The sequence below is a fragment of the Euphorbia lathyris genome, chromosome 6 (genome assembly GCF_963576675.1).
Source record: "Euphorbia lathyris chromosome 6, ddEupLath1.1, whole genome shotgun sequence".
NCBI lineage: Eukaryota > Viridiplantae > Streptophyta > Magnoliopsida > Malpighiales > Euphorbiaceae > Euphorbia > Euphorbia lathyris.
Genome location: NC_088915.1, coordinates 5,399,236 through 5,471,324, shown reverse-complemented (window position 1 = coordinate 5,471,324; position 72,089 = coordinate 5,399,236). Strand labels below are relative to the sequence as shown.

General features: G+C 34.9%; 4 protein-coding genes and 1 long non-coding RNA gene across 18 annotated transcripts; 1 reads left to right on the top strand and 4 right to left on the bottom strand.

Moving 5' to 3' along the window:
• The first annotated feature begins 3,751 nt into the window (after window positions 1-3,751).
• LOC136231980 (uncharacterized) lies at window positions 3,752-6,720 on the top strand. Its single transcript, XR_010690210.1, has 2 exons — window positions 3,752-3,852; window positions 5,988-6,720. It is a non-coding gene; the product is annotated as an uncharacterized lncRNA (long non-coding RNA).
• Window positions 6,721-26,330: 19,610 nt separating this feature from the next.
• LOC136232646 (pentatricopeptide repeat-containing protein At2g26790, mitochondrial-like) lies at window positions 26,331-34,341 on the bottom strand. Of its 13 annotated transcripts, none has more exons than XM_066021918.1 (9): window positions 31,739-34,341; window positions 31,445-31,613; window positions 30,984-31,040; window positions 29,885-29,979; window positions 28,993-29,455; window positions 28,829-28,885; window positions 27,186-27,378; window positions 26,818-27,082; window positions 26,331-26,649 (listed from the first exon to the last, which is right to left on the bottom strand). In XM_066021918.1, the coding sequence occupies exon 1, from the start codon at window positions 34,230-34,232 to the stop codon at window positions 31,794-31,796; it is 2,439 nt and encodes an 812-aa protein (XP_065877990.1). In that variant the 5' UTR covers window positions 34,233-34,341; the 3' UTR covers window positions 26,331-26,649; window positions 26,818-27,082; window positions 27,186-27,378; window positions 28,829-28,885; window positions 28,993-29,455; window positions 29,885-29,979; window positions 30,984-31,040; window positions 31,445-31,613; window positions 31,739-31,793. The 13 variants fall into 13 exon arrangements, with proteins under 13 accessions (XP_065877990.1, XP_065877989.1, XP_065877994.1 ...); XM_066021917.1 differs by having other exon boundaries at window positions 31,462-31,613; XM_066021922.1 differs by having other exon boundaries at window positions 28,854-28,885; window positions 31,462-31,613.
• Window positions 34,342-39,928: 5,587 nt separating this feature from the next.
• On the bottom strand, window positions 39,929-44,225 carry LOC136234201 (putative pentatricopeptide repeat-containing protein At5g65820). Its single transcript, XM_066023990.1, has 2 exons — window positions 44,054-44,225; window positions 39,929-42,666 (listed from the first exon to the last, which is right to left on the bottom strand). Exon 2 carries the CDS (start codon window positions 42,520-42,522, stop codon window positions 40,576-40,578), a length of 1,947 nt encoding a protein of 648 aa, XP_065880062.1. The 5' UTR covers window positions 42,523-42,666; window positions 44,054-44,225; the 3' UTR covers window positions 39,929-40,575.
• Window positions 44,226-50,077: 5,852 nt separating this feature from the next.
• LOC136233852 (protein MET1, chloroplastic) lies at window positions 50,078-60,397 on the bottom strand. Its single transcript, XM_066023544.1, has 7 exons — window positions 59,870-60,397; window positions 58,327-58,433; window positions 57,134-57,231; window positions 56,965-57,041; window positions 53,204-53,324; window positions 51,601-51,660; window positions 50,078-50,412 (listed from the first exon to the last, which is right to left on the bottom strand). Exons 1-7 carry the CDS (start codon window positions 60,271-60,273, stop codon window positions 50,269-50,271), a joined length of 1,011 nt encoding a protein of 336 aa, XP_065879616.1. The 5' UTR covers window positions 60,274-60,397; the 3' UTR covers window positions 50,078-50,268.
• Window positions 60,398-63,576: 3,179 nt separating this feature from the next.
• On the bottom strand, window positions 63,577-70,145 carry LOC136232772 (general transcription factor IIH subunit 2). Of its 2 annotated transcripts, XR_010690607.1 has the most exons (5): window positions 69,718-70,145; window positions 67,645-68,106; window positions 65,936-66,308; window positions 64,622-64,836; window positions 63,577-64,455 (listed from the first exon to the last, which is right to left on the bottom strand). XR_010690607.1 is itself a non-coding variant. In XM_066022167.1 (4 exons), the coding sequence occupies exons 1-4, from the start codon at window positions 70,012-70,014 to the stop codon at window positions 64,712-64,714; spliced, it is 1,257 nt and encodes a 418-aa protein (XP_065878239.1). In that variant the 5' UTR covers window positions 70,015-70,145; the 3' UTR covers window positions 63,577-64,711. The 2 variants fall into 2 exon arrangements, 1 of the variants encoding a protein (XP_065878239.1); XM_066022167.1 differs by having other exon boundaries at window positions 63,577-64,836.
• Window positions 70,146-72,089: the final 1,944 nt, after the last annotated feature.

Below are 72,089 nucleotides of genomic sequence, written 5' to 3'. Positions count from 1 at the left end.
ATTTAATTAAAAAACTATAAACAATAAATAAAAATTATTATATTTTATTATTAAATTTACTTCAACAATAAAAAAAAAATTGAAATTTGTTCAAAATATATTTATATCAACTCATTATTTCAACAACAATAAAAAAAATTAAACTTGTAAATTCAAATATACGTGTGTATATATATATATATATATAATAATATAAAATATGTGTAATTCGGTACGGTTCGGTTTTTTTATATTTTTCATCAAACCGAACCGGATACAAAAATGCGCCAAAAAATAAGACCGACACCAAACCGAAATATCAAAAAAACCGAATCGAAAAACCGAATTAAATTGGTTTGGGTCGGTGTTTGGTTTGTACACCCTAATTATATCGCCAAGACCTATTCAGAAATTGCAAAATTATTGTTTTTTAAACCGGTTTGTTTATAATGTTTGAAATCATTTCAACTTATACTATTTATGACATTAAACATAAAATTGTTTCTAAAAAACAATTAATCATTTTCGTACCTAAAATTATCCAAACAAAAAAACTTAATTCATCCCCTCAATTTACTTAAAATGTTTTAAAAGCTCATTCAATCTTTTTAAAACGCATTCAATTAATCACTCGGTTGCAAATAAGTAAGTTATATGTATAATGTGTATTGTATGCTGCTTGAAAAAGTAATACACTTATGGTTTGGCCGGTCTGTAAGCACAATACTTGTTATTTAAAAGTTTGCAAATAGGGATAAGGTGCAAAAAATACCCCTGATGTTTACAGTTAGCAGTAATTTTACCCCTAACGTCTAAAACGGTGTAATTTTACCCTTAATGTTGACAGCGAAGAGCAATTTGACCCATAACCTTGTCAACTTCGATCAATTTGAAAAATAATTCATCAAAATGTCTTCTCGGTCATGAATCTTATCATCTACACTTTACATGTGAGTCATTTTATTATTCATTAGTAACAAATCATAAACATATGGTCTAACGTGAAAAAAATTAAAAAATTAAAAAATATATTGTGTATTGTACGAGTTGGACAAAAAAAATTAAAAATATTTCGCGGAATTTATAAATATTAATCTCCAATCATAGAAAATGTGATTTTTTTTTTTAAAACGAACTGATATGCAGTTGGTGCAGAATAAGAAACAAAATACCTGTGTTTTATAATAATGTCTGAAATTGGCACAATCTGCCAACATTATGGCTAAATTCTCTCTTGGCTGACAACATTATAGGTAAAATTGCACAATTTTAGGCGTTAGAGATAAAATTGCTCATGACTGCAAACTTTAAGAATATTTTTGTACATTATCCCTAATATAGTATCAAATCATTTGAGTTTTTATTAAGAAGGCCCATCATGATCCGAATACCTCAGATGGGTATTGGCCCATTCAAGATAATGATAATGGTCAGTCTCAACTGAAGCTTAACCAAAGTCAAAGATCTTAGCATTACTGGGATGGTATTCAGAAGAGTGTTTGGAGACACGTGGATCAATCAACATATTGGACTCCAAACACACGCTCCTCACTTTTATAATTATGTTGGCACACAAGGATAGGGTCTAATGACCTATCATATGCAATTTGTGCAGAATAAGGAACAAAATTCTGTGTTTCATAATTATGTCTGAAATTGACCAAACTTGCCAATGTTAGGGGTAATATTACTATTGACTGTCAACGTTAGGAGTAAAATTGTATCACTTTAAACGTTAGGGATAAAATTGATCCTACTTGCAAATGTTAAGGGTATTTTTATACTTTATCCCTAAATAGAATAAACGGAAGTAAAATTAAAATATTTTAATTTATTTAATATATTAATTTTTCATATAATTAAGCAATATTATTATACAACTTTGTAACGAGATTAGACAAATTACCTTTTTTTTTTCCATTGCGGTGGCTGAAGCCCCATAATGGGACTACTTTTAACTAAGGATTAAAAATAGCCCTTTATGAGAAAATAATTTTTAATTATCCTTAAATTAAGAATTATTTCTATAATTAACCCCATTTGTGTGTTTAACCCGAATAATTGTAGGAGAAAAATACCTTTATCCCACTTTTTTTCGGGTAACTTACACTTATGGTCACTGAACTTTACTCATTTTAACATTATGGTTAGTGAACTTTAATTCTTAAAGAATGACAACTGAATTTTACACTTTTTAACACTAGTAGACATTCAACGTCTCAAAACGACCATTGATGATCTCAAAATAAAAAAATTCAAAGATTTAATGATATTCTAATAAACTTTAATTTTTGAATTTTTTTGTTTTAAGGTAATTTAAGTGTTGTTTGGTTAGGAATGAGTGTGAATTTTTAGAGACGGAAAGCTAAAAAAAAGTGATATTGAAAAATAAAAAATGAAACCAATCTCGTTCTGAACAACTTTAATTCTTGAATATTTTTATTTTGACGTGTAATTTTGAAAAGCTAATTAAAATTGAATAGAGTATTAAAAAATGTAAATTTTAGGGTCATATCATTAAAAATTAAAGTTCAGTATTTACCCATGAATTATTGGTGGTGGTGAACTTTACCGTCTGCCCAATGCTCTGAGTAAAGAAATAAAGATAACCAAGAGACCGGTTAATGGATAACCGGTTTCTCTGACACCGGTTATTCACAATAACCGGTGTCAGTACTCAATTGTAGAAAATTACTCTTTTGCACCCCTTAATTAAACATAATTATAATAAAACCCCATCTATCTATCTATTTATATACTGTAAAACATAAGTTTTTAACCCCATCCATCAATCTTGCTCTCTTTTTCGTATTATTAATCTATTTTTTTATTATATTTTTATGATTTTAGTGTCAACAACCTCTATTATAATTAAACATAAGTTTCTAACCCCATCCCTCAATCTTTATAATTGTATAATTTAGGGTTGATTTTTAATAAAATCTCTGTAATTTTACATTTTTGCAAATCGGTATCTATATAGTTGGTATCGTTAACCATTTTTAAACATTATTTGTAATTGTAAATATAAAAGCTTGTTGAATAATTGTGAGGTAAATTACAACCATGGCTTAAACTTTACCTATTTTAATATTGTGGTCATTGAAATTCAATTCCTAACAGTATGATCACTGAACTTTATATTTTTTAACACATTTTAACTAACTTTTCCAAATGAACGTTAACAATCTCAAAAAAAAAAAAAATTCAAGAATTAAAGTTGTTTAGAACGACATTTACAATGAAACCACATTTTTTATTTCAAAAATCACATTTTTGGAGTTTTCTCTATAAAATTCAATCTCTTCTTCTAAACAAACAACATATAAATGACCTCAAAACGAAAACTTTTAAGAATTAAAATTTCCTAGAATATCATTAACTTTTTAAATTTTTTACTAACGGTCGTTTTGAGGCGTTGAGTGACCACTTGTGTTAAAAAGTGTAAAGTTAAGTGACCTTACCGTTAAGAATTTGAAATTTTATGGCCATAATATTAAAATGGATAAACTTTAGTGCTATATGTGTAATTTACCCATGAATAATTGGTGGTGAATGGTCTGCCCGATGCTCTGGGTAAGGAAATAAAGATAGCCATGAGACCGGTTAATAGATAACCGGTCTCTCTGACACCGGTTTTAAAATAACCGGTGTCAGTACTCAATGGTAGAAAATTACTCTTTTGCACCCTGTAATTAAACATAATTGTAATAAAACCCCATCTCTCTATCTATTTATATACTGTAAAACATAAGTTTCTAATCCCACCCCTCAATCTTCCTCTCTTCCTTCTTACTCTCTTCTTCATATTATTAATTTATTTTGCTTATTATGTTTCTAGGAAGAACATCAAAGCATCTTCTTAAAAACAAGGTATGTAATTTAATTTAATTTTTATAATTGTATAATTTTATATATTTTTGGATAATTATGTATTTACTTAGTAAACGAGTTGTTTGATAAACCACTTAATTGTTTAAATTAAAATGTTAAGCACTTATTTAATTTAAGTGCGTTTGATAACGGTTGTTTTTTCACCACTTAAATTAGTTAATTAAGTTAAAAACCACTTATTTTGATAAGTCAAAATATTTAACTTATCATTTTAAGTTAAACATTATCAACTAATATTTTTTTAAAAATTAAATCATTCAATATTTTCAGCACTTATAATATTCAGCACTTAAAATTTAGTACTTATTTTTTCAGCACTTAATTTTCAGTTTTATCAAACAGCACCTTAGTTAAATATATTTGGTTTGAAACATGTTTTTCAAAATTTCAGTAAATCGATATTTTTTTTTTAAATATTAGGGTTAAATTTGAATCATTTAATGCAGTAAAACTAAATCAGTGTTTTACCAAAAACGTTAAAATTAAATTTAGTCTTTTTCTTTTAACATAATGACCCCAATTTCTAAGAAAACCATGGTCAAGAGACTGGTTAACAAATAACCGGTTTTTCTGAAACCGATAATCGGGTTAGAAGGAAAAAAACAAGTGTTTTACTATTTACCGTCCCCATTTGGATGATTTTGCCATTTTCATAATTTTTTTCAAAACGTAATTTTTGTTTAGAGAATTGGCTAAAATTTGGCCTAAAAGGATGCGGCATCCGTTTAGGCCAAATTTTGGCAGGTGCAAAATCGTAAAAGTTTTAGTGACAAAAAAATACTAAATTGTGCAATTTTTTGTGACAAAAAAATGCAAATTCTCTAATTTTTTGTAACGAAAAATGTAAAATCGTCATAAAAAATATATACTATTTTCATGAGTTCTTTGATAAAAAAAATGTAAATTTTAATGTTTCCGACTTGTAAGCATCCATTTTCGGGGTTCGGGTTGTCACACATCAATTATTTTCATAATTTCAATTATTGTTGTTCAGGTTTATGATTTTGAAGAGAGAATTTTCAGTTTTTTATCAAAATTATGAGAAATGCAAAAAAATCCAAATGGGGACGGTATTTAACAACCCACAAAAACAAATGTGGAAAATTACTCCTTTGCACCCCGTAATTAGACATAATTATTATAAAATCCCACTATAAAACATAACCTTCTAAACCCACCCCTCAATCTTGCTCTCTTTATTCTTCATATTTTGTTACAAACCTATAACCTCAAATTAACAATTAACCTTTGATAATTATAAATGCTAACATATTTTTTATGAAGTTAATTTTATATTAAGTAAATGATATTGTTAATTTATTTTGTCTATTATGTTTCTATAATTTTAGTGTGAAGAACATCAAAAGGATAAATGTAATTTATTTTTATTTTTACAGTTGTATAATTTATCTATGTAGTTAAATAATTTTAGGTAATTATATTTTTAGTTAATAAATGGGTTAGTTAAATATATTTGGTTTGTAGTTAAATATATTTTTAATTAATAAATGTGTTAGTTAAATATATTTGGTTTTTTTAGTATGTAAATAGTTTTTTTAGTTATATATTTAGTTATAATTTTTTTAGTTAAATATATTTTAGGGAAAAGTACAAAAATAAACCTTGTGGTTTGGCCCATTTTCGAACTGCACCCTTGTGGTTTAAAAGTTTGCAAGTTGGCATCATGAACTTCATTCCGTTAGCAAATATATACCAAATTGACTAACGGTGTTAAAAGTCAAAAGGAAAAGAGTTAATTTGATCCTTATATTTAATTTATTTTATAAATTAACTCCCCTTATTATCTATTTACCACAAACAAACTCCAAAATAAAAAATAAAAATCAATTACACCGTCTTCTCCACTTCTCTTCAATTTATTTATTTTTTTCTTTTTTGCACTCTTCTCTTTTGTTTTTCTATAATTTTAATCTTTTTCTTTTTCCTTGTTTCCAATATAATCAATTTTTAACAAAACCAAAAACAAAATCCATAAACAGTTTTTAATAATCTCAAATTAAATAATTTCTTTCTTTATTATATATTTATATTAAGAAAAAAAGCATAAATCGTTTTTCTTATTGTCCTGTCAATGGCCGGTTTGGATTCATCAGCTTCATCACAGACCAGACCTTCACCTCCAGGAAGCGGATGCGATGTTTTTGAATGTGTAAGCAACTACTCCCGCCGACGGCAGCGGGTGCCAGAACTGTGACTAACGTTAGTATCAGACAACCGGCCGCGACTGGAGCGATAGTTACTCTTCATCGGCCATGGAAGCAGTTCTCGGAATCTTCATCGGCCAAGCCTGGACCGGCATCCCTTGGTTTGAAGCCGGCGCCGATCCAGGCGCAATCGCACCGTTCTCCATCGACACTCTATTTAGGCACACAACTTCTTCTGATGGGATGGGTTGAAAGCAAAAGATGGGTCGATTCTCAATCAATTGAATGGGCAACACCATGGTCAAGAACATCGGAGAATTTCGCAAATGCAACAGGTGAACAATGTTATCCTGGTGGGAAATTTTTCAATCCATTGGGATTTGCATGTGAAATTAAAAATGGTGTTTATATTGCTGATGAAGATATGTTTGATAGATTGAAACTTTCCGGGATAAAACATGCTAGAATTGCTATGATTGCTATGTTGGTTTTTTACTTTGAAGCTGGGCAGGGGGAAAACTCCTATTGGTGCTCTTGGAGACTTCATTATGGTTAATCTTTGATCATGTTGGTTGAGATTAAACTCTTGTTTGTAAAGCTAGACTCTCATGTTTAATTAATTTTAGCGAGATAAAAATTAATAAAAGTAGAGAGAGAAAGAAGATGGTGTTTTTGATTCTTATTTTTAATTTTGGGGTTTGTTTATGATAATTAGATAATAATAAAGGTTAATTTATAAAATAAATAAATATAAGGACCAAATTAACTCTTTTCCTTTTGACTTTTAACACCGTTAGTCAATTTGGTATATGTTTGCTAACGGAATGAAGTTCATGGTACCAACTTGCAAACTTTTAAACCACAGGGGTGCAGTTCGAAAATGGGTCAAACCACAAAGTTTATTTTTGTACTTTTCCCTATATTTTATTTTGTGGGGATTTTAGAATGTAAATGGTTTTTTTTAGTTATATATAGGTATGATTATACTTAGGTAAATATTTGGTTTTCACGTATTTTACTGTGTAATTATTTACCATTATAATTAGTCAAAATATTATACTGATCAAATTTTACTATGATTTATTATGTATCTGAACTCTTAAGAGACAATGACATATGGAAGAAGAGCTGAACAAGTTATACAATCTCATCCACAAAATGTAGATTTATTGTATCTACAACTCGTTCACCGTTCACAAAATATATGGATGAACCCGGTAAAATTTCAAACTTAACATATTAGTGTTACTAAATGTTTTGAATATTTTGAATAATATTCTAACATATTACGTCTATAAATGTATGAGATGATGGTGTTGTTTTGCGATGTCAAAGAGCATCAGGATTCAAGGCATTTCGTAATATAGATTCAAGGATTGAGGAATATCTAAAATCATTTGGATTTAGTTGTATTACTAGTGTTTGCGGTATGTCAATTGACCAAACTTTAATCATTGTACCAGTTGAAAGATGGCGTCTAGAAACGCACACTTTTCACCTCACTGTCGGGGAAGCAGCTCCGACATTACAAGACGTGGAAGTAATAACAGGGTTAAAAGTTGATGGTGTGGTCGTTAGTTGTGGTGAAGCCTCTCTAGATTGGAAACAATATTGTCAAGATTTTTTTAGGACGAGTGTCTCCTACTAGTGAGTTAATTGGTGCACAATTAAAACTTAGTTAGTTGAAAGACAACTTTGAAATCTAGTAAGTTTTAATTGTGCACTAGTAAGTTTCAACTAACTAAGTTTTAATTGTGCACTAATTAACTCACCACCAGGAGGCACTCGTCCTAAAAAATCTTGACAATATTGTTTCCAATCTAGAGAGGTTTCACCACAACTAACGGCCACACCATCAACTTTTAACCCTGTTATTACTTCCACGTCTTGTAATGTCGGAGCTGCTTCCCCGACAGTGAGGTGAAAAGTGTGCGTTTCTGGACGCCATCTTTCAACTAGTGCAGTGATTAAAGTTTGGTCAATTGACATACCGCCAACACTAGTAATACAACTAAATCCAGATGATTTTAGATATTCTTCAATCTTTGGATCTATGTTACGAAATGCCTTGAATCCCAATGTTCTTTGACATTGCAAAATAATACTATCATCTTTTACATTTATAAACGTAATATGTTAGAATATTATTTAAAATATTCAAAACATTTTAAGTTTGAAATTTTACCGGGTTCATCCATATATTTTGTGAACGGTGAACGGGTTGTAAATACAATAAATCTAACATTCTGTGGGAGCTATGACAGCCAGCATGTTAGCTAGATTGAATGAAGAGTATTGTCTGGATAATACATATCAACCACAACCTGCTCCACCATCCTTGTAAATTTCGTGTATGATTGAGTCGGAAGCCGAAACAAGAAGGAAACGAAATATATTGTCATGACATGAGAAAATTTCATAACTTCCAACACCAATAGGCATTTAATAAATACCTACTCGAAGGATGTATGATCTTTATTCTCAAACTGCGGAGGAGGCAATTACCCAATCTACATAGGAGGGAGTTCACCCACATGTAGAGCAAATAATTCCACAAACTATATGGGACTCAGATCCACAGTCTACACGGGAGGCAGGGGCCCAATTGACCCAATAACATTTTGGGATGGTCTAGGACCAATTTTCAGCAGTCCACTTGATGAATCAAGTATGCATCAATCTCCACATCAGTTGAATCCTAAAAATTTTAATTTCAACTTTCAATTTGAAGGAACTCATATAGGAGAACAATCGAATGTTTTCTTTCACAACACAACAAAATATTGTACTATTTGAAAATCCAAATTACAATACTACTCAATGGAGTGAACAAACCAATGTGACTATAAATTCAACAATGGACTCGAGTCAATGGTTATTTGATGGTGGTGATTCTGTTGTCGATAATTTGGTCTATGAATCGTCTATACCATATAATTCACAAACAGCCCTGGACTTAAATATGCCAAGTTATGATCTTTTTTCAGTCGCTCAACAAGATAGAGGAGAATGAGTACAAAGTGTGGAGGAAAACCAAGATGTGGTCGGGTCCAATAATCCTGAAATGCCCATAATGGAGGAAAACCAAGATGTAGTCAGGTCTAATAATCCTAAAACACCTATAATGAATCAAAATGAACAAGGCCCTCACACTATTACGGTTAGAGGATGTGGTACGGAGGCTTATTTGCCACATGTATCTCGTAGATAACTTGTATAAATTTAATACTTTATTGAAGGTAGAATATTTATTATTTTCTATTATTAACATACTTAAATTTATTATTAGCGTTCTTTATATTTATATATAATCAATGTAATGCTTTAAAATGCAAACATATAAGTTTAAATAACATATTCATTCAAATAACACAGATATTTAAGTTTAAGTTTAAATAACATAGATAACTCAAGCATCCTATTCTGGATCCTATTTCACATTCTTTGCGGAATCCTCTTCGAGATTCTCCTCTGTAGCTATTGCATCTACATGCCTCAAAATTCTAAGTTCATCCCTTAACTTAGATATTGAATTGTCGACAACACTTGACAATCCATAAAACATTCAGGGTAATATATCGTGTGTAACACAGTTAGTTAGGGTTTGCACCTCCTCCTCTGCAGCACGCTCTATATTATGGACTAATATCAGTTGAGTTTCACGTTCTATTCTTAATTCATTTCTATGTCGTCTGATGGATCGCAACGTGATTCGATTATGGGTTAGGGATTCAATCTTTTCTCCATTTTTTTTTGTGAGTGCGAGTTGTGAGTGAAAGATATAGAGGTGTGAATTGCTTTTGACTGATAAATAGTAAAGGGTAATTTAGTCATTTTCGAATTCGTAAACGGTAAAAAATCTAACAAACAGATGGAAGGACTAAACAGTTCACCGAGAAAAAGGTTAGAGACCTTACCGTGTGTTTTTAAAAATACAGGGATTAAACAGTGTGTTTTGCCAAAATATAGGAACTAATAAATTAATTACCCTTATAATAATAATACAAAAATAACTAACCAATGAATAATAGTAGACAAACCAAATACATATTATATATTGACTACATATATACATCAACAATCCGAATAAACACTATCTACAAAAATAACAACGAATTTCTTCAATAAATAAATAGATAAATAACTAATAATAAATATATTTTTTTTATTAAAGGCCGGTTAACGAGAAGATGCAAAAAAACAGACATCCCAGTAATACTGGCACCTCCGAAAATCACACCAAACCCGAACCAATATTATTAAAGAAAAAGAGAAAAGTTACAAGAATCCAATAACGAAACAAAACCAAATCAAGAGAAGCGATAAGAACCACGCATCCCAAGATCATGCAGAAAAACTGAACAGCAAAAATTTGGCAAAATATCCCACCAATGCAAACTATTCACAGAACGACCAAAAGAGGCAAGAGAATCATCAACCGCATTTCCTTCACGATAAATGTGAGAAATGACAAATTGCATTGAATCTAATTTTGATAAACATTCAACCCAACTCTGACGAACCACCCAAGGAACGTTAGAAGACCTACTACGAAACAACTGAACCACAAAAAGTCGAATCACTTTCTAACCAAAGATGACGCCAACCCTTGTCAAAAGCCGAATGAATAGCAAAAATAGCAGCCTTCAACTCGGCTAAAAAAGCAAAAGACACATCAAAGGGGAAAGCAAAAGCACCCATAAACGTACCATTTGAGGACCGGTAAATACCACCACAACCCGCAGCACCCGGACTACCCAAAACAGAAGCATCAGTATTAACCTTAATCCAACCAACCGGAGGACGCTGCCAAACCACCTGCATAATACGAGGCCCCCCTAGGAAATCTTCTATCAATTCTCAATTCCTTCAGAATTTGTAACTCCACAGAAGAATTCCAAGTAAAACCACAACCCTGATTTGCCGCTTCACGAATAGCGCTCCAAACACGCCTAAGAGTCAAAGAAATAACCGGTTTTTCCTCTTTAAAAATATGGTTGTTCCTTGCCAACCAAAGAGCCCACACAGTGCTAACAATTGCCACAGACCAAAGTTCAGGAATTTGAGAGCTAAACCTCTGTTTAGCAGCTTCCAAAATCAGAATTTGGAAACCACCATCCAAAACTAGAGATCTCCCAAACAAATCAGAAACTCCTCGCCAAACCTCTTGCGAAAAAACACATGTTAGCAAAATATGATCTGTCGTCTCCTCATGAGAAAGACACAACGGACATCTAGAGACAATCAAGCAACCACGCCTCGTCAAATTCTCATGAGTAGGAAGATAACCCAAAAAAGCCCTCCAACAAATAAATGAATGCGCAGGAGGAATAAACCGACGCCAAAGAAAACCACACCAACCCAATTTTAACCTAGGAGGCCGCATCCAATCATAAAACAATTTTACCGTAAAAGTACCACTAGACGCAGGTTCCCAAATACACAAATCCTCCATGTCAGAACATCTACAAACCCGCTTGATACCCTCTTCCACCTCAGCCGGCATAACTGGCAAACCAACTCAATCATCATTTATCAAAAAATCATCCACCATATCCAAGCCACGCCTTTACTGCGAGGCAGATAACCCCAATTGTAAAGCAACAGTTGGCCTAATCCATCGACCATTCCAAAAATTTAGATCCGATCTCTGCCCAATCCACCAACAACAATTGTCAAGAACTAAAGAATACACCCCTCTAACCGACCCCTAGATGGACGAATTGAGAAGCCAAGGCCTATGCTGACCCGATTTAGAGAGAAAACGGGATCTAAGTAAATCAAAACATAAAGACTTCTCCTGAATCAACCCCCAAGCCATCTTACCCAACAAAGCCTTATTAAGCAAAATCAAATCCTTCACTCCAAGCCCCCCAGAGTCAATCGAACCACAACACAATTTTCAAGGAACCGAGACTAATTTCCGATTGTCAATTAACCCAGACCAAACAAAATTTCTCATACAACCCATCATACTTCTAAGCAAAGAAACAGGCCACTTGTAAACAATAAATGAATGAATGAAACCTCCAGTAATAACAGAGTTAATCAAAGCAACCGACCAACAATAGACAAACAATGGCCCTTCCATTTGGAGAATCTAGCCAAAATCCTATCCTTCAAACACTTCAAGACCTGTTTTCGAGGAGCCCCAAAGAAAAGAGGTACACCCAAATAACGGAAAGGGACCTCCCCAATCCTAACACCAATAATCGCCGCCAAGCGAATACCACGTCGATATGCAATCGAGCTACCCAAAAATAACTCCGACTTATTCCAATTAACTCTTTGACCCGACAAAGAACCATACGTATCAAAAACATCCCTAATCAACTCCAAATTGGCATACGAAGCTTTACAAAAAAGCAAGATATCATCCGCATACAATAAATGAGTAGGAAATATATGAAGTTACATACTTTTTAATCTCCTTTAACACCAAAAATTAATTAAACTCAAGGTTGTAAAAGATACTAGGTACTAGTCGGGCGGCCATAACTCTTGATTAATTGGATTTGTATTTTTTGTATATTTATTTATTTATTTATTAAATAAATTATTATATAAATATAATTAATATATGAATTATACTGTTAACAAGTGGAGAAATTCCGGTCAACGTTCGTCCCTGTGGGGGCGTCGTTGGGTTCGACGGGGGGAAGCTCCGATGCCAAAGTCAGTAAGGTGTTTCAAGGAAAACAAACTGAATTGACAAGGATAGTGATAAAAAGTGTACCTCGATAGCCTAGGGGATTGGGCTATATATAGCTGGGAAGTAGTAACCTTTAGGTAGCTAGAAAGTCACCATTAATGTCTCATTAATGGCAGTTACAGGTTATCTTTAACCTGGCGGTTAGCTAATTGATAGCTCATTAATGATCTTTTATGGCCGAGTCGGCGGCCAGCCGTTATAGAGGCGAATGGAGAGATTCGCCTTGTTGGTCCGCCAGCGGATCTCTCAGAGCTGGTCTATAGAGATCCGCCCGTCAGCTCCCTTTTGAGAATCACTACGCGGCGTACGTAGAGGTGAATATCCCTTTTGGTCCTTGGGTAATATCTCAATGTTATCAGAAGCCCCCCCAAAATGCCCTTAAAGTCCTTTAGGGCTTTTGAACTTCCGCGCGTCGTCATAAACACTTGCATTAATGATCGCACTGTTCGATGCCATTTGGATGATCGACACGTGTAGTGGACACACTGTCCTAGGAAGGAGAAAACTCTTTTCTTTTCGCTTTCTCTTTCTTCCTCATTTCTTCATCTTTCTCCGGCGCTTGAAGCTTTTTCTGGGATTTCTTCAGAGTTCCGCAGCAAGCTTACGCTTTCTCATGTAAGTTCATTTTCTTTTGTTTAACTTTTTCCTGGATGTTTAGAAGTTCGTCTTTGTCTTCTAGATCAACTTCAGAACTTTTTAACTCAACCTCTCATCCTGAAATAGAAGTCGATTTTAGTTGGACCACTTCATCGTCGGAGAATTCTCATTCCTTCAAAGACACGGTTAATTCCGACCTAGCTGAGTTTAATAACTCGACGTGTAATCATCATCGGACTCGTTCCACTAGGAATCCGTCCCTTTTTGCTTCCGGCGTCGCTCCGGCCGGTGCCCATAAGTGGTTTCCGGGATCAATGGCCTCTTCTTCGATTCCTCGTAGGAAAAAGAATCCCCGAGCGGAATCTACTCCGTCTCGTATGAGTGCCGCGGATCTAATGGATCTGGCGGATCACTTTCCCTGGATTAAAAATTATGAGACTCAACTCGCCGCATCTCACCAACGTCCTTCCTGTCCGACTAGCGGCTTCCTTACAGTATATTGTAGTCATGTGGAGAGAGGGTTCCGACTTCCTCTTCCAAAGATGATGGCGGACATCCTCTCTTACTTTGACATCACAGTCAGCCAGCTACATCCTAACTACTGGTTGGACATTGCTTTAGACTGCTATCTTGCTTCGAATTTAGGGGTTGTATATACGGGCCGTATCTTTAGAGCTTTTCACAAACCCTCGAAAAGGAAGTCCGAATCTTATCTCACTTTCGCCAAGTTCAGAGTATATTCACCTTTTAGCGACAAAATGTCTAATGTTCATTGATGGGACGAGAGATTCTTCTACGTGAAGATAAAGGATGGCGAACCATTGGGTTTTCCTTCAGTTTGGAATCCCAGGCCGCTACATATGGCGGGTGACATGCGTATCCTAACGGATAGTGATGAGAAGGTGGTGGAGCTCATGAAACAAATCAAGGCGGATGCATGGACATATGCTGATGCCTTAGCCTTCATGATGAGTGATATCCCCTTGATCCGCCGGGATGGGAATCAATTCGTTTACTCAAAGATTACACAATTTGACCAAGGTACCTTCCATTTCTTCATGAACCTTGATTACTTTAATGTTTTCTTTGGTAGGGGTTTATCTAAGGCCAATCACGCTCTTGCAGAGAAGCGCAGGAAGTTTTTGGAGGCTGAAGCACGCAAGAAAGATCAAGCGGCAAATCCTCGGACTGTTACTGGTAAACGTCCTGCGGAAACAGGGGTTGAGCCGCCATTGAAGAAGAGGAAACCTAACACTACTGGAGGCCCTAAGCTTATGGCGGATGCCATGAGGTCCGCCAGGCCTGTTGGGGAGATTGCCCAAGTAGGTTACCTTTTATTTTTATTCGTTTGTCAAGTTCTGGACTTGAGTTCTGACTCTTGAATGTTTGTGTAGGCGGCGAAGCCCGATATTGGTGGATACTGGTCCGCCAAATTGGGAGCCCAAGGTTCTTTTGAGAACAAATCCATCCTAAATGATTTGGATGAAGCCTTGGGTCAGGTGGGCGAAGTACAGAGGAACTATAACCAGATTCCTGGTTCAATTCATGTCCAAAAGGGGAAGACGGAGCTTCTTTCGGTGAGTCTCTTTAGAAAGGATGCAGACAATATTAGTTCCTTAATTCTTTCTGCCTTTTGATTGAATCGTTTTTGGGACAGTTGTATGCTCGCCTACGTACCATGGAAAATGAGCTCCTTCAGAGTGTGGCGGATAAGGCAACTATCGAGAGGCTAGAGAAAGAGATAGTGGAAGCCAATTCCACTATTGCTTCTATTAATGCAGGTCTTGCCTCCGCGACTTGCTTCCGCCACTGCCGCCCTAGTTCTCAGGGATGAGGAGATTGAGAGGTTAAAGGCGAAGATTGTGTCTGATGCCAAAAACCATGAAGATGCCCTTGGAGAAGCTGAATATATGGCGGGCGAACAAGCCTTTTATTATGGAGAGATGCTTATGGCGTACTTCTCCTTGGCGCATCCTGAGATTAACTTTACCGATCCGCAATTCACCGTCCCCGAACCAGAAGATGTGGTGAAGTTCAATAAAATGCCAGACGCTAAGGAGTATCTCCGTGATTATGTTCGGAGATGGATGAAGGGGCCTGTAGAAGAAACCAAACCCTCTACTATGGTCTTGGCGGATGAGCTCGAAAAAGTGCCCCCCAAGGGAGATGTAGAACCAGTCCTTGAGCAGGCTCTTCCCCTCGGTCCCACATCTTTGGTGGATAAGGAGGCATCTCCTGATGGCGAGTCTGCGGATGTGGAGAAGGAGAATCTCCAAGCAAGCTTGGTGGGCGAAGAAAGCGCAAAGGAGGATGCTCCTATTGTTACTTAGCTTGCTTTTATTTGTGACATTGTAAAAACATTTTTAAGTACAATTTGTTTTAATCCTTTATGGAAGCTATGTTATTTTACCTTTACGTTTGCGTAAGGAAATATATATGCATCTAGGATTTGAAGTAGGTGGCTAGCCATACTTCATTTTATGAACCTTTGTGAAGGTTAGAAGCTGTTCTATTCCTTCTAGAGGAAGTAAAGCTGCCTAGGGAATCAATTTGCTACCTATCTTTGAGGTGAAATGATCCGCCCGTAGGACTTGTGAATCCTTCTCTGGAAATGATGAAAGAGTGTAGAGACCTTGCGTTCAAGGATCGTTTTAACTCTATTGGAGATTGGGATCCGCCTTGAGACGAATCCGCCCATAAGATTGACTCTCTTATGTCTGCAAGGCGAAAAGAACGTAGCTATAAGATAGCGATACGTTGTAAATGCGGAGAGCGTTGGGTGCCCCCCCCTCTTTTTAAGACTGTAATATTGATATTGCTGCCATAAATAATAAAAAGAATATAGATAATAGAACAAATGATGTTTATTAATGGGGAAAATGCTTTATTACATCAAGTAGGTCTTATAGGTGAGCCTCGTTAAAACCTTTAATAAGAAAAACCACATGGGAAAAAGCTTATTAAAGGAAAAAGAGTACTCAAGACCGTATGTACACTTTATTTTCTGACAAAATATTTGCGGAGATTTTGGAGGTTCCATGTGCGTGGCAATGTATTGCCATCCATGTCTTGGATTTTAAATGTGGTGGATCCAATCTTGTCCACTATTTGATATGGACCTGTCCAGTTGAGCCCTAACTTGCCCTTGCCTTCTCGAGACTGGACTTTGTCCGCCTTTCGGAGCACAAGATCACCCACATTCAGATCCACAAGCTTGGCGTTTTTATCATGGTAAGCTGCAATCCGCTGTTTATACGCCGCCATGCGCACATAGGATTGGTCCCTGCGATTTTCTATCTAATCTAGATGCTCCCTCAGCCGTTTGCCGTTGTCCTCTTCACAATAAAAGGCCACTCGATCACTGGGGGCCTGTATTTCAACTGGGATCACGGCTTCAACACCATGAGAAAGGGCGAACGGTGTTTCCCCTGTGGCCGTCCTTGGGGTGGTGCGATAAGCCCATAAAACACTTATCAGATGGTCCGCCCATTTCTTATCATGCTCTCCCAATCTCTTCTTTATCCCCTTTACGATCGTTTGATTGGTAACTTCAGTCATCCCGTTGGACTGGGGATAATAAACGGAGGCGAATCTGTTCAGGATGCCCAACCCCTCACAGAAAGCTTTGAATTCGCCACAGTTGAACTGTGTTCCATTATCAGTGATGATGGTCTGTGGAACACCGTATCTTCCTACGATGTTGTCTCTGACGAATTCCACCATTCGTTCCGCAATAATGGAGGAAACAGCTTCGGCTTCTACCCATTTGGTGAAATGATCCACTGCCACTACCAAGTACCTCTTTTGTCAGCGAGTCAGAGGAAATGGGCCAACAATGTCTATTCCCCAGAGGGCGAATGGACGTCCTTCTATGATTGGCCTCTGTATATGTTTGGCGGTATGTGATTCATTCACATGAATCTGACAACTGTGACAAGATTCTACCAATTTTTGGGCATCCAATTCAGCCGTGGGCCAGTAGAAACCTGCTAACATGGATTTCCTCAAGATGGTGGCGGACGCTTCGTGAGCCCCACATGATCCCTCATGTAGCTCCTTGAGGATTTGTTGTCCCTCTTCCGGCAGAATGCACTTCAACCAGGGATGGCTAAAGGATTTTCTGTAAAGACCGTCATTGATCATGGAGAAATAAGCTGCTCTCCTAACTATCCGTCGCGCCTCTTCTTTGTCCTCAGGTAAGGTTCCATTTAACAGATATTGGCGGATGGCTGATCTCCAATCATCTTCTACTGTTGTGAGTAAGGATACTGGCTCTGAGGCGAAGGCTGGAGCCATTTTAACTTCGAAGAGGCAATCCTGATCTGTCCAGTTCTCCTCACAAGAAGCCATTTTAGCCAAATGATCTGCCTCTGTGTTGGATTCCCTTGGTATGTGAATCAATTCCCATTTAGTTTCCTTAGTCTCAAGGTGATCCAGCAATTTTTTGACTTCTGCTACATATTTGGCCAGAACCTCGTCTTTCACCTCGTAATTTTTGATTACTTGATTGACCATTAGTTTAGAATCACTATAGATCACGATCCGCTCTGGAGTGATTTCTTTGAGTAGGCGTAATCCCAATATCAGAGCTTCATATTCAGCAGCATTATTAGTTGCATGGAAATTTAATTTTGATGCGTACCGTAACTTTATATATTGGGGACCCTTGATCACAACGCCTATACCAGCTCCATCTGCCGAGGAGGCACCGTTGGTGTACATTGTCCATTCCTCTATCTGAGGCTTGGGATGATCTATCCCTTCATCAGTGAATTCATTCACGAAGTCCGCCAGGACCTGAATTTTTAAGGCTGACCTACTTTCGTACCTCACATCGAATTCGCCCAGGCGAATTGCCCATTCCATCAGCCTTCCCGAAGTGTCTGGCTTCTGCAACACCTTTCTCATTGGTATATTTGTTCGAACCACTACAGTATGCGCCTGAAAATATGGCCTAAGGCGGATTGCAGTGGTTACAACAGCCAGTGCCATTTTATCAAGCTTTGAATACCTGGTTTCGGCGTCTTTTAGAACCTTGCTCACGTAATAAATTGGAAACTGCTGGTCGTCCTCTTCTCGTATCATGACTGTGCATACGGCTTTGTCCGTGACCGATACATACATGTAGAGGTCTTCTCCCTTCAAAGGTCGACTCATCATGGGTGGTTCCGTAAGGAACCGTTTGATTCCTTCAAAGGCTCTTTCACAATCTTCATTCCACTCGAACGCCTTTTGCTTTTTAATGACCTCGTAAAAAGGCTGACATCTACGGGCTGAACAAGAGATAAACCTGCCCAAGGCTATGATACGTCCATTAAGGCGTTGTACTTCTCTGATATTCCGTGGTGCCTGCATTTCTAGGACAGCCTTAACCTTGTCAGGATTTGGGCTAACTCCTTTTTTGCTGATCATGAACCCTAAAAACTTTCCATATGTTGCACCAAAAGTGCATTTTTCTGGGTTCAGCTTAATGTTGTGACGTCGGAGTACGTCCAGTACCTCTTTTATATCATCCGCATGCTTTTCTATGGTCGTACTTTTGATGATCATGTCATCTACATAGACAGAATAGTTATCCCCTTTATTATTTGCAAATATCTTGTTCATCATCCTCTGATAAGTTGCACCTGTGTTTTTAAGCCCAAAGGGCATTACTTTGAAACAATAAGTGGCTTGGTGTGTTACGAACGAGGTCTTGATTCTATCAGAAGGCTCCATAGGGATCTGATGATAACTTGACTTTACATCAGTAAAGGAGTACATTGCGTGACCGACAGTTCCATCTACAAGCATATCTATACATGGTAAAGGATAGTTGTCTTTGGGGCAAGCTTTGTTGAGATCTGTAAAGTCAATGCACATGCGGTAAGATCTGCCAGCCTTTTTCACCAAAACGACGTTCGCCAACCACTGAGTGTAAAGCACCTCTTCAATGGCGTCCGCCTTCTGGAGCTTGGCGATCTCTTCTTCTATTACCTTCTGTCTTTCTGGGCCATGATTTCTCCGTTTCTGAGCCACAGGAACTGCATCCTTATCAATGTTGAGCTTGTGAGTGATCACGTCTGGACTGATTCCGGGGAGAATTTCATCCTTCCATGCGAAGACATCTTCCGCCTCACAAAGCACTTTGGTGATTGCATCTTTAATTTCACCTTTGAGCCCTTTAGCCATTCGCACCTGCTTTTCATCCGCCATAAGGTACATTTCGGTCTCGCCCAAGGCCATTGTGAGGTGCTCCTCTTTATCTTCCTCCTTAGATTGTGGGCGAATCATTAGTGATGCCGAATATGTCTCTTGGGCCACCTTTTGGCTACCTCTGATCATTACACCTCCCTTGGCCGTGGGAATGTAGAGTGCTAAGTGGCGAATGGAGATAAGAGCTGCAACTTCGGAGATAAAGGGCCGTCCGAGAATGATATTGTAAGCTAACTGACCATCCAAGACAGAAAATTCTAGATCTCCCTTCCAGATTTGATCGTCATCTGTAAGCTCACAATCTAGAATGACTTAGCCTTTTGTTTGAATAGTATGTCCCGTCACTCCCAAGATATCGACCACAGTTGGCTCTACTTGAACAGGATCAATCATGAGTTTGGCGAAAGCACCTCTGGTGATGACATTGCATGAACTCCCAGTATCAATCATTACCCTTTTCATCTCACAGCCTTCCACCATCATAGTGACGACCAGTGCATCTGCATGAGGTGGTACCTCTGGACCTGTATCTGAAAAGGGGCGATTTAACGATGTCCTGTCAAGGGCGGTAGACTTTGCCTTTTTCAATGATGGCTGATACCCAGGTCCGCCTGCTATGACATTTATGGTACCTTTTCCTTTCTTCTTTGGGTCCTCCTTGGATCTATCACCATCTCTTTTCTTGCCCTCAGTTTGGATGAACCGATCTAATTTGCCCCTCTCTATGAGACGCTCTATTTCTCGAGCTAACTCCCAGCATGCGTCAGTGTCATGACCATTTTTCCTGTGATATTTACAATAGTTTTTAGGATTTTTACCATTATTGGTGTACTCCCCTCCCTTTGGTTCGGGGTATGAAATGCTCCGTTTGTGTTGACTGTTCTCGATCCACATAAGAACTTCACTTTTAGAAGCATTGAGAGGTGTGAAAGAGGTGACAAACGTTGATTTGCCTTTAGAATCTCTTCGCCTATTTCTAGAGGAAGAGTCTTGACGTTTGTCCCTGTCTCTATCTCGAGGACGAGACTCGCCTTTATCTCTTTTTGGTGATGATGGTGAACCTCGGCGAATGTCATCCACCTCTATGAAATCTTTACAATGCTCCATCAACTCTGCCATGCTGGTGGGTTTCTTTCGAATGAGATCTTCCTGCAAACTCTTACAGGTGGTGTTTCTCACGAAGCATTCCACAGCTACGGAGATATCCACATCAACGATTTGTATGCACAACTAGTTGAAGGTGTCCATATATTCCCGAAGGGACTCATTCGCCCTCTGCTTTAACTCAAAAAGCTTCCCAGATTTCACCACTGCTGGAATACAACCGGCGAATTTAGCGCAAAATTCCCTGCTCAACTGATCAAAGCTGTTAATCGAGCCTGGAGGTAGAGATTGAAACCATAAATAGGCTGGGCCCCCCAGCGTGGTGACAAACATTTTGCAGAGCACGGGCTCAGTAGCTCGGTTGAGCCTAGCCAATATTCGATACTTTCGAACGTGAGCTTCTGGATTATCTTTGCCTGTGTATATTGCGAGATTGGGAATCTTAAAAGCTCTTTCCGTCTCCTCCGCCTCAATCCAAGCTGCGAAAGGTGAATCCCTATTGGCGAACGAGTTGTGCCGGGCATTTTCTTCATTCATACGGAGCACCAGGGCCCTTACTCTGTCATCGAAATTTTCCGGATCCGCCCTAGGGCGGCCTCTTCGTGGTGATCTGCTTGGAGAAGAAGAAGAAGAAGAAGAACTCGAATCAGACGATGGATCTGATGGCGAACGTCTTCCTCCATTACCGCGTCCACTTCCTCCTCCGCCTCCTCCTCCACCACCACTCCCTCCTCCGTTTCCTCCGCCTGGGGGAGTCAGACCATTTCCTCCCCCCTGGCCTCCTGACGGGATATGCCCAACAGTTCCTGAAGGCGGCGGTGTTGGTGGTCCATTTGCATGGGATGTTTTTTCTAGCCTTTTACTTCGTCTACGGCCAGTAGATGGTGGCGATCTACCACGACGGGAGGATCTCGCTCGCCGGGGCGAAGGTGACCTTGTACGTCTACCTTTCTCTTTTCTATGCTTCTTGTGAGTTGGCCCTTTAGATCCGCCAAGGGATAAATTCGTCCGTGGACGCCTGGGTACATTGGACCCACCAAGATTCAACCGCGGACCCCCCGATCCGCCAGGAAGGGTCGTATCATTTCTTTGACTTCCTTCGGCGCCATCAGGAAATAACTCACGATTGATGTGCTGTTCACCAGCCGACGTTGTGGTGGTGATCATAGAATCCGTATTGTGAGCTTGGAGGAATGAAGAACTCAAGGCGCCTGGTCCAAAGTTTAACAAGGGCTGGGATGATACAGTCGACGTGGACGCCATGCTCCAGTGTGGAGGTATAGTCATGAACGACCGCAGGCGATTCCCTGTCTCGGCTCCAAACCGCTCACCAATGGGTTGTGCACACATGCTGATGAAAGCATTAGGATTCATACTACTTTCAACGTGTGTTGCAGGAGCAGTTGTGTCTGTGCGACCAGCACTAGATGGTGTAACTAATGGCGTTTCGATCCCTGAAGAGGGATTCTGATCTCCTGTCGTCATAGTTTCTTATTGTGAACGAAAAACCCTTTGTTTGATTAAGGATTCCACCTTCACCGCACCAATGTTAACAAGTGGAGAAATTCCGGTCAACGTTCGTCCCTGTGGGGGCGTCGTTGGGTTCGACGGGGGGAAGCTCCGATGCCAAAGTCAGTAAGGTGTTTCAAGGAAAACAAACTGAATTGACAAGGATAGTGATAAAAAAGTGTACCTCGATAGCCTAAGGGATTGGGCTATATATAGCTGGGAAGTTGTAACCTTTAGGTAGCTAGAAAGTCACCATTAATGCCTCATTAATGGCAGTTACAGGTTATCTTTAACCTGACGGTTAGCTAATTGATAGCTCATTAATGATCTTTTATGGCCGAGTCGGCGGCCAGCCGTTATAGAGGCGAATGGAGAGATTCGCCTTGTTGGTCCGCCAGCGGATCTCTCAGAGCTGGTCTATAGAGATCCGCCCGTCAGCTCCCTTTTGAGAATCACTACGCGGCGTACGTAGAGGTGAATATCCCTTTTGGTCCTTGGGTAAGATCTCAATGTTATCATATACTATGTAAAAATAATAATATAAATTATTTAGGATATAAAAACATACATATTTTAATATTATTTACATTAATATCCTTAAAAAGATAACAAATTTATCAATAAAATAATATTTATAACAAAATGTGTCAAAATAAAATAAAATTAATATTCTTAAAAATACATTCGATAGTTTAAGGGTTTTTTTTAGTTTTTAGTTTTTTAATATTTTATTTAAAATTAAAAAAAATGACATAAAATTTAAGGGACAATTTTTTAAAATGGCCGCTTGGAACCAGCTAGAAGCCGTCTAGATCCGCCTAGAACCATTTGAGAGGAGGCCAAAAATCGATCAACCGATTTATGCCGCCTGACTAGTGGACGGTGTTCTAAAAATTCCCGCCTAGACGTCGTCTTGGCCGATTTTTAGAACACTGATTAAACTGCAAAACAATTAACATAAGTATATAAATTTTACATACATTAGACTAATAATAATGTTTTATATAAAATTAAGAAAATTAAATTACACACTTTTAAATTGGAAGGAATAGTGAAGAATGTAGTAGTAAAGAGTGTAGAATTTTTTTTATTGTAAAAAGGTGTAAATATTTTTTTTGTTAGGAATGTCAAAGTTACTATTGGATTAAATTTAACGTATATTTTCATTATAAATTTTAAATTATGAAATTGTTAAAATAATTAAATTATTAAGAAGTTGGTGAGGTTGTTAATAATTTTCGCATTGATGGTTGGTTTAGTTTACTGAAACTTGACTAGAAAATGAAAAATGAAGAACGTAGCAATGCATGAAATTTGAGTGGCCGGGTTGGGCCGGAGTTAGCGGATTTTTATTTAAAAATGGTAAGTCTAAATCAGCTTAGCTCAACCCGTTGTTAATTTAGGTAGGCTGGATTCAGGTTCAAAAATTAAATTCCAAACACAATCTATATAAACCCACCTAAATATATATTTATAATTTTTAATAATAAAATATAAAAAAAAATTATACTCAAAAATAAATATTAATATATAAATTTATTAACTAATATGAATAGGTGGACCGGATAGGATCGGTCCGTGCTATTTTTATAAATCCCAAGCCCACTAAAAAAATAGACGAGCTTTAGTGGATATGGGTCGGGCTGGGCCTACTGATAATTTTTCATATCCAAGCCCAGTCCAGGAAACACAGGTCTGGACGGGCCTGACGGATACATGGCTAGGTCTAATTTGAGTGGAGCTCAAAGAAATATGGATTTTAGCTTTGTATGAAAATTGCAAAAATTTCATATTGATTGTACGCGGATTGCAGAAAGACGAACTTGCGTTCAGGTAGGGATGACAACGAATACACTACCCGTAGATACTCGGGACTATCTGTACCCTATATAAAAGGATATGAGATGGGTATGAGTTTAAAAAATTTACCGTGATAGGTATGTCATATGTATGAGAATATCCCTAGAATAATTGTTATCTGGTACCCGCCATATATTTAACTTTCATCTATTGTCTTTTACCATTAAGTTAATCTGTTTTTTTTTTATTAAGGTTGATTTAGAATTTATTAATTTGGAATATTTGTTAAATTTTTAGATGAATGGTTTATGAATTGTTTATTAAATTTACCTTGTGTTAAATTTGTAATATTTTTGTTTTATCTATTGATCCTTAACGGGTAAGGGTACCCTCGATTTAAATTGGACGTGTATGAGATTCATGAAATATCGCCTAGGGTAATAGGACGGATAAGTAAAAAATAAACGAGTAATTCACTACCTGCAAATACAGTGATGAATACAGGATTGGTCGGTTGCGGGCCCAATTTTACAGCTACATGTGTAAAAAAGATTGCTAAATTAAACTCGCTCAATTTTTGTTCATATATATACAAGTTATCATCAGAGTGGTTCAAAACCAATTTTTACGTACTACTGTAGAACTTCTCAAAATTAAGCTAGATTTAGACTACAAAAGTAAGCTTGAGACGCTTTGAACAAAGTTAGAGAAATCTATCGCTTATTATATCTTAGTCAAGTTGGATTTTGTAATTAAATATAAACTCAATGAGTTAATTAACCACTCCGAAACTTAATTTGTCGAAAATAGAGAGCCAAAACCGTCCATAGTAAGGGTAGTTTCAACGGTCGGGGGCCCAAAACCATCCATTGTAGGGGGTGATTCCATTGGCCAGAGGAGCCTGACCCCTCCAGAGCCCCTCTATATTCGCCCCTGCGCGGGTACCTTACCTGTTGTCATCCTTATTCAGGGGTAAATTGATTTTGGGCCGCTTTGTAAAAAATGATTGAATTTTGGGTCGGGTCTATACCATTAACCCTCATACCAACATAAAAGACCAATTTGATCTTTAGAGTCTATTTGGTATTGTCGTAATGTAATATAATGTAATCAAAGCTATAATTAATAGAATGGAATAATGATTTCATATCATGTTTGGTTGATAAATTAAAAAAATTGACGAAACTACATTACAATACTTATGTTTGCTTAGTTGTGATAAAAATTTATTTACATAATTAAAATCAACAAAAAAAACATGACAACTTGAAAAACGTGAAATTAGTATAGTTTTTCGTGTTCTTATCAAAAAATTACATTTTTCTCGTTTTCCATTTTCATTGTTTTTTCTATTTTCTCATTTTCCTATTTTTTCCATTTTTCGCAGTTTGTGTTTTGTTTTTTTTTTTGCTTTTTTTTTCATTTTTAGTTTTTCACGTTTATCTTTTATTTTTTGCATTTTTTAGAATGATTAAATGAGTGGTTAAACAAAATTTTAATATGCAACCAAACACGGTAACGAACTTTCAATGTAATTGACATTCCATTACAAATGTCATCTTACTAAACAGACCCTTACTTCGTAAATAATCACATAAAGATATCCAGTTCAATGATCTATTTTTATATATATATAAAAAAGTTCAACAATCTATACATTATATTCAATAGGGGGTTGACATATCGAAAGATGATAATTGTTGTTCACTGTTTGTTATTTATTTCTAGTAATAGATAGCTTTTTTTCAAAAGAATAACTATCTATAATTGTTTTTAGATCCTACCAAAACACTCTATATACTATAGTATAGATATTGTATGAAGTAAAATAACAAAAGAAAGTAGAGAAAAACACCAAGGTGATCCCAGTGGCCAGAGGAGTCTGGGCACTCCAGACCCCCTCTGTAGACTGTATTCACCCATGCGCTGATATCTTACCTATTACTATCCTTATTCAGGGGTAAATTGATTTTAGGCTACTTTGTAAAAAAATGATTGAATTTTGTACCGTGTCTATACCCTAATATTAATTTGGAGTAAATTAACCCTCATACCAACATAAAAGACGAATTTGACCCATAGAGTATTTAGTATAACTGTAATGCAATATAATGCAAGTAAAGCTATAATTAATGGAATGGAAGAACGGTCAAAAGTCAATAGACTTTTTTTTCCTAAAATACTCATATGCCACGTTACTAAGTTAACAGATTCCATCCACTTGTCTTGATTTTGGTAATAACGATAATCACAAGATTGTGTTTGAAAAAATAATACCACAAATACCATCTGCAAATCGGCGATAACACATGATATGTATATGTAATTAACCCTAAAACCTAAGATATGAACGGTCAATTTCTAACACGATAATAGGATGTATAAAGATAATAGGATTTATAAAGATAACCCACCTGATATACTTATTGTTTTATCAATATCATAATAATCATATGAAATATATATACCATATAACGCGATAATTTATTAAGTAACACACCTAACTGCACACGAGCTTCACAATCTTCCTCATAGTTCCTCATTGTTGCCTGTTGTACATCTCATGCATGCTCGAGCTTGACGTTAAACCTCGATTTCGTTTCCCTAGACTCCAAACCCTCTTATTAGGATTGAGATTGTGAATAAACTGATCAAAGGTCTTGAGCTTGAAAATCAGTGATGAAACCGGAATAACTGCCAGGAAGAAAAATGAACTGTCAATTTCTAACACGATAATAGGATTTATAAAGATAACCCACCGCACACGATTACCATTTTTCTAATATCATATATAATCATATGAAATATATATATCACATAACATGATGATTTATTCTGACATTCGTATGTTAAGTAACATACCTAGCTGCACACGAGCTTCACAATCTTCCTCGTTGTTGCCTGTTGTACATCTCGTGCACGCTCAAGCTTGACGTTAAACCTTGATTTCGTTTCCCTAGACTCCGGCAACCTCTTATTAGGCTTAAGCTTGTGAATAAACTGATCAAAGGTCTTGATCTTGAAAATCAGCAATGAAACCGAAAGAACTGCCAGGAAGAGAAATGAGCACCACACGGAATGACTGCCAGGAAACACGATAATAATAGGATTTATAAAGATAACCCACCTGACACAATTATCATTTTTTTAATACCATATACAATCATATGAAATATACGTATCACATAACACGATAATCTATTTTGACATTCCTATGTTAAGTAACACACCTAGCTACAGACTAGCTTCGCAATCTTCCTCGTAGTTCCTCGTTGTTGCCTGTTGTACATTTTGTGCACGCTTGAGCTTGACGTTAAACCTCGATTTCGTTTCCCTAGACTCCAAAACCTCTTATTACGATTGGCTAGCGAATAAACTGACCAAAGGTCTTGATCTTGAAAATCAGCAATGAAACCAGGATAACTGTCAGGAAGAGAAATGAGCAACACAGATTAATGCACAATTTTGAGCTTAAAATATGTTATAAAAATATATAAACATGTTATCAACACTTGATAAGTTAAAATAAAACCAAAATATAGCAAGTAAGAAACAATAATACGACGATTTTACGTAACATAATTGTTAGTGAATAAGTCAATGTAAGCACGTCTAAAGCTGTTGTGATAGCTAGATGGCTGCTGGTACGGTCTCTATGTTTGCTTAATTATAGGAGTAATTTTAGGGAGAACCTTGTATAAATATGTGTATTCATCTTAAGTTTAATACACTCATGTAATTCATGTAGGCTCTTACACTCGTTTGGGCCCCTCAACTAAAACTTCAAAGTCAATTAGGACCTTAAACTATCAAAATCATCAATTAGATCTTTAAGCTAAGCAAAGATCATCAATTGATAATGATCTCTGCATAGCTCAAAATGAGTTTGAGGAAGAAAGTCTGAAACTGTTCAACCGAATAATTTTCGATAAGGACTTAATTGATGATTTTTGCTTAGTTCAGAGACCAATTGATAATTTTAATAATTTAAAGTTCTAATTGATTTTGAAGTTTTAGTTCGAAGAGCCATTTGGATGTCATGTACCACTGATTCACAAAAGAATGATCACATGAACATGTAAAATGCAATATTTTGATTCAAATCCAACTGTAAATTGTACATATCACATTTGATTTCAAATGTCATTCCGGTCAACTTGTTTATAAAAATTTATAAGAATATTGGCACAACATAAAAGATAGTTGATTATGGACACTTCTCTTTAGTAGTGTTATGCGTTCCGTTTCCATATCCATGTTCGTGTTTGTTTCAAGGATATTTTATGAAAGTTATGTTTTAAAAATAACATTTCCGGTGTCCGTTTTTGTGTTCGTATCCGTATAACATAGCATATGATGATATGAAGATTTTAAGACAAACGTAAAATGCATCAACTGAGGCTAAAATTTGTGTTCATTTTCTTTCAACAAAAGTACTAAATTTCACATTTGATTTCAACAATGTCATTCCGACTAATTTATGTACAAAAATTCACCCGAATATTAAACGCGGCACAAAAGATAATTGACTATATATCAATTAAGTTCCATGTTAGATTTTTACATCTGATGTGGCAGATATGTGGCTGCCATGTGTGCGCGACACCTTAAGCCACAAATTTCTTTTTTGAAAAATGACACCTTTATCCGACGTGACACTTATTTAACATATAGTCAACGTTAACATTCCGGTAAGTGTTTGCCGAAAAATTGGTAGGAATAAGCTGAAGTTCAGTGATCTTTTGAAAGAAAATGAGTTCAGTGATCTTTGTGTGAAATAACATCATACTTAGTGACCATCGGTGCAATTTATCGATCAGAATAGAAATATCATGATTAAAAAGTAAAAATGAATAAAAAAAAAATAAGTTACATGTTTGGAGGTCTGATAGACTTGCCAGTATGCTTGAAGTAGCCACCTTGCAAGTATCTATAGAAGAGAAATTGACAATTTAATAACTAATATAAGTTAACCAAAGCATTTCACAGATTGAACAAATACATAAAAACAAGGTTTAAAGCACTATTAGCCTTTACCTATTCAAAATGTTTGGAGGTCTTTTCTCCGATCTATTATTTCGTAACATTTGTCATCTGATCTATCCAAAATGTTGATCTTTGTCTCTTGATCTATTTTGGAAACATTTGCCCCGACATATCAAAATTGATAAAATCTCAACCAATGTGATGATAAGTTAACTGTTTTTGTTAAATATTTAACATTTCCATCAAATTTTTATGGATCGGATTTCTGTTAGATAATTTAAGGTTTTAACAGACGTTTAATTTACCATCCACATTGATTGAGATTTCACCAATTTTGATAAGGAAGCAAATGTTATCAAATAATAGGTCAGTGTGCAAAGACTAACATTTTGGATAGATCGGGGGGCAAAAGTTACCAAATAATAAATCAGGGAAAACCAGCCTTTCGGATAAATCAAGGGGCTATATTGCTTTAAGCCTAAAAATAAGGTATTAGCAAAAGCAATTCAAACACCTGCAACAGATACAGTTGGAGTTCTTGGGTTCAAAAAACCATCTTCATGAAAAATAAGGGTAATATACATCCATAACCCCTAAAATATAACACTTTGAGTATTAACATTATGACCCGTAAACTTTATTTCTTGATATAAAAAAGTTTAAACTTTACATTTTGTAACATTAAAGTCCAAATCAACAAAATCCTATTAAAAAAAATAACGAAATAATGATCTGGACAAATTTGACTATATCATTGACTCTTTTGTTATCCATTTCACAAAAATTATAGTCAAATACCTATTTTACCCTTATCACATTAACGGATTTTTGTTGTCAAAAATGAAGTTTAGGAGTCATAGTGTTAGTAGTATTATAGTTTAAGGGCAAAGAATGTAATTTACCTTGAAAAATAAAATAAAAGAAGTAATTCATTATTTCGTACCATAGACGTTTGATCAGTTTGTTTACTCAAATTCTTTGTTCAGAAATTGCACCTTCCTGGCTTTTAGAATACCAGAGAGAAACTTGTGCGTGTCACTATAATTAATAAAAGAAACAACATAGTACAACAATCCTGAAACCAAAACGAATATTTCCTTGCTCGTGGTTCGGAGCGAGTTTGAGTACCATTTTGAAGCTTGATTCGTAAATGAGCTGAGCTTGAGTACATCAAAACTCAACTCGAAAGCTCGAGAGCAGGTTCGGTTATAGGTTCGTGAACATACTCGATTACAATGTTCATGAATAGTCTCGTGAGCAAACTTGGTTCAATTATTTTTTTAATAGTAGTATTTCTATAAACGGGAAATATAAAACTACTTAATTTTTTGTGTTAAAGAAATTTCAAATGAGATTGAAATCCTATCTTCGACTTCAATTCTTCATTTTAAACAGAATTAATGTGGTGTTCACCAGCTTTACTTATGAACATAATTAATGAGTTGTTCGCGAGGAAAATTCGTGAACAAATAAATGAGTTGCTCGTTAATTCAGTTCATCAATTTTGCTCGCGAACAACTCAACAATTATGTTCATTTCAAATTTCTTTAACACAAAACTACATAGTTTAAAACCTATAAAACTAAAATTTCACCCAAAATTATGTAGTTTTACATTTCACTCTTTATATAAGTACTATTATTTAAAAAATAATCGAACCAAGCTTGCTTATGAGCTTATTCATGAACATTATAATAGAGCTTATTCATGAACTTGTCATGAATCTATAACCGAACCACCTCGCGAGCTTTCGAGTTGAGTTAAAAGCTTATGAGCGGCTCGGCTCATTTACAGCCCTTAACCCTAAATAAATAGGATACACTCATAATGAACATGTAAGTATTTTAAGACGACTTGAGTTCCTCGCAATTTTTTCTATCAAAAGCACTAAATCAAACCCTTGTTTTAATGAAAATCTTAAACAAAAATAGCATGACCACAAAATTAAAATAATAATACTAATCATAACAATAAACAAATTAAAAACAGTAGAATATTTTTAAAAAAAAAAAAAAAAAAAAAAAAAACAGTAGAATATTTACATGTTTGGAGGTCAGATAGACTTGCCAATTTACTTGAAGTAGCCAGCCTCCAAGCATCTGTAGAAGATAAAATTACAACTTAATTTTCACCAAAGCATTTTACAGATTGAAAAATACATAGGGGTTATAATCGAGCTGAGCCGAGGAGAACTTTGCCAGCTCATGCTTGGCAGAAAGTTAATGAGCACGAGCCGAGCTTCGAGCTCAAAATCTTGTTGGAGCTCAGGCTCATTAAGAAAATTAACTGTTAGTGAGTTGCTCTCAAGCAGTTCATTTATTTTGTTCCACGAGCAAAACTCGTGAGTAGCTCGTTAACTCTATTCATGAACTTTGCTTGCGAACAACTCATTAATTATGTCCATAAGCAAGCTCAAGAGCAAAGCTCGTGAACAAAACTACGTAGTTTTACATTTTCCCTTTATAAAATAATAGAAATATTATTATTAAATAAATAATCGAACCGAGGTTGCTCACGAACTTGTTCATGAACATTTGTTTATGAGCTTATTCACGAACTAATAGCCCTGCTTGCGAGCTTTCGAGCCGAGTTTCGCCGTGCTCAAACTCGACTCCATTACAAATTTAGCCTCAAAATCGTGCTCAAGCGTGCTACTCGGTTCATTTACAACCCTACATAGAAGCAATGTATTAACAAAAGTAATTCACAACATAGCTCGTCACACCTGCAGGAAATACAGATGTGACTTCTCGGGTTCACAGAGCCATTAAAACAAGAGTAATGCATTATTTAGTACCTATGAATCTTTGTTTGATCAGTTCTGAAGTTTGAGTTCGATCAGCACATATCATCTACTCAAGTTCTCCGTTACCAAATTGTACCTTCCTGGCTTTCAGAATACCGCGTTTTAAAACAGACTTCGTGAAATCATCAGGCAGTTTCCTCTTCAAGGATATCAGATCAAGAAGGTTCACAACTCCATGGATATCTCCCCTGTTACAGCATCCAGAGAGAAGAGCTGTGTATGTCACTGTATCCGGTTCAAGTCCTCTCTCAATCATTTCATCAAAAATTCCCATCGCCTCTTGAATATTATCAGCCTTAGAATGTGCATCAATAAAAACTGTATAACATATGACATCAGGTCTGATTTCCAGTTTTTCCATTTCTGTCCGAACAGCTGACCGATCAAAACTGTACGAATCTGCCTGTTTTAGATGACCATCAAGCAAAACCGTAAAAGTAACTATATCCGGTTTGATACCTCTTTTCCTCATATCATTGAAAAGCTTTAAAGCTTCTGGCAAAAAATTCAATCTGCAGTAACTATTTATCATTATTGTGTAGGTAATGACATCCGGAATCCACCCTCTCCTAATTAAAATGTCAAAAACTAATTGTGCTTTTTTCATATCTCGAGTTTGACACAAAGTACTAATGATTTTTCCGCACATAGCGTTGCTAAGTTCCAAATTCAATACTGTCCCAACGAACATCATGATTCGATCATCATCACCTTCATTGCAGAGGTTTTTCAGAAGATTATTGAAGCAACTTTTCTTAACTATAAGTCCTTGTCCCAAAAGTTTAAATACGAGTTTGAAAGCATCTGCAGTATGGTTGGCTTTACAGTACCCATTAATCATGGCAGAATAACTATCTAAACTATCATCCCCTAAACGACTTAAATATGCTTCGGCTTCTTTTACTTTGCCTCCTATACATAAACTTTCAATTATCACATTGTGTGTAACAGCATTAGGTTTCAAATTCAGTATCTCCATATCACTCAACAGGTCAAGTGCCTCGGCTGCAAGGCCTTCTCTACATAATCCGCTAGCAAGTATGTTGCAAGTGACAATATCGGGCTCAAGTCCCGTTTCTGTCATTTCCTTAAAAACCCTGAAGGCATCATTCAGTTTTCCTTGGCAACAGTACCCATTAATCAAGGTTGTATAATGTATAACATCCATATCCATTTGCTTGGATTTCATTTCATCTAGAAATTCTACAGCTTCTTCTAGTTTCCCAAGTTTGCACAAAGCATCAACTACAATGTTGTAAGAAACTCCATCTAAAGATACACCCAAGTCTTTAAAATATTGAAATTTGTTCACTACTTTGGCATGCATCCCCAATTCACATAAGCAGTTAAGAGTCAAGCTAACAATCACACAATTTATTTTGATACCCTTTGACCTCATATCGTCGAGGAGAGTATCAACTCTTAGCAAATTATGAACCCTGCAAAACCCACGAATCAAAGCACCATAGCAACGCATATCAGGAACTATCCCTTCTTTTTCCATATCAAGCAAGACATTATGAGCCTCATCTACTTTCTTTTCACCACAAAAGCCACGGATTACAACACTATAAGCATAGATATCAATGGGAATACCAGCAATTCTCCAAGACTGAAGCACCTGATATCCGAATTCCGACTTCTGATTCGCGCATAGTCCTTCTATAAAAGCAGTGTAAGCAAAAGGGCTAGGGGTAACACCAGCTTCCTCCATATCCTTAAACACATCAACAGCCTCTTCTAAATTCCCCATTATAGATAGTGCCTTTATCACAATGGCATAGGTATAATCATTGGGGATTAAGCCCAATCTCTTGAACACTTTATATACAGCCATAGACATATCCGATTTCCCACTCTGAATCAGTCTATTTAGGAGAAAATTAAAAGTGAAAATATGGGGCAAGGAACCACTCCTTGCTTTTCTATGCAAAAAATCAATAGCCTCATCAAACATACCAGCAGCAACATAGGATTTAACCAAAGCATCATAAACTCTAAACATAAACAAAGAGTGTTTCTCAGTGTCAGCAACAAACTCATTATCAGCAATAGCATCAATCAAATCAGAGATATAAATGGAAGCATCTTTATCTTTATCATTGCAAGAAACAAAAACAAAATCCAAAAAAATTGAATGGAGTTTCTTATGCAAACCCGAATGACAGAGGATTCTAATAATAGCAGCGTAACTCAAAACATCATACTGGAAACCAAAGTCCTTCAATTCGCAAAAGAAGGAGAAAGCTCGAATTGGTTGCTGCTTAAGCTCGTACAAAGCTTCCACAACCTCGGATGAATTCAATTGGCGTTGCTGTTGCTGTTGCTTGTAAAGTTGGGGCTGCTCATTATCGCTGTCGCTAGTGGTGGAATTGTTAATGGAGTGGGCAAGTGAGGTTGAGAGCGATTTGGGTGTGAAATTAGAGGTCAAAAGCTTTCTGGTAAAGTGAAAGACTGACCTAGAAATGGAATATGATACCCGCATATTCTGTGAGAGCTTCTCATTGGAGACGAAGAAGCGAAGCAGGGGGCGGCGGGCGGCAATTGCAGTTTTGCAGAGAGAGAGAGGAAAGAAAGCTCCAATGGCGGCTGGAAAGAGGGATTTATATTTTTGCCTCAAAATTTCGGTGTTTTGCAAGTTACGTCACGATAATTTGAATTCAGGTGTAAAAAGACAATTTTGCCCCTCAAGATTATGGAAAATTACCAATTTTAGTTTTATACTTTTACCGCACGACATGGCCTAAAACTAGTTGATGGGTTGGGTCGGATTTTACGACCTAATCAAGGTTTAAACTGCCTTGTTTAAACCTAGCCAGTTCGTATTATATTTGGGTAAATTACACCTATGAGCATTGAACTTCAATTCTTAATGGTATGGCTACTGAATTTTATTCTTTTTCACATCAGTGTAGGGATGTTCAAAAACCGAACCGGACCGAAATAACCGACCGAACCGATGAATTTCGGTTTTTCGGTTCGGTTTTCGGTCTATTAGGTTCGGTTTTGGTTTTATTGTTTATAATATTTTGATAATTTCGGTCGGTTCGGTTTTTAAATTAAAATTACCGAATTAACCGAACAGACCGAAATAAATTAAATATAATTAGAAATTAGATTTATTATATAATTGGTGTATGTCGTTTATTGTTCTAAGTTATATTTGATTTGGTCTATTTAATGTTTGTCTACCAATTTAGTACAATTGTACACTAATTCATATTTAGAATTAAGATTGATTTCATTTTTATGTAAAATTTATTTTTTTTTTCTTTCAATCCAAAAAGAAAAATAAAAATAAAAATAGTTGTATATAAGTAAATACCCAACAACATCATTAACGGTGTAATATTAACTTTATATAAAAATAATTGTTAATGAATTTTTTTTAAGGTAAAGCAACCGAACCAACTGAAATAATTCGGTCGGTTCGGTTTGGTTATTTATTATTATTTGGTTTGGTTTGGTTTTTATTTTTGAGGCTATTCGATTTTTGGTTATTTTGGTTCGGTTCGGTTTTCAGACCGAACCGACCGATGAACACCTCTACATCAGTGGTCATTGAACTTTAACTAAGGCCATGTTTATTACTTAATTTTAGTAACAATCAGTTCAGTTCAGTTCAGTTCAGTTCAGTAGTAATCAGTTCAGTTCAGTTCAGTTCCGTTCAGTATTCAGTTTCAGTATTCAATAATTTATCATTATTTATTATAATTATTATATATTATTATTATTTATATATAATTTATTATTATTATCATTATTTATTTATAATTTCAGCAATTTATTATAATTATTATAATTTATTATATATTAATTTATCTATTTTCATTATAATTATATTTATATATAATTTATGCTTTGTCATTATATATATTATCATTATTTATTATAATTATAATTATTTGGTGCAACTTATTTGCAAATTTTGCGAAAAGTAAATAAATATTATATTAATACGTTTACATTACAATGCTCTAAAAAATTAACTGGCTCAACTACATTTTAATTGTATAAACATATGCCAACTTGCTCAACCACGGATATATTTTTACTATCCGCTAACAAATTTCTTTCAACCATTAAATTCACTAATTTTATGAACATATCTCTATTAAGTCGTAGCTGCTCTTTACACGACATAGGAGTTTCATTCAACAACCTATGCATGTTTATTTAATAATATGTTTATTTATTATTGATATTATTTTTTTTGGTAGAAATATTATTATTATTATTATTATTATAAGCTTATTAATGTCCAATATTATCATTAAATTATTTTAAAGTCTAATATCATCATTATTGTTACGTTCGATTAAATTCGGTTAAGTTCGGTATCATTCAGTTAAGTTCAGTAGCATTCAGTTAAATTCAGTTCAGTTCAGTATTCAGTATCATTCAGTTCAGTTCAGTTCAGTTTTTTTCAGTGATAAAGAACAGAGCCTAATTCCTCAAAATGACATGTAAAGACCTCAAAATGAAAATATTCAAGAATTAAAGTTGTTTAGAACGATATTTACCATGAAACCATATTTTTTATTTTTCAAAATCACATTTTTTGGAGCTTTCTCTCTCTACAAATTCACTCTCTCTCCTAACCAAAAAACACCCAAATGACCTCAAAACAAAAATTTTCAAGAATTAAAGTTCCTTAGAATATCATCAACTCTTCGAATTTTTTATTTTGAGGCCGGCAACGGTCGTTTTGAGACGTTGAGTAACCACCGGTATTAAAAAGTGTATGATCAATGGTCATACTGTTAAGAATTGAAGTTCAGTGACCACAATATTAAATGAGCAAGTGAATTTGCTCATTTACCGTTAGATATAGACTTATTAAATCTAAACCTCGAGATGCTTTGAATCTCCACCTTAGGATTCTAATAAGCCTAGATCTAACGGTGAATGAGCAAATTCTACATGCTTATTAAGGTGCATGTGATCAATACTGGTTTATACAGGAATTTTCACATGCACCTTAATGAGCAAGTGAATTTGCTCATTTACCGTTAGATATAGGCTTATTAAATCTAAACCTCGAGATGCTTTGAATCTCCACCTTAGGATTCTAATAAGCCTAGATCTAACGGTGAATGAGTAAATTCTACATACTTATTAAGGTGCATGTGATCAATACTGTATATTTATATAGGTAAATTATAAAATTAGAAGTATTATATTTATATAGGTAAATTATAAAATTAGAAGTATTATATTTATATAGGTAAATTATAAAATTGTTCTAATCCAAAGGTTGGTTTATATATTTAAATTTATTGCATTTATTTATACACTTTAAAAAGTTAAATTTCTCTAAATATCTTTAGTATATATATTATGATGTAACATATTTTGTGTGGAACTTAATTTGTGTAGAGACAATTGTGGAGCAATTTTTTCTGCATTTCGATTTTTGCTGCGATTTTGTGCAATTACGGTTAGTGTTATGTTAGAAAATTATTTAGGATGTATTTACGTGTTTGAATGTTAGAAATCCTTTTATTTTAGTTGGAAGATAATATTGCAGTTTCTGCAATCCTTTCACAGTGGAAGCAACTACGAATTGAATTACTTTCGCATTTACTTTTATTACGAAGGGATTGCATGAACTGCGAAGACATTTATCTTCACAGTTTTATCATATGTTTCACAGTTGAAGTATTTTAAGTTTATTTTATTCCGCAGTGCTAAGCAGTTTATAAATGCGAATTAGTTTTTTTTCATGTTTCCCTCATTCTTTCTTTCCGACCTTTACATTGAATTGCACAAAAAAAAAACGTATTAAAAATCCCGCCAAAATCACTCTGCAGTTGTCTCCATACAAAATATTTAAGTGAAAGTATAATACTAAGAGTATTTCGGAAAAGTTAACTTTGAAAATGTCTAATTTGATAAGAGGTGTTGCAATGGGTCTTAATATATAAAGAGATCTCTCAATTGAGTCAGTTTTATAATTTGTCATGTATTATATTGGATTCCAACAAATAAAGTACTAAAATAGTATCAAAATTTTGGAGAGAAAAAATTTAGCTGCCACGTATAAAACAATACAATTTTTTAGTCTCAATGTTTGTCAAACAATATTTGTCAAATAACACAAGGGCGGAGCTAGGGAGGGTCACGGAGGGTCGGCCAACCCTCCGGGGAAAACCCCAGGGTAGGGTGCTCCACCACTGTTAAGTGCAGAAATCGTTATTTGCGGAACAAGATGAGTGATGAATTTCTCACAGATTGTCTATTGTGTTACGTTGAGAAACGAATTTTTATCGGTATAGAAAATGAACTGATTGTGAAAAAATTTCAAAATATGACATCGCGAAGGGGTAAATTGCCACCTGTTAGGCATTAGTTTTCTTATTATAGGTAAAAAAAACTATGTACTCACATTTTATGATTCAATTTACATTTTGTAATGTTTTTTATTTTTTATTAATATGTTTAAGTACTATTGAATTTTTTTTTTCTTACATGGTCAAGCCCCTCGAGCTTAGAGTCATGGCTCCGCACTGAACACAATTAAAAATTTTACTAACAAAAATTACCACATCGGATGAATGTGTTGTTAACCCTACAGTTTGAATTCTCAAACTCGTACACAAATTGTAAATGGTGGAAGCAATGGCGTTGTAGTCTAGGTGTACGACATATTTATCGAATGTGTTAATTTCTGTTAACGAAACATTTAATTACGTCATTTGATAAATATACTGAAATTATACTGTTTTACACATGAGCTAAATTAATTCTCGTACAAAAATTGAAGCTATTTTGTTATTTTATCTTTATTTGTATTGAAAAAATAAATAAAAAATTAAAATGAAATTATTATTATGGTTGTGAAAAAAAACAATGAACTATAGTTTAATTAATTAATTCAACAAACTCAACTAATATAATTTTAAATACATTCAAAAATATTTAATAAGATAATAAAAAGTAAAATCTAGGTAAAAAAAAATATGAAATATATATAATATACAACTGCTAGACTGAACTGGGCTTTGAAGGTAAATTCAAAGTCCAACTCATTTTAGGTGCCGTCTAAACTGGACCTACCAAATATCGAATAAACATGTTCAAACTCAATTCATGAAGAATAAACATGGCTTAAATAGATTTATATTATTCGATAAATAATTAAACGAATTATGTACAGATGAACTGAGTAATTGATTCTGAAAAATTTAGAAATTTTATAATATATTTCTGAAATAGGATTAATTAGTGTAATATACAAAAAGACTCAGACTAACAAATCATTTACTCTTACAAATATGCTGATTAAGTTTGAAACTAAAAAACAATTTTTTTACTTATATAAAGGATAATTTTGTACTTTTATATACTTTTGAATGCTAATACTATACAAAAATAAATAGAGAAATTGAAACTTGATTAAGATAAAATTTAAATACCTTAAAATATGTATAAACTGACTCGTGTAATAGCTAAAAGTATGAAAATAAATAAATTGTTTACGAGTTGAAACATAAAAACTTGATACCGATTAAAATTAGTTTGCATAGAAAGAATTTTTTGTGATTACATGTTTAATTTTTTATTTCACATTTCAAGCTTGTTATAATTTACTGTTGATGCAATTCTTAACTGCTAATGTCAAATAATACGTGGAGCTCATGTAGTTCAATTGTTACTATTTAGTTTTTAGTTGATTTTTCTACTAAAAGCAGTTGATAATCGAATACCGAACAATGAAAATTTGATAACCGAACCAAACCAAACTATTAAAATAATTGAACCAAACAAGAATTTCAGTTCGGTTCGGTTCGGTCAGCGGTTTTTGGACTTTTTCTCACCCCTATATATGATTCTTACCAAACCCTTTTTTATCTCATATTTGTAATTAAAAAACGAAAACTAGCTCCGAAAATGAAATTAAGCGAGCACTTATTTTATTCTATATTGTATTGAAAACGTTGTTATTCCTTATGTTCATCCTCGTTTACAAATTTTTTATTTTTCATAAAGAAAATATTTGTGAAATTAAAACATCATTACCGCAATTAAAATTTGGTAATTCATTAACAATAGATCATGGCGAACAAGAGATTTACGCAGTTCGGATAATTTTAATTACATCCACGTATAAAAAGAAACACATAATTTGTTAACAAAAAGCAAGTTGATACGGATAATTTTAATTACATCCACGAATAAAAAGAAACACATAATTTATTAATAAATAGCAAGTTGGTACATTTACCCAAGTCATCGGCTTTCAAATCCATAAAACGTGCCTGATTATACCTAAATTCACGGATAAATTCTAAAGATCACTGAAGTTTGAGATCAGTTTCAAAAATGTCACTCGAATTAAAAAAACCTTGAGCGACAAAGATTGCATACATACGCCTTGACAATTTGTGCAAGCAGAGTGAATGTTATTGTATCGTTGAGTACTTTTAGATGCTTCAAACATAGCAATAGATCTATATCCATACTCGTAACGAATAAAATGTTATTTCCGAGTCCCTTTACAACAAAACCACAACGCTTGAATTCAATCGAAAATCAATCAATCCATGTGTGTGAATTGCCCGTTGTAATTCTTCCACCCCGCTATTTGATAAATCTAGAACTGTTAGAGCATCCACGAATTCAGCAAATGACTCCGAATTCGAACGTATGACTATTACTTCCTTCGTCTCCCGCATCAGCAAATGACTGTTACACATTTAGTTCGTAACACTAATCACTCTTTTAATTGATCGGGTGTATTGCTGAAACACCATAATCCGATCAAGGCAGCGCACCCGCAGGAAACTACCTCAGCCGAGCAATGTAGCTCCACTGTAATATTAAAACTAAACACTGGCTCTACTGCTCGAACCCCATTTACGTCTACGAGCCCTTCTCTTTCTCGGGTCCTTTTTCGCCTTATCCTTTTCCTTCAAATCCCTCTCTCCACGCCGTTTATACATTTTAAAACTGGTTTTTCTCTCTGCAGCCATCTTTCTCACTTTCTCTGTGATCTCTGCTGCAAATTCTCTATTATACAGTTTCCTTAACCCGCGCATAAGCTTCGCGAACGTTTCTGGCTTCGGCATTTCATCTGCATCCATCATATCCAAGCAATATGAGCAAGCCTCTTTCACATGTCCATTTGAAAACAATGCATGAATCCAAATTGTCCACGCATCGGTGTTGAGCCCGTATCCTTTGGTTACGATACAATTCCAAACATCTTTCGCTATTTCGAGCTTCTCAGCTCGAAGCAGCGAGTTCAACAAATCCTTAAGGATACCATATTGAGGAGTAGTTAAAAGGCCTCTCCCTACCATTTCTTTGAAATACTCGCTCGCCTCAATTAAACATCCTTGCGCTAACAACCCGTGCATCAAAATAACATAACTGTCGAGACCAGGACTAAAGCCGCTTGCTTCTATTTCGTTCCAAACCCGAACACCTTCATCCACCTCTCCTAATTTGCAGGCCAATCTAATCACTACATTGTATATACTCGGATCAGGAACACAACCGATCTTTTTCATCTTTTCGATTAATTCAATGCACTCTTCTAACTCTTCCTTCTTTTCATGAGCTAACATTATGTGCAAGTAAGTCAACTGATTAGGCAAATGCCCTTTCTGTATCATATCGTCGAGAATCTGATATCCCCGATTCGTTTTCCCCCACTTGCAAAACCCGCTTACTAATGCCGTATAAGTCACGACATCTACCTCACAACCGTTCCTTTCCATTTCAACGAAAAGCCTCATTGCCTCATCCATCTTCTCCTGCCCACAAAGTGCCTGAATCACTATTGTGTACGAATTTGCATTCGGCTCGCATCCTTTTCTCTTCATCTCCTTTAACAAATCAAACGCATCGACCATTTTCCCCGTCAAGGTATATCCGCTTAATAGATTATTGTACACCACAATATCCGGCTCAAACCCTGCTTCCCGCATTTGTACCAACACATGTTTAGCCTCCATTAACTTTCGCTCTCTGCACCAACCGTATAACAAAGACGTGAAATGCCTCAAATTCGGCGTAAACCTCACCCGCATATCCTCAAAAAGAGAAGCAGCCTGCTTAACACTACCATTTTTACACAATGCATCCAATAAACAGCCAAAAACATACTCATCCGGCTCACACCCATACTTCGGCATCTCATCCAAGACTTGAATTGCCTTCTCAACCAACCTCGCGGAAGCGAATCTTCTCATTATAACGATAAACAATTCACTCGTTATCAAATCGCTATGATCTTTCCTCATTTCCTCTAATAAACCCCAAACAGCTCCAAATTGTCTCATTTTACTAAAAATCTTAACCATAGCCTTATAGTTCTCATAACTATGCGTATAACCAGGCTGCTTTGATGCCCACAGAAAAAACTTATACCCCAAATTCCCAGCGTCACCACAGCGATTTAAAACACGCTCTGTCAAGCCAGCACGCATTACAACTCCAGATTCAAGCAAAGCAAGTTCCAATTTTGGAACTCTAGAATGAAAATTTCTGAGGATTCTGTACACCTTTTCAACATCTCTCGAGAGTTCATCGACGTTACTGCTGCTATCGCCGTCTTTAAAGCTGTATTCTTGATTTCTAAGACATACAACACCAAATCCATTACTTGGATTGTTATTAGATACAGTGCCTGCACCGATTGGTTCGTTGCCTCCGTGGTATTGGTGTCTACGGATGAGAATAAACAGAGACGTTTTAGAGGGATGGGAGAGACTGCGGCAGCTGTGTGTATTAAGAAGCGAAAGGGCTTTTGAGGAAAGTTTCTGCATTCTGCTCTCTGGTTTCCTTTCTGTTCAAGAGAGACAATCTATGTATTGCCCCCAATACACCCTTGTGGTGGGACCCCTCCCCGGACCCTTGCTTAGCGGGGACGCGTAGTGCACCAGGCTGCCCTTTATAATACCTTCTGGATACTGCATAAGTTCAACATTTTAGTCAAATTGTTTCAAATCCTTTCATCTAAATGAATTTTGTTGTTACTAGTTCATGAGGGTGAAGAAAAAAGGCAATAAATGTTATGTCACAGCAGAAATGTTTACATATGCTGTAATTTCTTTGCCATAACCTATCGGGTTAACTGCATCGTTGGTCGTTGAACTTCTATGTTGCACGGAAATGGGAAATGAAACGGATACCGAGAAACATTATTTCTAAGAAAATTAGCTAGTAAACTGTAATGGAAAAGAAACGGACATGAAACGCAAATGAAGAAAAGTTTCCATGGAGCGTAGCCGAACTTGCATGTTTGTTTCAAAATGGTCATTCAACTTCAATTTTTCTCAATAAAATTATTCAACTTTGAATTTTGTCTCAATTAAGTCAGTCGGGTTGAGGGCGAGCCTTGGCGCAACGGTAAACGTTGTTATCGTGTGACCGAGAGGTCACGGGTTCGAGTCTTAGGAGCGGCCTCTTGCCGAAAAATTGACAGGGAAAGACTTGCACCCAATACACCCTTGTGGTGGGACCCCTCCCCGGACCCTCGCTTAGCGGGGACGCATAGTGCACCGGACTGCCCTTTTTAAGTCACTCGGGTGACTTCAAAAGCAAAAAGACACTAGAAAATGTGACGTGGCTGCCACATGAGCAGTAGCCAAGTTTTAGCTGTCGCCAAAACAACAAGTGTTAGCTAGCTGACAGCAACTTGTCGTTTCGGTCAACTAGTTGGCAGTCACGTATAGTTTCGATCCGCGGTGAAAGTTGACTAGTACTAACGTGAAACCACATCAATTTTCCTGTGCATCTTTGCTCTTGAAGTCACTAGAGTGACTTCATTGAGATAAAATTCAATTGAATGATTTTATTAAGATAAATTGAAGTTGAGTGAATATTTTGAAACAACTATAAAAGTTCCACCACCACAGGTGAATGATTTTATCGACAGAAATTGAGTTGGACTGACCATCTTGACAAACATTTCACTAACCAATGTCATTTAACCCATAACCCATCTAATCGAAATCTATAAACACAAAACATTCAAATGGAAATAAATAACAGTTATAAGTTACAACTTACAAATTTATAGAACTGCCAACAAAATGGAATCACTAACAGATTACAGAACAAACAGCAGCAATTTCAGAGCTAACAACAACAATAAAGCCAGAAAACAGAAGGAAAACGATGATATTAAAATATAGGATACAATATATTCAACAAGATGGAATAACGAACAGACTACAGAACAAACTGAAGCAATTTCAGAGCTAACAACAACAATAAAGCCAGAAAACAGAAGGAAAATGATGATATTAAAATGTCGGATACAATAAATTCAAATTTTCAAACATAAAATCTAACCTGGTCTATTGTCGAGTTGCAGTGGAGAGTGACGATTGACAATGAAATCTAGTGGGTCTCGAAAAATTGAAATGGCTAATGGATTTGGGTGGGAGATGAGTGAATGATCGATGAGAGTTGTTGATCTGGGTGTGGAACAAGAACGGGGAAGAGCCCATGGAAACAAAATTGGGTTGCCGAGGAACAAAGGGGGGCGAGGGGACAAAACGACATCGTACTTGAGGGTATAATTCGACTTGAGGTAAATTACACCCATGGCCACTAAACTTTACCCATTTTAACATTGTTGACACTTAACTTCAATTTTTAACGGTATATCCACTAAACTTAATATTTTTTAATACTGGCGGTCACTCAACTTTAACTAACTCCTCAAAATGACCGTTACCAAACTGAAAATATTCAAGAATTAAAGTTGTTCATAACGATATTTACCATGAAATCACATTTTTTATTTTTCAAAATCATTTTTTTTTAGTTTTCTTTCTCTGAAAATTCAATATCTCTCTCCTTATCAACAATACTTAAATGACCTCAGAATGAAAATTTTCAAGAATTAAAGTTTCTTAGAATATCATTAACTCTTCAAATTTTTTATTTTGAGACCATCAACAGTCGTTTTGAGGCGCTGAGTAGCTACCGGTGTTAAAAAGTATAAAGTTCAATGGTCATACCGTTAAGAATTGAAGTTCAATGGTCACAATGTTAAAATGGATAAAGTTCAGTGGTCACAATATTAAAATGGATAAAGTTCAGTGGTCATGGGTGTAATTTGTCCATTTGACTTAGGAGTGTTAATTAGCAAGTACAGTAAAACCTCTCTAAATTAATAATGATGGGACCATGAAATTTTATTAATTTAGAGAGTTATTAATTAATCGATAAATTAATAATTATTAATTTATAGAGTGGTTTTAATTTTTTTTAAATTACTAATTTAAATAAAGTTTTTTTCTAAAATCAATGAACAAATAAAATTAAATGTGCATTGTATAAGTTAATTGAACTTGGAAGTTCATTATATTAGATGCTATAAATCTTGCAGTCTCATCTTGGAAAATAGATATCAAACAAGCGACAATAGCAAATTGTTTCAAAAATTGCAAAATTCGTACAAGGGATGAATCTGTCACAACGAATTGAGAGGAAACAACCACTGAAGACGTTCATGAACTTGAGGGAATGATTGGTCCGCTTGGATACTGCAATCTAATGGATGTCAATCAAATATTGGATTATCCAGGTGAAAACAATGAATGCTCACAAGCCCAAAGTTTTGAAGAAATTGTGTTGAGCGTTATGCAAAATTCAATTGAGGATGAAGCTGAGGATGATTCGGTACCTTTGAAACCAGTCACAAGAAAGGAAACAATTATTGCATCATCCATCACTCCTTACAATTTTTTGTTACAATTTGACAAGGATACATCAGAACTTTTGAATGCACACTGAGAATAGTTAAAGATGAAATTCAACTAGATTTAAATTTCAAGAAAAAACAAAATACTATAGATTCATATTTTGCTAAATTATCCTAAGTATATATATCTATATATATTTCGCATATGTATTTGAAAAATTATTAATTTATAGAGGTAATAATACAAGGTATTTATAAAGGCTTGTTCTAGAAAATTATTTTCTTATTAATTTATTAAAATTGATCATTTTTTTAATTGGCCCAAGTCGGGACCAGAAGAAATTATTATTTTAAAGAGTTTATTAATTTATCGAGTATTAATTTATAGAGGTTTTACTGTAGCTCGCAAACTATCACATGGTATTTGTTAGAAGAGATATAGGAAGTGGGATATGAATAAAAAATACGAGATAAGTTATCTCGTGTTTGTTTGGAAGATAAAAGAGTGAGACAGATGGGAGAAAGCCTCTTATCCCTCAAATCCTATACCCAATGGGGGGATGGTATAAGGAGGTGGGATAAGCTCCTGCAATTTTAATAAGATGGAAAAGTCCATCTTATCCCTCAAATTAATGTTATTTAATTTAAGTAAGGTTAAAATAGTAAAATGTTTTATTTTATCCATATCTCTATCCCACATACCAAACATTGAATAATAATTCTCGACTATCATATTTTTATCTTTATCTCTATCCCAACCTTTATTCTTATCTCTATCTTAATAGAATACCAAACACCCCGTTAGCATTGGAGCTTGGTTTGGTCAAAACTCGGCTCGAGACATTATCAAATCGAGCCTGAGAATTTTTAAGTTCAACTTGAAAACCCACGAAGAGACTCAATTATTTTTTAATTATTATATATTTTATTAATTTTTAATTCAAAATAAAATAATTAATGATCATGCATAGAAAAAAGAAATTAGTAATTAGCGGGGTTGTAATCAAGCTGAGTGAATTATGGCCTACTCATGCTTCGCTTGTTAGAAAATTGATGAGTTCAAGTTCAACATTCTGTTCGTGAGCAGAGCTTGTTAATGAGCTTTGCTCGCGACCGGCTCATCAATATAGTACATAAACTTCGATTGCGAACAACTCATTAATTATGTCCACTAATTATATTGATATGAAATTTTTTTAACATAAAACTATAAAGTGTTGAAATTTATAAAACTAAAGTTTACACAAAACTACGTTAGTTTTACATTTTCCTTTTATAGAAATATCATTATTAAAAAAAATCGAATCAAACTTGCTCACGAGCATGTTCATTAACATTATAATTGAGTTTGTTCATGAATCCACTCACGACCTTCGTCGTGCTCAAACTCCACTCATTAATCGAGCTGAACATAATCGATCAATCAAAAAATAAAAGCATATCAATTCATTAATAGTAAGAAATAAATGTATACATATAAGATTATTTGATTAGACGAGTGTATTGTAACGAGATTGGATGAGCGTTGGTAGCCGAAATGGTAAAAAAATACTACTATAATAATGTTTTTTTATATTAATTTATAATTGTTTAAATGAAAAAAAACTTGTAGAAATTTAAAAATTATATCGATTGAACTTGTAAACCGACGGATATATTTTACTAGTTTTAAATAGGGGATAAAGTATAAAAATACATCTAATAGTCATGAGCAATTTTACTTCTAAGATTGACTATCAAAAGTAACTTTACCCCAAATATTGACAAACTGGATTAATTTCAGATATTATTATAAAACACATATATTTTATTCTTTATTCTGCACTAGTTACATAACAGTTATTTCTAGAAAAAAGTTTCACCTTTTTTGTCATTCAATAATAGAATTGTAAATTAATACTTTTAAATTCAAAAAAAATATTTGGATATTTTTTATTCAACTCGTAAAAAATACAATACAGTTTGTTAATTTTTTTCACGTCTATTCATATGTTTGTAATTTGTTACTAACGAGTGATAGAATAACGCACATGTGAACTGTAGATGACAAGATTCATGACTAAGAAGACAATTTGATGAATTATTTATCAAATTGATCCAATTTGTCAATATTAGATGTAAAATTGCGATTGTCGTCCAACGTTATGGATAAAATTGCAACTGATTGTCAATGTTAGAGGCATTTTTACATCTTATCTCTTTACAAAAATACAATAGTATATGCTTCTCCAAACCAATTTACCTACTGATTATGAATAAACTCTACTTCTCTCAGCGTCGCCACCTCTCTATTTTCTCCTTTTCTTCTTCTCTCTGACGCGCAGATTTGATACCTCTGATTGTTAATTAATAACAAAAGTAACTCGATCCATTCGCAAGATGAAGAAGGAAGATTGTCATCATTCTTTCTCCCGTCTATGTTTCTATCCCCGTATTTGTAGTGTTCTTTTTCCGTGTTTTCATTTCAGTTGAAATCCATATATCTCATTGGATTTTTTCCATCTAGTTTGCATTTACCAGCTATAACTCTTTCATTACACTTTTTTCGGATTTAACAAGAATGAAAACATATTATCTTTATACATAGATCTATAGATCTACAGGGTCGAAAGAACTTGGATCAAATTAGCCAAAAGAAACTGTTTGCACCATAATTTAATTTTTTGGCACTTATACATTTTAAATATATTAATTGGCCTAACTTACGTCTAAATAGATTTTTTAAGAGTGAACCTTAGGGGAAACCAATTTCCTAGGTGAACCTTAGAGAAAACATAAGGTAAATTAAAAGGGAAATCAGAAGGCCATTTAATCTTTTAACGTGTATTTTGTGAGCCAATTAGAATGCAGAAAAGTTAGAAAGCGTCATAATCAATTTCATCGTGGAAGTCAAAGTGGAGCGGTTACTCAATGTGGTGGAGAACGTGGATAAGTGGAAAGAAGCAGGAAGTTACCTCCAACATCTATAAAAGGAAGAAATCACGATGACAACACCCCCAACTCAACAAATCAACAAACTCAAGCAAAACTCTAGCAAATTATCTCTAGACTTCAGCATTTTTCAATTCTCATTTGTTCCCTTAGTTTCAATTTTCAGATCCAAAGTTCATTCATTTCCAGTACAATTTTATTTTTATTTGTTGTTCAATCATTTTCTGTAAGATCGGTGTCGTTTTGATAATCGAATCTTTAGGAATTTTCGGTCTCTTTAATTCTTACAGTCGTTTGATATTTAGAAGTTAGAAAGCGCACTCAATTTCATTCCATAGTTTGATAATACTATAATTATCTGGCACGTCCGCAATTTCCCACGAAAGAGCCAAATAAAAATTGGCACGCCCAGTGGGACCCAATTACAATGCCGCTGAAGAAAAGTGATAAGAGCAACAAAGATCCTGTAGTTGCAAGTTCTGAAGAAGAAGAAGAGGTCATGGCAACAGGCAATGTTCCACATATGGTGGAACGAATTGAAGCTGAAAAGGTTGCTAGCCCCAGAGGAGAATCGTGGATCTCTACAGAACTGTCTAAAATATTTATTGTGTTATTAATATAGTTACAAAAAATGTACAGAACTACTTCAATTTATCAACAAATTTATTTGAAAAGTCCGATGTGACAGTTAAATAACAGTCAAACCAATTTATTCAAAATTTCGATAGCACAAGACTAAAATTGATCTTACTTGAAAACGTTAATGTTAAATTTACACTGTTTAGTACGTTAAAGTTCGTTTGAAACGTTAAAGTTAAATTTGGCACTTGATTTTTATATAAAAAAAGGCATAACACTCATTTTGACCCCTACACTAATAATTCAAAATCAATTAGGACCTGTGGTATGCTCCGTTGTTCAAAAACGCGGAAACGGATGATGACACCGTCTATATGCTGACGTGACCGAAGGTAATTTAGTCAATAAGAGTTAATTTCAAATAAATTGTTGTGGTTTGCGTGTTTTTTGCAAATAGGTACCCGTGGTCTGGATATTTTTGCAAATAGGTACCTGTGGTTTGGATGTTTTTGCAAATAGGTACCCATGGTATAACAAATCATAAACAAAAGCTTAATTTAAACAAATACCCGTGGTATAACAAACCATAAACAAACGCTTAATTTAGGCAAATAGGTACCCGTAATATAACAAACCACAATATTTGCCTAAATTAAGCGTTTGTTTATGGTTTGTTATACCACGGATACCTATTTGCAAAACATCCAAACCACGGATATCTATTTGCAAAAATATACAAACCACATGTACCTATTTACAAAAAAATGCGCGAACCACAACAATTTATTTGAAATTAACTCTTATTGACTGATTTACCCTTGGCCACGTCAGCATATAGACGGTGTCTTTACCGTTTCCGCGTTTTTGAAAAACGGAGCATACCACAGGTATTTATTTGCTAAAACTTGAAACCACAGGGGTTATATTTGAAATTAACCCTTGAATCTTTATCCAATCTTAAAATCGGAAACTGTTACTATTTGCTATGGACTGTAATCATACGTGCATTGGCTCAAAATGGTTTTGGAGAAAAGACTTTAAAACTGTTCAACCGAATGATTTTCAATGAAAACTTAATTGATAATAATTTTAATAGTTTAAGATCCTAATTGATTTTAAAACTTAAATGGATGTTGTGCCTAAAAAAAGATAGATTACATGAACCATTTCCTTTTTCTGCTTACTTCTCTTCATTCTTCTTGTCTGAGTACTACTTAATATTATACATTTGGGTTCAGAAAAAACAATGGAAATTATGCAGAAAACTTCTCAAACTTGCAACAAAAATGATGCTATGAACAGAATAAAATTATCACTAGCTTTACATACTCAATTGATAACAGCTCTAGTTCTTCTTGAAGATGCCAAATATAGATTTAATGGCATTGATAGCATTCTCATTGATAAATGATTCATCAAACCTTTTCATTAGAGCTTCAAATTCCTCTGTTTTTCTTAGATTTTCTAAGTCTGGATCTGTCCGAATCCGCTGCAAAATTACCAACGTTAGAGAATTCGTATTCGATAATAGACAATACTCGTAGAGTAATACACTCGAACAATTAAAAGAGGGATGCATATCGGGTATACACCATTTATTACTGAACTTTTATGGTCGTCTCAAAATGGTCACTCAATTTCTATTTGTCTCAATAAAATCATTCAACTTTGAATGACTAGCTTCCCCGAACAATGGCCATATTTGGCATTAGTTGATTACCTTTTTGGTTAGCTGATTGTGTAAACTTGTTTGGTAAAACTTGACTGATTGTTAATAACTGTTTGTGTAAAATGACAAATAAGGACATGGTAATGCCTTTATTTTGGGTTAAAAGGTAGTAATTAGGGGGTAAAAATGTCATTCAAAAGAGATAGAGTAATAAACTAATTGAAAAAATTTCTTAAACCAGTTTTTTCAAAATTAACTTTTTGGACTAATAAGCTTTTTCAGAGCTCTTTTGACTAGTCAAAACCTCTAAAATGACTCGAACCTCTAATTTTATTTCAAAAAAAAAAACTCTTTACCAAACTCGACGTGCCATTTCAAGGACTATCATAGAGCTACTATACTGCCCCACATATAGAAGATGATATGCCAAAGGAATCAATACCCTTTGAGGATTTGTCTCAGTAAAGTCACCCCAACGACTTCAAAAGTAAAAAGACATCGAAAATATGATGTGGCTTCCACGTCAGCACTGGTCAAATTTTTAACCCTTACCGTAAACAATACGTGAATGCCACCTAGCTGACCAAAACGACATCTGACTGTCACCTAGCTGACACGTGTTGTTTCGGTCAGCTAGGTGGTAGCCACGTACCATTTTGGTCACCGGTGAAAGTTGACTACTGCTACTACTACTACTACTACTACTACTGATATGGCAGTCACATCACTTTTCCAGTGTCTTTTTCCTCTTGAAATTGCTGGAGTGACTTAATTGAAACAAAATTCAAAGTTGAATGCTTTTATTTAGACAAGTTGAAGTAGAGTGACCATTTTAAGACAATCATGAAAATTCAATGACCAACGATGCATGATGCATCTAACCCGATGTACAAGAGAGATGATTGGTGTTAAGAAAGAAACGTGCAGTGATGATATCAATTAATTGGTCGGGTGGATTACTCCAGAAGTATAGTAGAACTTCTCTCGATACATCGTTTGAGTAATTACCTTGAAGTCTTCAAATCCTGCTTGTAAGGCATCTTCAAGTGCAGATAATCCAGCTTTTATCTGTTGCAAGTTTCAAGTCAATCAAACACTTGCAGGTTCAAATAATGGTTAATGGGAGAGGAAAAGAAACCAATTCAGATGCACATTTCAAGTAGGGCTATTAATTTTTTACACGATAACTCGATAAATCGTTTGACATGAGTATTATTTTTGTATATTTTATATCATATATACAACAACAACATCAACAACAATAAAGCCTTAGTCCCGAAATGATTCGGGGAAAATGTAATTATTCCATATATCATACATATATGGAATAAATAGATGACATAATTATGACATGATAACCCGTTGACGCTCCTACCAAGACATGTCTATGGGTCCAGCCCGACGGGCTTCGCCTAAAAATGCTCAGCCCAAGCTCAAGCCAAGCACGCTGTTAATTCAAGTTAGGGTTGTAAATGAGCCGAGTCGCTCATGAGTGGCTCGTGTTTGGCTCAATTTATAAACAAGCCAAGATTGAGCACGGCGAAGCTCGGCTCGAAAACTTACGAGCAGCCTAACTCGATTATAATGTTTATAAACACGTTCTTGAGCAAGCTTGGTTCGATTTTTTTTAATAATAATATTTCTATAAAAGGGAAATGTAAAACAACGTACTTTTGTGTAAACTTTAGTTCTGTAAATTTCAAAACTATGTAATTTTGCGTTAATTTCAAATCAATATAATTAATGAACACAATCAATCAACGAGTTGTTCGCGAGCAAAGTTCATGAACTGAATTAACGAGATGGTCACGAGCAAACCGCTCACAAACAGAATATTGAGCTCGATTTCATCAATTTTCTGATGAGCCGGGCATTAGCGGACCAAAGCTCGGCTCAATTACAACTCTCATTCAACAAGGCTTAAAAATCAAATCTCAAGTCGAATCCGGATAAGCCCATCTAAAAAAGAATATATATTTTTCATAATAGATATTAAAATTTATATTTAAAAATAGGAGTGAAGTACAAAAAAAACCCTTTTTCGCCATTTGTAAACAAGTCCCCGAGGTTTAAAATTGTACAAACAAATGTTTGTGGTAAGCGTCATTAAAAAAAATCCCTTATTTAGTAACATAAACAGACATTTGTTTGTACAGTTTTAAACTTTGGGGGCCTATTTGGAAATGGCGAAAACCACATGGGTTTTTTTACTTTACCCTAAAAATAAATATTTAATATATAAATATATAAATTTAATAATTAATAGCACAGACTGAGCCGGTCCGAGCGGCTTGTCTTATTAATCCCAAGCCACCCAAGAAATACACAGGATTTGGCGGGCTGAGCCTAATGTCTATTTTCCTTGTTCAAGTCAAACCCGTTAGATGTGGAGTCAGGCGGATAACCGTGTCTGTGAACAGTAAGAGTCCTACCTGACAGAATTATCATTTTCCTAGCATTTATATTATATTATACATATAACCATATATATACATAACATAACACAACACGATTATGACACGACAATCCGTTTTTACATCCCTGTTCGAATGCATGTGCAAACAGAAAGCTGGAATTAAACAACAAAACACAACAGGCAAAGATGATTTACCTGATTAAGCTTTGAGTAACAACAGGCAACATTATAACTTGCCACTGAAGCCTCATTTAGGTCTGGTTTTGATCCTAATACTGATTCAAATTTCTCCAATGCTTCATCATATTTGGCCTTCCTATATCATCAAACCAAAAATAAATAAGCAAACAATTTCAGCTGAATATAAGTTTAAAGCGAGCAGTTTAGTATAATGGGGCGGAGAGACAACGAGTCACGAAGGATCCGTTGACCCCAAGGTGATTATCCATACATAACCGACGGGGATTTGCCGCAACAGGGAAGGAGAATCCCCATTTATTTTCCCCCGGGATGGGGAAAAAGTTCCACAAAGGTGGAGATAGGCCGAGATAGGTGGGGACGGCCCCCACAGGAATCTCCATCCTACCGGGATTCTTAAAATAATATATTTATATAGAACTTTAGATGTTTATTTTAATATTTGATAGATTGATGTCTTTTATGATCCAAAATTTTGTTATTTGGACCTGATTATTATTTGGTCAGGTTTAGCTGTCACGTCCGTATCTAAAAATTATTCAATATAAATTTTGGAATGTTAATTAATTACGATTTTAAATATGCTATTGAGTTTAATTTAATGTTTTAGGTGTCAATTAAAAGTTTTGGGTAACTTTTATAAAAAGGTATAAATTAAAAAGATTAAAAGAAATATGTTTACAATTTCATAAAATAATATATGCGTATGTTACCATTTAATTACATACTATTTTATTTAAAAATATATATATATATTATGCATAAAGTAAGAAAATTTATAATTAGTAGGAAATTTTTCATTATAATTAAAATAATATATAATATTACCTTTGTGGTATTAGATGTAATTAGATATATATTTTAAGAAGCATATATTGTTTAATTTGGTAAACTGTCAATTCTTATACTTTCAATCTATTCAAAACACATTATTTTGATTAGAAAAAAGAAAAGAATAATAAATAAATAGTAATAATGATAAAAAGAAAGTTGATCCACGTGTAATGTGAATATGAGTAGGATAATGTGTGTCAAAGAGGGTTTAGGAATATAACATGTGTGCAAAAAATTATGACTATATAATGTTGACATATATTATTTTAAGGGGGAGACAAGTTTTTGGAGGGGGAGTGGATTCTTAAACATACCAATTTACATAACCACGATGTAATCGTTTTTGGAGACGAGTCATCGATCAATCGATCGTAACGATGAAATTTTATGAAATTTTCGGTGACCGACGACGACATTTCGGTAATGAAATTTTATACTTAAATTATTGTTAAAATATTGTAGGTATGATTTTAAGTACGTTTAATTTCGATAGTTTCGTCAAATTTTTACGATTAATGAGTTAGCGTCTATCAATTACTAATAAAAAATATAAATTTTAGACTAGTCGTCCTTTAGATTTAATAACGTGAAATTCAGTATTAATAGACAAAAGTTATGAATTAGAAGGTCTAATGGTGATATTTACCAATTAGAGTCGATATTGATATTTCTCAAGTAGAGTCGGTATTGAATCGAATATAAAATTAGTACTAATAAGATTCATAACAGTGAAACGAGTCCAATAGTAACAATAGTTCGAATTAACTATGTCGGTTTAGAATCTTTATTTCGGTGACAGAAAATAGTCCGATAAACATATTTAACTTTAAACGATATTAAATTTTATCGATATAATATTCGGAGAAACTTTAATTTATCGAGTTAAAATAGTTAAAATAGATGAACTAATGTCGATAATTGCCAATTAGAATCCATAAGATTAGTACAAGAGTTTGAATATTATTACATAAAATTAGTACTGGAAATTGAATATAAAATTAAGGTATAAAGTTAAGTTTATAAAATTAGTTCAAATAGACTTATGATAATATAACGAGTCTAACGATATGTTCGGTTTAAAATAGCTATTCCGGTAACAGATAAAAATAAGTTTCGGTTTTAAATTATTTAAGTGGTTTTGAATACGTTTATTAAATTGTTTAAAATATTTATATACTTTTGATTTTAATTATTTGAAGAATAATTATTTATTATCGTGGTATTATGAAAATTGGATCGAGAAATGAATTTGACTATTTTATACGAATTGTTTTTGGATTGAGAAAGCTATTGCGGTTGTTATTGTTATTATCTATGTGATTTGGATTGAAGTCCAAATATGGTTTTTATTTGTGAAAGATAGATAAAATGGTTTTGTCCATCTAGGATTGCCCGGGGTAGGAGTTGTAAGTTGTAAGACCATACCTAAGGGCGGTATGGCTAGAGTAACGTTAGGCAAGGCGAGATATGAATGAGATATCTCGATTATTGATATGATTGATGTTATGATAAGCTACACGGATGGAATTCGAGGATGGAAACACACGCAAATTTTGTATTACGTTTTGATAATGTTTGATGATTTGAATTATAATGTTTTATGATTTATTTGATTATGAGTTGGTTTGTTAAAGCGGTTTATTCGATTTGATTCGTTTTGAGCAAACGTTGTTCGATTTGATTCATTTTGATAAAACGTTGTTCGATTTGAATGTTTTGATAAAACATTATTTAATTCGATTCGTTTTGATAAACTGATTTATATATATAAAAACTATAACAAAGTGAAATATACAATTAAAGTATTAGAGTGTTATTCAGCGTGTCAATAAGTTAAAACGAGATAATAAGTTAAGTGAACTACCTAATTTAAGAGAACTACCTAAAATAGGTAGAACTACGTGGCTTTGATTCCCGATTTAAAGATTTAAAATACGTTCGGGATACGTAGGAAGCTTGATAGAATTATCGAGTCCAAGCCAATAATTAATAAGACTTTAGGTAGTCCAAATAAATTTTTATATATTAGAATACAGGTTCGGGTTTCAGGCTGTTCGAAGTTCGTTATCCTATATTCCGTTCATACCCGATGCCGTTTAGGATCGGGTGTGACATTAGCCCCTGAACAATCCCAATTGGTGAAATTTCATCTGATTTGGATGGGGACTTGACAGAACCGTTACCCCTAACACGTGGTGAAATTTTGACACCTAAACTTGACATGTATTAAAAAAAATGTCATATAGATTTTTTTACTTGGAAATAATTAATTAAATTAAAAAAAAAGAGTAAGAAAAAAATCCCTAAACTAAAATCTATCAAGTCTAAGTGTCAAGATACCGGGTCTCAAGATATCGCCATGTGTCAATCGGATAACAGTTTTGTTAAGTTTCTATCAAAATTGGGTGAAATTTCACTATTTGTGATAGTGCAGGGGCCAAATGATAAAATTTTGAATAGTTCGGGGGACAAATAGTCGTTTAAGCCAATTTTAAATTTCACTACAAGAAAAATAATGGGGATTGGAAATCTCCAAGGGATCCAAATCCCCACAGGATGGGCACGGAAACAATTTTTCCTATTTCAGGAATGGGGACAAGGATAGAGGAAGGAATCTAAAAGAAATAAGAATTACGATAGAATTTTTGCAAAATGTATAATTTTCATCACCAAGTGTATAGTCACTCTATTCAGAATCTAACGGATTTAGCATCAGTGACACAATATGCAACAACGATATCCGTCGCTGATGCATTTTTCCAATTTTTTTTTTTATTTTCAACATATTTTCATTTATTGACCCTCCCAATATTTTGTTCTAACTCCGCCATTAAACATAACAGTATGAATGATACAACGATCAATCCTACGCATCTTAACTCTCCGAATGCGAAGTAGAGAAAAATAGAAGAACAGGTCCTTACTTGTATAATATCAACCCTTCCCGAAGATCTTTCTCTCGTTCTTGTTTCTGTTCTCTTTTCCTCAAAGCATTTTGCAGCTGAAATCAATGAAAATCAAAAGAAAAAGTGTTAATAATCATAACCAAAAGATTTCGTCACATTTAAGAAAGAAAGAAAGAGCTTTACTCACCTGAATCTCTCTCACTCTGTCACTAATAAAACCTGAGTTTCTCTCAGCTCTGATAATTTCCTTTTCAGTTAACTCGCCTGTGGAATCCATCTTCTTCCCTACACGGTAGAAAACATGGAAAGATTCATATCTTGAAGTCATATAATGCATCTTTTGCTGCTGGCCACTTTCACACAGTTGTTTCAAAATGGTCATGCAACTTCAATTTGCCCAACTATTTCTCAAAAACTTTGAATTTGGTCTCAATAAAGTCATTCCGGCGACTTAAAGAGCAAAACACAACAGAAAAGTAATGTGGTTGCCACATCAGCATCAGCAATAGTCAACTTTCACCGCTCACCGAAACGACACATGGCTGCCACCTAGATAACATGTGGCTACCACCTAGTCGATTGAGAAACTTAAACATTCTAAAGTCAAAGCTTTTGTGCAATATACTTGCACTCAAATTATATAGGTACAACGTATGTTCGATTCCCCACTCCGTCAAAATTTAGCAATCATTGGTAGGTGATTTGTAAATTCCACTGTAAACCCTCATCGAGGTCAGTGGTTTGCCCTGACCTTGGGAGTGGGTAGACCTACCCTTACCTAAACTTTTTGTTATCAAAAAAAAATATAGGTACAACATATTTTGGGTTAATTACAAGCAGATGCCTGTGGTTACACGGATTTGCATTTTTTCTTTACAACCGCAAAATTTTGCCTTTTTTTTTTTTACTTTGCCAAATTTGGCCGATAACGACCTCAAAATAAAAAATTTCAAGAACTAAAGTTGTTTAGTATCATATTTACTATGGAACCATATTTTTTATTTTTCAAAATCAATCATTTTTCGAGTTTTCTCTCTCTAAACATTAACTTTCTCTCTCATAAAAAAATCACCTAAATGACCTCAAACCTAAAAAGTTGAAGTATTAAAGTTGCTTAAAATATCATTTAACTCTTGAAAAATTTCATTTCGAAGTCATTACTGGTCAAATTCTGACAAAGTGCACCCAAATGCAAAATTTTGCAAACGGTTGCGTTTGCAGAAGAAAAAAAAAACTACAAGTACCCATCTGCAAATTGCCGAAACCACTGGGCATCTATGCGTAATTAACCCTATTTTTGAGCCCTTGAAATTTGTGTTACTCATCCTTCAACTTCACAAACACAAAAAAGAGTATGCTACAAATGAGAGATGAACTAACCATATCTCTTCTGCATTCTCATTAAAAGTGGACCAATTCTCTGACGGATCGTGTACATAGTCCTTCCATATTCAGCTGCTGGCCACATCTCTGTCCCAAACACAGCACTGCATAAAGTTTAGAATTACTTGTCACATTCTCACCCTAAATTCTTCCCCGATTCATACAAATTTTATGACAATTATAAACAAACACAAAAGAGGCATGTAAAAGATAAAAGCGTCGCAATTCGGGTTAGCGTGTCATAATCGCTTTATATTATATATATATTTCATGTAACTAAGTATATATAAATATTACCAAAATTAAGAAGGTAAAAAACATTTCGAGGTTCCTCATCATTCTGATTTTGGTGCATTGAGCACATGATCTTTCATTTCAACACAATAAGTTCCCTATTTTTATTTTATCACATTAAGCTCCCAATGACTAGAAAAGTCAGTTTTTAACAGAGTGCTATTCATTTTATCAGGGTTCGAAATTTGCATTTTTAACAATTCAAAACCAATTTTGTACAAACATGATTATAGAGAAACTATAAAAACCTTATTTCGAACTGTAAAACATTCAATTCAGAAGCATGAAACGTATGAAACTCTCTGTTAACCGAGTTTTGTGTTCCTAACTAACTAACTTGGCAAGTAGGGGCTTAATGTGATAAAAAATTAAAGATAAACATCATAATGTGTTGAAATGGATGGCTAAAAGCTCAATGTACCAAAATCAGAATAATGAGGTTTCAAGATGCTTTTGCCAATTAATGATCGTATCAAACTGCTCGTGTTAGTTGGATTCCATATTGCACGGAAACTCCTCTTCAATAGCGCTTTTTCTCTTCGTGTCCATTTCAGATATGGCAACTCAGGAAACACTTATGACACATTTCTGGGCACTTTGGGCACTTTTTATTATTATTATACATATAATAGTTATAAATATGTCGCTATATTTTTAATATTTAAAAATTTCCCCAACGTTTCCATTTCCTATATTTTTTTTACCAATAACCTTTTCTGGTGGTGTCCATATAAGTGTTCGTTTCCCTTGAATTTTCTGTAAATTGCATTATTTTTGTCAAAAATTGCCACCCACATCAAACAATTAACTAACCATACACTAACTACTTATAATCTATGTTTCACATCACTAGCATTTCAGCTCTTAGTGTCCGTTTTCGTTTAAACAACGTTTCCGGTGTCCGTCTATACCCTAACTACTTATAATCTACGTTTAAACAACATTTCGGTGCCCGTCTGTACACTAACAACTACTTATAATCTATGTTGCAAGGAAACTCTTAGTTATTAGCATTTCCGCTGTTAGTGTCAGTTTCTTTTTTGTTTCCATTACTGTTTCCTAGCTATAGTTTTTATAGAAACAAATTACAGTGTCCATTTCCATTTCCGTGTCAATTTCTGTGTCAGTTTCGGTTTCCTTTTACATTTCCATGCAACATAGCTTATGAATAATCCAGTTAATTACTCAATTACTCAAAATTCTAATCACTTTCCTTATAATACACTAAAAAAACGAAGGGAAAAACCTGGTAGCGATGACTTTATCTCCAACAGTGAACAAACCAGACTTATCAGCAGATCCACCAGCCCCAATCGCATCAATATAAGTTCCACCATCTCTTCCCTTAGCGAACTTCAATCCAAGAGGCTGAATCAATTCCACTTCGTACTCTTCATACGCTTCCTCTCCCGATTCCCCTCCTCCGCTTTCACTCTCTGACTTCGATGTCTCCGGTTCCGTTTCCGATGCCCTAACTATCAAATTGGACGGTTTTAGCAAGATTGAAGGTGAATTGCTGAAGATTGGGAAATTTTTGGGGAAAAAGTGATTGGATGGGGAGAAAATTAGAAGCGGGTTGTTTTGTTTGGGGGTTTGGGTTATAGTTCGTGGTAATGGTAATGAAGAGTAGAAAGATGAAGCCATAGACATGGCTGATTTCTTCTTGTTGGTGTTCTGGGCCTCTTGTTGTTGCTGAAATTTGAGAGGTGAAAGGGTTTGGATGAGAATGGAGAAGTGGGTTCCATTTTGGAGTGAGGGATGGAGAGAGGGATGAGAGCTTCAGATTACAGAAGGAAAAAGACTAGTGGCTCTAATGGACTGTCTGTGATTTGATTCAATGGAATTTTGCCACGTAATGTGTGGCAATTCAACTTTTCAAAAAGCTTGACGTGGCCTCAACTTTTAACGTGTGTGTGTGAGAGATGGAGGGTGCTTGAAAGTTAGGGTTTTAATCGAGCCGAACCGAGCTGAGCCGAGCTTTGACCTGTTCAAACCCGACTCGCTATAAAATTAATGAGATCGAATCTGAGCCGAGCTTGCTATAAAATTAACGAGTTCAAATTCGAGTCGAGCTTTGGCTTGCTCAATGAATTCGAACCGAGCTTCGAGCTTGTTTCGAGCCTAAAATCCTTTTAGGATTTAGTTTATTAAGAAAATTATCTAACCATGAATTGTTTGTAAGGGTACTACTCATCGGTGGAGGGTGTTTGAGAGTATATCTGTTCATGGGTCTGAAGATCCGTTAGGTCCGCCCAAGCCCGTGCCTCCTGAGTCGGGTTTGGACATGAAAATTTATCTTTAGGTCTAATCCAGTCCAAGCTCGCCTCTTTTTTAGGCAGATTTGGAATTTATAAAAATAGCACGGTCCATCCCAGTCTGACCCGTCTATTAATATTAATTAATAAATTTATATATTTACATCGATCCTCCAGCGTTGAGTAGAGACTTTGCAAAGGCAATTGAAGGCAGTGGTTTGGTTGAGTTAGTAGGGGAAGGAAGCCAGTTCACATGGGGAAGAGGAAGAGGTACGACAGGGTGGGTCCTTGAGAAACTGGCCCTTTACATCATCCTCAACCACCCCATCCTCGTCTCCCTCTTCTTCCCACCACGACCTGGCCCTATTATGACAACCAGGCTTCAAAATAATATTCATAAACCTATACAAAAACTTAACCTTTTTGCTCAAGTCACTGATTCTGAAATCATTCCCAAAACCGTAGCTCAGGCTCTTAAGAGTCCAGTGTGGCGAAAAGCCATGGAGGAGGAATTTACTGCCCTCATTCGTAATAAAACTTGGGAGCTTGTACCACCATCTGTTTCTCAAAATGTTGTAGGCTGCAAATGAGTTTTCTGAATCAAACGTGACTCAAATAGTAAAATCACATAGTATACAGCTCGTCTTGTAGCATGAGGTTTCAATCAAAGACCAGGGTTATACTATAATTAGACATTCAGTCCCGTCGTCAAGCCGACTACTGTTCGTTTAATACTCTCTCTTGCGGTTAGCCAAGGTTGGTCTTTGCGCCAATTGGACATTAATTAACAATGCTTTTTTTAAAGGGAACTCTCACGGAGGAAGTTTACACAGCTCAACCACCTGGATTCAGTGAAACTATGCATCCAAATTATGTGTGCAAATTAAACAAAGCATTGTATGGTCTCAAACAAGCACCAATGGCTTGGTACACAGAAATACGACAGTTCTTACTTGATTCAGGATTCAGGAATTCCATATCAAATTCATCCTTATTTATTCTATACTCAAATGGATCCATCCATTATTTATTGGTCTGCGTTGACGACATTATTGTTACTATTAATTCTACATAATTTCTTTAGACATTCAACACCAACATTTCAACTCGTTTTTCTCTCAAATACTTAAGCGAGTTATCATATTTTCTTAGAGTTGAAATTCTTCCTCATCCTGATGGATTGAAATTCTTCCTCATCCTGATGGATTATTCTTGATTCAAAGAAAATATATTTCTGACATTCTATGCATGGCTAACATGGATGATACTAAACCAGTTGCTACTCCTCAAACAACTCATCCTCCTCTAACGTTAGTCGGAACAACACTCCAAGATCCAACTGAATATCGTGCTCTGTTTGGTAGTTTGCAGTATCTTAGTTTGACTCGACTGGATATTGCTTTCTCGATAAATAAATTAGCTCAATAATACATGCATCGTCCAACTGAAGATCATATGCAAGCCTTAAAACGTCTTCTTCGTTATTTGGGGGACACTCAAACTATAGGATTGGTTCTTCATAAGGATTCCCCACTCACTATTCACGCCTTTTTCAAATGCAGATTGAGCTCGTGATAAGGATGATTACATCTCCACTACTGCCTATATTGAGTATCTTAGCAAAAATCCCATCTAATGCACGTCAAGAAAGCAACGTACACGGGCACGCTCTTTTACTGAGACTGAATATCGCATCGTGGCTAGTGCCACTGCTGAAGTTCTTTGACTCTGCAATCTCTTTCAAGAGCTCGGCTTAACATCATCCACTGATCCTGTTATCTACTGCGACAATGATGGTGCTACTTATGTCAATGCCAATCCGATTTTTCATTCAAAAATGAAACATCTTGCTTTAGATTATCATTTCGTTCGTGAAAATGTGCAATCTGGAACTCTTTGGATGGCCTATATAGCTAAAGTTGATCATCTTGCAGATGCTCTTACAAAGTCACTTCCTCGTTCCACCTTTGTTTCCTTAGTTCGCAAAATTGGTCTCTCCCCTTGACCGACCGTTTTGAGGGGGGCGTGATAAGGATTGAGTGGTATTTAGTTGACATACTTATCTTGTTATATTGTTAGCATACTTATCCTGTTATATTGTTGTTAATAATTTTTAGTATTATCCTATTAATACCTTGTAATTATCTTTCTGTTACTTTCTGTATATCTCAAGTCTTTGAATTCTTTATATACGCAAGTTCAATCAGTAAACAAATCACTTCTTCTCCATTACTCTATAATATATAGAGCAAATTCTAAAAATCTCACGTGATTACACGAATTGTCAAATACATGCATGTGATTCTTCGCTTTGTTAAAATCGATGATCTTTTAATTTGACACTCTAAAAATTACCATTAACAACCTCAAATGAAAATTTCCAAAAGTTCAAGTTGTTTAGTATCATGTTAAACAAACCAACTTAGCTTGGACCGGACTCCTCACCAGTTTGCAATCCAAGTTTTATAACGTTGGTAATTATAGTTTCGTCTAATCACCTCGAAGAAGAAAGGGATAAAATAGTAGAATTTAATTGACACCATTTCAAAACATTTGGGTTAAATAGCGATTTCAGAACACTTGGATTAAACTGGCGCTATTTTATACGTAAAGGTCAAATTGATATTTATCCAATAACCTTGAGGCTATTTTAGTACCTTATCATTTTCTAATTATAAAAAATGCAATCAGATGCGAATAAATAAAATATAGATAATACATTTTCACGAGTTTAATATTTACAACTAACTATATAACAACTATAAATATCAAGAGCTCAATGCATAATATATAAAAAAAATAGCCCTTCAATGCAATTTGAGATAATGTTTACAAATTTTTTTTTAAATATGTTAAAATGTTAAACTTGCCTGGAAATACAACAAAAATGATAATCGTACACGGGGCATATCCATCGAGTTTTCATTATAACTCGTATTATGTCAAAAAATTAATAGCCCTAATTGTCATGTCGCCACCTTCGAAGCATCTACCGCTATATCATATGAATTATTCTCATTACACTGCAGCTTATGATCCAGTGAGAAAAGAATGATATGCAATTCTTCATTTTTATCCAGAATCCATATTAAAAGAGGCAAAACAACTGCCACATCTGAAATTGGCGATTGTAAGAGAAAAATTCGACCTCCCGAGCACGACAATTATAATCGTCAAATCATTCCTTCCTTGGAAGAGTGCCGATAATAAACTTGTATCTGCCCGAGTAAATTGTATTGATTGTCTTTGGGAGCTATTTCACAAAAATCACCGAGCTTCATTTTCTTTCAATGAATTAATTGAACTTTCCTTTTTATTTCAGTAAAATCATATGGTAAATTCAAATAGAAAAAATTACCGGAATAATGATGTAATGATCACAGTATTTGTATGACATGGCAACCACAAGTGTGCCACATGAAGCAAAAAAAAAAAAAAAAAGGCTACCACGTGACAATTTCAAGTATTTGACTTTCATGTCATATGCAAAAATCAATCATTTCCAATGTAGCTGCAACGTCACTCTTCTGATAGATTTTTTCTGTCTGAATTAGCCGGACTGATAGATTTTTTCTGTCTGAATTAGCCGGAATGATTTTATTGAAATAAAAAAAAATGAACTTGAATTAGCCTGAATGACTTGATTGAAATAAAAAATGAAAGTTCAATGACTTTACCAAAATAAAATGAAATGCGGTGACCTTTGCGTAACCTAAATTTCAGTGATAATCGGTGCAATTTACCCGCTGTTTCAAAGGGCTGAAATAAGAATAGATAGCATGGCAGCAGGAGCAATGAAAAAATCTGCAGCAGTATTCGGCAGTGGTGACTCCCTATGAATGCCTGAAACTCTCACAGCCTGGGCAGTTATGCAAGCTCTCGTGAATATAAATATCACAATCAAGGCAGAAGTATTGTTTACATTTTGGGCAACAAACACTAACGTTGCCTTTGTTTCCTGTCACAAAATCAGTAAAAATCAGGGGAAATGAAATTGCTCAGGGAGAGTTAAAGAAATCGGCATAAATTACATTCGTGGCGCCTGAACTATAGCGATTAACATTATAGCTCCTAGATTAACGAAATGATGAAGGTAAAATATGTATTTGACCATAATTTTTGCTGACATGGTGAAAAAAAAGAGTCAATTATATAGTCAAACTTGTCTAGGTCATCATTTCGTTGATTGTTTTTCGGATTTTTGTTGCTTTTGACTTTAAGGTTACGTTAATGTAAAGTTCAAGTGTTTTTATGTCTAGAAATGAAGTTCGGAGGTAATATATTAGTAGCTCTATAGTTTAGGTACCCAAGAAAATGCCCCTCCAAGTTGGCCATAAAAGCCGCTCTCCTTGAGATAGGATAAAATGAACTATTGGTTCCCTGAACTTGTTTATAATTAATATGCACGACTAAATACATCAGAGCCCCCATTGAACTTGGCCCAAAAAATCGATTGCCCTAAATAGATGTCTCAACCTCCTAAACTTACCTAAAGTGATTTATTAACTCCCTAAACTTACTTAAAGTGATCTATTCCCTAAACTTGTTTATAGTAATATGCACGGCTAAATATATCAGACCCCTCATTGAAATTGGCCACCTGAACTTAAGAGTTGTCTCATTAGTCTCCTAAATTTACTAAAGTGATTGACCCTCTAAACTTACTTAAAGTGACCTATTGACTTCCTAAACTTGCTTAAGGTAACTCGTTGGCCCTTGAACTTGGTTAAAGTGATACGCACTTCAACTTACCCAAATCTCCTTTTATGCTGCCACGTAACCATAGGAGGTTAATCATATCCCATTAAGCAAGTTCAAAAGGCTAATAAAATATCCTTAAAAGTTAGGGGGAGAATCGGTTTTTTGGATCAAATTCAAACGTGCCACGTAGGACGACTAATCATATCACATTAAAAGGGACTAATTGTTCATATTAAAAGTTGGAGGGATCATCAGACTTTTCTGGCCAAGTTTGGGAGGCTAGCATGTTTGAGGCCTACAATTTTATCTCTATCTATTCACATATATAAATGGATGCATAAAAACAGCTAACTTACCAGGGCTGATTAGGCTCTGTTGGCAGCCGAAACAATTTTTTGATGGTCTATGATGTAATTCACTAACACGTAGCGAGACCTCATCAAATGGTGTAATAGGGAAGAGATGATGATATGACCTGGCCAAATGAGGCGAAGAAACAAGTGTCAAACCACAAATACGGCATTCAGTAGGAAGATCACAGACACGTGCCTTGCATCTAGGACATATGTATCCTTCACTAACTTTAACTTCCTTGTGACAAGAACAAATTGAAATGGAACCTTCTGCTACTCTTTGTGGAAAACCCATCTTTATCAAATTAGCAATTGCATATTCTGCTATTGCTGGAGGCGGCGGTGCATGCTCCATTATTAACTCTTTAAGGTGAGCCTATTTAAGAGACATACATAAATTATACTTATATCTGAATTTAGAGTAACATCATGGCAGAAAGTACTATACAAAAACAAAAGGCTTAATACATCAGGAGCTCCATGAATTTAGCCTGGATTGGTACTTTGAACTTACAAAGTGTCTCGTCGACCCCCTGTACTTGCTTAAATTGACATGATTGACCCGTTAAGACCACGTGGCGGCAAAACAAGATTGGATTTGCACAAATTGAAATATATTGTCTTAAGCAAGTTCAGGGGCGAACAAATTTGTGTGGCTAATATGTCACTTTAAACAAGTACATAGGCTAACGAGACAATATTTGTCATTGAGCTTACAGCTCTCATACGCGTTGGGGCCAATCAGCTTTTTGGATCAAGTTCAGGGGCGGATGGCACACTGTAAACAAGTTTAAGGGGCAATAGGTCACTTTAAGCAAGTACGGAGGACTAACGAGATACTCTTGTAAGAGTTCAGAGCCTAATCAACTTTTTGAGTTAATTTTAGAAGCTCACGATGTATTAAGCCAAAACAAAACAAGGAACTAAAGTCTGTAGAAAAAATCATATAGAAAGTAAAAAATTCATTTACAAGATATATTTAGATGCCTTAATGTTTCATTACATTACAACATTCATCAAGTACTAAATCTCTAACAAAGAGGTTAATTACATCTATGGTCCTCCAATTATAGGAAATAGAATAGAAATGTCATAAATTTTAAATTCTTAACGAGAAAATTGTTGTTTAATTTTGGCTTCACTTATGATCCTTTTGTCCGGAAATCAGCAAATACATTTACTGGAGATATCATGTGGATCACATGCCATCAAAATCTCACCATATGGAAATTAATATATATATATATATACTTTTCATCAAAAATTCGCCTCGTAGCAAAATTTTGATGACCTATCATCCACGTGGCATCTCCGGCGAATGTGTCTGTTGGTTTCCATACAAATGACCATGGATGAAACCAAAGTTAAACAGCAATTATTTCTCATTAAGAATTTAAGATTTATGGTATTTTTGTATTGGAAAACCATGGATGCAATTAACTCCTAACAAAGAGGCCATGTTGCATTTTAAACAGCTTATATGATGTCCATAGCCTTTTCATTGTGAAACAGTAACAGTTTGTTCAATTCCTATGTCTCACGGATACGGACATAGACATAGAAATGGACATGGAAAATGCTATTTATAAAACATGACCTTCATAAAATAGCTTTGAAACGACAACGGAAATGAATATGAAATGGCCATGGACACGAAACACAGAAACGCTATAGTTCAATTCCATATAATAAAAAGAACCATTAGAACTCACCTCATCCATGGCAACAGAATACGATCCACCAGTTTCTTGACAAAGATGTTTGCATATAAACATTTCAGCTGAGAGACCAATTACAGAACATCTTATTTTAGATTTCTTGCATTTCTCGATAGTGTCCAATATATCTCCCGGATCACAAGTACTAAGAGCTGAATATAAGATAAGAACTTCACGATGACCATATGAGGGGATTTGATCAAGATAGCCATGGACGAGCTCTAAACCATTCTGTAGTGAGGAATCACCAGAACATCCCAATTTGCCCATCAAAGCCTTAATATGGGACTCTGGACTACCACCAAGCTCTGTCAATGAATGAGCAATTCCATCTTTTATAGTCACTAAACCAATCTGACTAAGTGGATTCTGGTCAAAAAACTCCCTAATAAAACCCTCAACAAGCTTTGCAATCACTGCCATTCGACTTGGTCGCATATCCATCTCGCTTGCTGCCTATAGATTAATCCAAACAATTAGAAACAAGATGAAAAGCCTATTTAAGAAAACATAGTTTTTTGGTAACAATAAGTTTAGGTAAGGGTAGGTGTAGGGCTTACAATGAGGTTCGATAAAAGCTCAACCGCGTTCGACTCGATTTATAATTGAGCCGAGCTTGACACAATTTTGAGGCTCGATTTTTAACAAGCTGAGCTCGAGCACAGTGAAACTCGGCTCGGAAGCTTACAAGCAGACTCGGTCTTAGGTTTGTGAACAAGACCATATACAAGTTCGGTTATAATGCCTCATGAACGGGTTCGTGAGCAAGCTTGGTTTGATTATTTTTTTAATAATAATATTTATATTATTCTATAAAGGGGAAATGTAAAACTATGTAGTTTTGTTCATGAGTTTTGCTTGTGAGCTTGCTTATGAACATAATTAATGAGTTGATCACGAGCAAAGTTCATGAACAAAATTAAGGAGGTTCTCGTGAGCAAACCTCATGAACAAAATTAACGAGCTTCCTGCGAGCAAAGCTTATGAACAAAATAAACGAGTTGCTCGCGAACAGTTCATTTCCTTAATAAGTCGAGCTCAAACAGGATTTTGAGCTCGAACCAAGCTCGTTAGTTTTCTGCCAAAACTCGGTTTGACTCGGCTCGATTACAGCCCTAGGTAGACCTAACCACTTCCAAGGTCAGGGAAACCACAAACTTCTGTCTAGGTATAGTGGAATTTACAGATTATCCACCAATAAGGGCTGGATTTTGACCGAGTAGGGAACTGAACCCCAAACCTGACAACAAACAAGGTATCAACTCCTCAACACTAGGGAGGGACAACTGTTATTGGCTTAAAAACCCATGGCTAACACTATTATTTGCAAGACCAATGGAATAAAGTTTCCACATGAAAGCTGCAACCAAATGTTGAAATGGTCCTAAATGCCTAAACTTATCCTCTACCTAGGAAATGTTCCTACATTTAGTCCTATAGTTATTGGGGAAGAGCGGATTTAGCCTTCCCATACACAACTATGCAATCTTAAGCTTAACTTGCTTAAAACAGTGCAATTTCAAACCTCGTTACCGGAAGATGAAATTTTTCCATAACAAAAAATGTACAATTACAAGACTTATTGGATAGCCAGAATAGTGGTGTTTGGAGGCTGGTTAGAACATGAAAAAAGATTCATCTTCCTTTAATCATGCTTGAAATTTAGGCTTAAGTTACACTATTTTGTAAGTGGAGACTAAATCCATTCTCCCCAATAATCATAGGCCTAGATTTATACCTTATCACATTCTTTTATATATACATTAGGCAAAAATTAGGGGGGAAATGAGGTTTTTTCATTTTAAAATAGTTCATCCCAATTTCTGAGAATTTGGGTTTCCAAAACAGAGTGAAACACTTCAAAATCAAAGTTCTCGTGAAACATAGAAATTAGCCAAAAATCCTATCAAGGCTATTAAACACATTTCCCTGAAACTGATTCGAGAAAGTCATGATCAAATGCAAAGAAAGCGAACCCCATTTTCAACCAATTTGATTATCTAATCAAATTAAACCTATAAAAGTCCAATATATGCAACTACTTAGTAAGAAACGAAATTCACATACCCTAGATAGGTCAACAACAATGTAAACAAAACGAATGAGGCCTTTCTGGATGCGAACAGCAGTTGCAGTAGAAGCAAGGGAACGAAGGCGGCGACGGTACTGAGCGTGGTAAATAGCTGTATTATCAATAGGACGAAGAAGTCCAGATTCATCTTCTTGTAGATCCTCCCATGATCTTTCATCAGCATAAGTTCTCTCCCATGCTTCAAGTCCATCGCCATCAAATTCATCCTCATCCTCTTCTTCTTCTTCTTCTTCTGCTTCTCCATTCAACCGTCTTTTCGCACTTGTGCTCATTGTTTCTCCTACTTCACTGACCAGATAGATAGTTAATTTTTTTTTTCTGCAACTGAAACCCTAAATTGGATTTGATTCTTCGAAAAGAAAGAGACGCAAAAATCAGAGTTCGTGTATTGACAACTAGAACTAGCTGCACACAAATCTCCCTGCAAAAAGCACTTCTAACCATATAAATTCGGGTTAAATGCATCATTGGTCCTTGAATTTATATAGTTGTCTCAAAATATTCACTCAACTTCAATTTATCTCAATAAAATCATTAACTTTGAATTTTGTCTCAATTAGATCGTTCCATTGATTTTAGTGGTTAAAATGCATCGAAATAATGACATGCGTAACACATCAACATGAGTTAACTCAAATCTCTGATCGGAATGAAATGTGACAGGCACATGTCGGATATTTTTATGAAAAAAACTAAATTTTAGTTTTTTTTTCATAAAAATAATCGACATGTGATAGTCAGGTGGCGCATATGTGGATGTCATGTGTCATTTCGGTTAGAAATATAAGTTGTCTCATATTGACGTATCACTTATGTCATCATTCCGATGTTTTTTAATCACTGAAATCGTAATAGTGACTTAATTGAGACAAAACTCAAAGTTGAATGATTTTATTGAGACAAATTAAAGTTGAGTAACCATTTTGAGATAATCAAGTAAGTTCGGTGACCAACTCTGCATTTAATCCATATAAACTCAATTAAAATAGCATGAGTAAAAAAATTAGGCTTAATTACAAATAGATATACTGTGATTTCACGGATTTACGGATGGATATTTATGGTATTTTTTGTTACACGTAATTATGTGGTTTGAAAAAAATTTTATTTTGTGTTGATTTTATCAAATTTGGCCGATAATGACCTCAAAATGAAAATTTGTATCTCTTGGAAAAAATTTATTTTGAGGTCGTTATTGGCCATATTTGGTAAAGTCAACAAAAAATGAAAATTTTACAAACCATATGGTTGTATTTGTAACGAAAAATACCACAGGTACTCATCTACAAATCCGTGAAATCACAAAGCATCTGTTTGTAATTAACCCAACAATTTATAAATACTTAGTATATATTTTTAAAATAATTATATATTCTCTAACTTTATATGTTAGGAGTTTGAAGGTTAACGAGGTGAGAGGTAAAGAAGATAATGGAAAAGAAATGCAGGTGATAAAAATGAGAATTAAAAATTTAATTTCGTTTAGGAGTTTAAATATGAAAAGGAATGATCACATAAACAAAAATTTTAATGAAATTTCCGTTATTTTTATTAACATTTAATTTGGATGATAGAATTTAGAGATTAAAAAAAGTAAAAAGATTAGCTACAGTTAAACCTCGATAAATAAATATTCGATAAAGTAATAACCTCGATTATATAATAAATTCTTCCAGTCCCGACTTGGGCCAATGGACTAAAGTAATAACCTCGCTAAATGCATTAAGTAATAAAAAACATTTAAATCCTTAAGGGCCCAATGAAAATATAAAGTAATAATTATTAAATTACATACAAAATATATATATATACCAAAACCTTTTAATCAATCAACTAGAAGTCATTTCTTCTGAAAAAATGCATCTATAGTTGATTGTTTTTTCTTTCCACCTAAACCAAAATGAACATCATTCTTAACTTTTTGTAGTGCAAACACAACTTCTGGTATATTTTGCTCATGTTGTAGCAAGTAGTTGTTTAAGGTGACCATTGCTTGAAAGGCCTCTTTTGATGATACATTTGCGACAACACAACTATCATCTGGCTCTGGATCATTTCTATCATCATTGTTCATTATTGACTGGATAATTTCTTCGTCTATAAGCAATTCCATAACTGCATCATTCTTGCTATGATAGTTCAAAAGATGTTCGACATCCATCACATTTTTATAGCATAAATTAGAAATGACATCACTTAATCATTGGACATCTTCATCTAATTGACCAACTTCTGGTTCAGGAATATTAGCATCTTCTGAACGAATCTTGCAATTATTTGATTGATTTGTAATTATACTAATGTGATAATTACAAATCAATCAAATAATATATTTCCTAAACAATAT

Excerpts from the sequence above, each read along its gene's own strand:
- LOC136232772 (XM_066022167.1), bottom strand. The coding sequence starts at position 70,014 with ATGAGCACAAGTGCGAAAAGACGGTTGAATGGAGAAGCAGAAGAAGAA. Across the intron at positions 68,107-69,717 it reads TTGTTGTTGACCTATCTAGG|GCAGCAAGCGAGATGGATAT; the intron begins GTATGTGAATTT and ends ATTAATCTATAG. Across the intron at positions 66,309-67,644 it reads ATTCTGTTGCCATGGATGAG|GCTCACCTTAAAGAGTTAAT; the intron begins GTGAGTTCTAAT and ends TCTCTTAAATAG.
- LOC136234201 (XM_066023990.1), bottom strand. The coding sequence starts at position 42,522 with ATGCAGAAACTTTCCTCAAAAGCCCTTTCGCTTCTTAATACACACAGC.
- LOC136232646 (XM_066021918.1), bottom strand. The coding sequence starts at position 34,232 with ATGCGGGTATCATATTCCATTTCTAGGTCAGTCTTTCACTTTACCAGA.
- LOC136233852 (XM_066023544.1), bottom strand. The coding sequence starts at position 60,273 with ATGTCTATGGCTTCATCTTTCTACTCTTCATTACCATTACCACGAACT. Across the intron at positions 58,434-59,869 it reads GATAAAGTCATCGCTACCAG|TGCTGTGTTTGGGACAGAGA; the intron begins GTTTTTCCCTTC and ends AACTTTATGCAG. Across the intron at positions 53,325-56,964 it reads GAAGGGTTGATATTATACAA|GAAGGCCAAATATGATGAAG; the intron begins GTAAGGACCTGT and ends TTGATGATATAG.